Source organism: Oryzias latipes, chromosome 2 (assembly GCF_002234675.1).
Source record: "Oryzias latipes chromosome 2, ASM223467v1".
NCBI classification, from domain to species: Eukaryota; Metazoa; Chordata; class Actinopteri; order Beloniformes; family Adrianichthyidae; genus Oryzias; species Oryzias latipes.
Window position 1 is genome coordinate 13,703,083 of NC_019860.2, and position 72,089 is coordinate 13,775,171.

At 40.6% G+C, this 72,089-nt stretch overlaps 2 protein-coding genes across 2 annotated transcripts; both read right to left on the bottom strand.

The window, feature by feature from the left end:
• Window positions 1–9,010: 9,010 nt before the first annotated feature.
• Window positions 9,011–36,606, bottom strand: LOC101156309 (sodium/potassium-transporting ATPase subunit alpha-1). The gene is made up of 23 exons (XM_004066525.4): window positions 36,382–36,606; window positions 22,026–22,139; window positions 21,653–21,712; window positions 20,111–20,212; window positions 19,904–20,005; window positions 19,710–19,823; window positions 19,433–19,567; window positions 17,788–17,905; window positions 17,441–17,709; window positions 17,060–17,368; window positions 15,825–15,959; window positions 14,946–15,141; window positions 14,687–14,862; window positions 14,030–14,166; window positions 13,741–13,891; window positions 13,007–13,175; window positions 12,761–12,915; window positions 11,409–11,532; window positions 10,928–11,073; window positions 9,823–9,953; window positions 9,642–9,743; window positions 9,463–9,554; window positions 9,011–9,382 (listed from the first exon to the last, which is right to left on the bottom strand). Exons 1-23 carry the CDS (start codon window positions 36,391–36,393, stop codon window positions 9,354–9,356), a joined length of 3,078 nt encoding a protein of 1,025 aa, XP_004066573.1. The 5' UTR covers window positions 36,394–36,606; the 3' UTR covers window positions 9,011–9,353.
• Window positions 36,607–40,385: 3,779 nt separating this feature from the next.
• Window positions 40,386–53,836, bottom strand: LOC100049445 (sodium/potassium-transporting ATPase subunit alpha-1). Its single transcript, XM_004066527.3, has 23 exons — window positions 53,682–53,836; window positions 53,236–53,343; window positions 49,913–49,972; window positions 49,207–49,308; window positions 49,026–49,127; window positions 48,834–48,947; window positions 48,601–48,735; window positions 48,398–48,515; window positions 47,416–47,684; window positions 47,004–47,312; window positions 46,561–46,695; window positions 46,234–46,426; window positions 45,977–46,152; window positions 45,763–45,899; window positions 44,876–45,026; window positions 44,631–44,799; window positions 44,392–44,546; window positions 44,190–44,313; window positions 43,960–44,105; window positions 43,718–43,848; window positions 42,280–42,381; window positions 41,358–41,449; window positions 40,386–40,561 (listed from the first exon to the last, which is right to left on the bottom strand). The coding sequence occupies exons 1-23, from the start codon at window positions 53,691–53,693 to the stop codon at window positions 40,533–40,535; spliced, it is 3,069 nt and encodes a 1,022-aa protein (XP_004066575.1). The 5' UTR covers window positions 53,694–53,836; the 3' UTR covers window positions 40,386–40,532.
• Between the last annotated feature and the right edge of the window lie 18,253 nt (window positions 53,837–72,089).

A 72,089-nucleotide genomic window follows, 5' to 3' on the forward strand; every position in this document is an offset into this window, starting at 1 on the left:
TCTCTGTACTGACGTTGCTAACACTGCTCCACAAAACGTCATGGACAAAAAAACCTTGCTATCCTCCTTTTCAATTTTCTTCCTAAAACGAGAGGATTGTAATTGTGCTGGCTCCTTTGTGAAAATAAATTTAATAACGCAAGAAGAGCTTCACTTGTTGACATCCATTGTTAACGTTAGCCACTTCCGCAAACAATGAGTGACGTTGTTCACCGTTGAGTACTCTTCTGCGCATGCGGGTCACTTCTGGGTCATTTCACGGTCACACAGGAGATCATAAAAGTTCGCATTTAATTGGAAATGTGAACGGCATTGCAAATAAAATCGGATTTTTTCAAAAAAATCAAAATTCAGCATTAAGCCCTGCAGTGTGAACGTAGCATAAGTCAGAGCATCAGAGCACCCAAAAGCTGCACAATAAAGAAGAAAAGAAAATTCTATAAAATTTTGCTCAACAAAATAAGTTGCACTTTCGGAAGCAGTGCATTTACCAAAATATGAGAACAAGATGAAACATTTTATCTTGAGAAGCAAATTAAAGTAACGGAAAAACAATTACAGTGTTAGACTTAATATATATGGAAACTTTTCTACTGTAGCATACTGATGCTTTTTTAGCTTCACGAAAAGTAGGCGGAATCTAGTATATTAGCGCAAAATATGAACACTTCGGAGAACTATAGCATAAAGAATATGCTACAACTATTCTTTACACATCTTCATTGTATTCACAGTCTTGGGAAGTAATGTGATTATGCTTTTAAAACTGTTTGTAAAACAACATATTTCATGGCATGAAAAGTTTCTCATTTTTTTGTCGCCCCCTTGAGGCCTGTTTGTTTTACTGCCATTTGAGGTTCTAAACATGCAAACATAGGATAGTTCTAAGGGGTTTAAAAAAATTAAATCAAAAGTTTAAACTTGAAAGACTGACATTTTTGGTAAGCATGTTATTTTTGTTAATATTTAAGTCCAAAAACACTCAGCTTGTGAAAAGGTTCTATTTTGATGATAAAAGGAAATGCTAGGGCGAACAGAATTTGATTAATGGCTAGTTCTGAGTAGCTACTGTGCTGATCTACGTGTTGTGTTTCTATGTCTAGCCTTTGTTCAGAGTCCAATAACAACCACATTGTTTTGTTGCTGCCAGCATTAGCAGTGGCTGAACGCTTGCCCTACTCAGACGACACACTGAACAAAAACAGAGCTTCTTCTAACTGTGGCCACAGTGTGCCCTAAAATGTGTGCACAAAAGTGTGTGTGCATAGCAGTGTGTGTGCAGAAAGAGGGCACCAGGAGTCTTTCATTTTTGGCAGAGGGGGCTAATAAGGCCTTGTGTGCTCCTGTGGACTCTGTTCACTGTGTTTGTGTGTTTCCTTACAGGAGAAGAAGACAGAGAAAGGAACTTGGCTGGGGCAGTGGAAAATGTGCGAGCCAGAGAAGCTGACGTTGGCCGAGCAGAGAAGAACAAACTACTTCCTGAAAACCTATTAAATGTTTTCTCTGACAGAGCTTTCCAGTCCCTTCTTCTCATCTCTGTGACTTTGAGAGGCTACAGCTGGAAATTCATCTATGAAACAAGAACTTTTTTGTTATTATTTTATTTTTTCCTCAGCAGCCTTTTTGTCAAAGTTGTTCTTTTAAAAGTTGATAAATGGACATGTCTTGCCTTTTTCAATAATATAAACTAAAACCAAGATAAAACATCTATTATTATGATTTTCAGTTCACTTCATTTGTGTCGGTGTCCTACAGGACACTTGTGCATCCCCTGCATACACCGTGCATGGGGCATTTGTATTTCACAATTGATTTTATGTGTTGTACAATTAGTGATGCCCGTTGAGACAACTTGGGCTATATAAATAAAACTGAATTGTGTTGAATTTGTGCGCAGTCAGGGGGAAACAAGTGCAAAAAACAGAAGAAAACAGCTCTAAAAGAAAAATTAAACTTTGTTTATCCATCAAAACTGTGAATAGAAAAGGAAATCACAGTTCGTAAAGGGTTTTATTTTATCAATATAATTTACTGTATTAAAAAATAAAGTATTACTAAAAATAAATGTCAAAAAACACTAATAATTTGATCCTTTTGTTTGGCTCCATTTTGGCATTTGGCCCATTAGATGATCGTTATAAAACTTTTGCTGTGAAACTTTATGTATTTATTTATTTATTTATTTGAAAAATGTAAATAAATGCAGAAATTAAATATTTTGGTCGAAATTAAAACAACTTTGTTGGAATGTTTGTGAAATGTTTTGGTTTCATTGATAATTTAGTTCAACTAAATGATTTTCTTTTAAATCAAACATTCTTTTTTCAATTCTTGACAAGCAAATGTTTACTTTTGACCTCTTATTTTATTGGGTTATAAATAGAGCTATATTTTGTTTATTATTCTGGATGGTTTTGAGGTTCAGGGTCCAAATTCAAACCCTCTTTCTGTTCTATATATAAAGAATACTTTCTCAAAATAAATGGATGGGTTCTTCTTTAGGTTTGGGAGAATAACCAGTATACATGTAAAAAAAAAAACACCAACAAAACTTCCAATAACGAGGAACTAACAAGTAAATAAATAAATACCACTTCCTGTCCCTTAATGCTGGGCACAGAGTCCACACTTGTGATGTCCCTTAAGCGAGGCAGAACAAACAGAAATGGAAGTCCAGGATGAAACAAAGAGTTATTTTTAAACACATGAAGTCAAACTGTGAAATAGGTCAGAAGTGTTGCCGTATGTGTGTGTGAGACCGAGCCCTCTGAGCACCATCCGAGCCGGCGACAGAAGCCATGATGGTAACGTCAATCACAGATATGAAAGCTGGCGACTCAGCTGCAAAAGGCTCGCCGTTTACTGGATTGTGTTTATGGCGGCAGCAGGCCAATGCAGCAGCTGTTAGCTGCTCAGCACCTACTGTATGTCAACGGTTTTACATGAATAATGTAAGCAAAGAAAAGGTGCTTTGGATTGAGATGCAACAATTTTTATTGGTAATGACTTGCATTTTGGTTCAATGGATGTGTCAGAATCAGCCGATTTATGTTGATTGCGTAAGCGGTTGAAGAGTCACGATGTGTCAAAGAGTGAGTGTTGTTCTACTACTTTTCCGTCAATGGCTTAATGTCCGCCATTGATGTAATTTAACTGTGATGGAGAATGCAACAGAAGAATCCACAAAATCACATTGTGGGATTTATTTTTTAAGTTTAAGTTTATTTTGTTTTAGCTATTTAGTTATTAATATAGAAAGCAATGGTCTATTACAGTGGTTCCTTGTTTACTGGGGGGGGGGGGGGGTTGCATCTAAAGAAATAGATCGCAATAGGGTAAGATTGGACATCTAGTTGTCGCCTACAATTAGATGAAATAATCTACAGCCAATCAGGACACGATCTACTGTAATAGGAAAAAAAAATCAAGGAAACAGCAGGAGATGCACAAGGTGAACCCAGTTATAGCACTGGACCACTATATTCCCTTCTGCAACATGCCTCAAGTGGTCTTTGAAGGAACTGCAACATTCAGTTCTTCCAGGTTGAGATTTGGGAGCAAAAGCTGAGGAAGAATAAAGTAAAGAGTCAAAGTTCTGGGACATCCAAGCCTTTAAAATTCTTTTTAAAATAAATAAATAAATACTTATACCGTTTTAATTGATATATGATTTCAAGTATGAGATGGATAAACACTTGCTTTGTGATGGAGCCAAAATCCAGCAACAAATATATTTCTAGATCCCTTACAGACTTTTGAAACTTTACTTTTTAGAGATATTTTCTTGAAGGTTAAACGACGATTAAATCAAACACCATCAAACTGCTTCAAGGTTTGAGCGGAAAACAAGACTCCCTAAGACTATAGCAGGCTTTGAAGTTCCTTCTAACGGTATCACAATGCAGTCGATCACTTCTGTCATCAATAAACAGATATTTACATAAAGCATCTGTCATCTGGAACCTCCTCTGTGGAGCATCCGACCACAGAGACGGAGTAGGACTGGAGGCAAATTTGAACTTTGTCCAGCTAGCACGCAAACTTCACACAGCAGAGGAGCCAACACACACACACACACACACATACCCAACACAGATAACTGTCAGCACTGAGAACAGGGTCAGGCAGGAGACGTGCCATATCTTGACAGAGCTGAAGTGTTAGCTGACACAGAGACTCACAGTCTGTCCTTTTGGGTGTTCAGCAGAGGATGAGTGTGGTCAGGCATTTTTACCTTCTCTGCATTTATCTGCAACTTTTGAAAACTACTTTAACACTTTAAAATTCCTACATATTTGTTTTCTTTTTTTTAGGTTTATCTGTTGCTGGAAGCCAATAAAAAAGAAATGTACCCTCTGTCTCCTTGTTAGACTCTTCTCCCAGCAGTTGAGATGCTGCTCCCTCTGACCTGTTCTGCAACGTTAGTAGACTGTTAGCAACTTACAAATATAGAATGGAATACATTCAAATGCAAATACAGCGACCCATTCTGAATCAATGGCTGTGTCCAAATTGGAGGGCTGCGTTCTTCCTGGGTTTGCATTTGTAGGCTGCTTACATCACAAGCGCTCTCCCAAATTCAACCATTCCTTCAAATGCCACGAATACGGCCTTCTTTTTCCCCCCGATTTCAAGGATTGGTCTGGCGTGTCCCCTTCTGTGCTATACATATCCCAAGATGCATTGCAGCCGAACCCAGAGATTTTCTGACAACAACGGCGGACTGTGAGGCGGGACCTGGTGTAGGTACCAAAAACTGTTCGACCTGCAATAAGCATTCAGGAGCCTGACACTAATGACCACATCACACTACGGTAGCCTCACTTGGACAAACTATGTAGTGTCGAGATCTGCTCAAATCTAAAGATTTTCGTTTCACATTTCCTTTTCCCTCGTAAGGTGTGTCTGACATCATTGTTTTTAATGTTTATAGAGAGATTTTGTTAAAAGATCTGTGGCTGTTTGTTACGTCCACACACATACAGGTCTAGCCCTTGTGCTATCCAAGGCACTTTACCATTGGGAGTTGGGTCATCTAGACCCACTAGACAGTGCGCTGAACCCTTTTTCTTCAATGATTTGTGATCTTCACTGGTGTCCATGGATTACTTGAAATCTTTCCACCTTTATCCACCTTTGTCATGGTAGGAAGAACACGTCAATGGAAGGGTGGGGTCATTCTAAGATAGCACAAGGGCTAGGGCTGGAGGGTACGCAACATAAAACACACAATGGATAACTTACAAGGTTTTTAATTGAATAAAAAGGAGAAGGGGAGGAAGGGACTAAGGTTGGGCCAAAGGAAGGAAATATGTAGAACAAAACACGGCCTAGCTATCACAGCTTTAAAACAGAAACAAGTTTCACTGACTTATCTTCAAAAAAGGTATCAAAACATACTAGAAGTGGCACCAACCAACTTACCTAGTGTGCATAACAGAAAGCAAGCTACATGAGCTGTACAGGGTACCCCGTCTTACTTGTCCACAAACCTCCCACACTCTTCAGTATAAAGAGACGTACACATCATCTGCATTATGATCCAGAAAGATCCCTCCTCCCAAGAGATCCACAGGAGCTTATGTGCAGGCCTGGTGGATGGCTCTGGGGCCTGATCGCACAGCCCGTCAGGTCTCCACCAAGTGTCTTCACTCAGGACATGAAGCACATGCAGAGGAAGGAAAAAAGATGATGAAAAACCCCTTCATGTGACACTGTTAGAATGAACCGGCTGCTCTGCTCGGAGACAGGCTTTGCTCGCGTTGGGCAGCTGGTCTCGTAGTTTCTTGTTTGAGTGCAGGGACGGGTGTTTTGTTACGGTGTGCCGTATGGAGGAGGCTTTGGACCGTGATCGAGCTGCCGGACTCAGGAGAACCATGACTCCCAGGAAAAACTGTGTCTCCAAGCAGAGGAGCGGCTGTAGGACGATGTGTGAGCTGGCGGCGGCAGCTTTTGAATGCAGAGGTGCAGTCCTGAGAAACCGCGTAAACAATCTTATGAATTTGTGTTACCAGCCGTGTCCAGACAAAATAAAGGCCGATTGCAGGTCATCCATGTTTCTCACGAAGAACCGTATTAGCGCGTAAACAAAGCTGTTTAATCACTATCTCACACGTCATCGGACCAACGTACAGCCAATCACTTAGTGTGGCATCACTCTGTCAGTCTGCCCCAGGGCAGCTGTGGCTACAACCATAGCTTACCATCACCAAGTATGAATGAGGAGTGAATGAATAATGGACACAATTTAAGCGCTTTGGGTGTCTTGAAAAGCGCAGATAAATCCAATCCATTATTATTATTATTATTATTATTACTCGCAGGCCCCCGAACACTTATTGCAGGCCGAACAGGTTTGGTACCAGCACCGGAGTTGGAGATAATTACACCTTTTCATATTTATACCTCCCCTGATTAAAAGTTGGATCAAATAAGCCAGGAAAATTTTGAGCTTTATGCCATGTTCACTACACCTCACTGTTCGGGACTCTTGGTTGCTAGGCAACAGGACATTCACCGATGTAACAGCTGGAATGAATCTAAAGGCTAGACATCTGGCCTACCTGCTCAACGAACGTCGACCAGGAGGGCCATGAAAGGACGTAGCCCTCGAATTTGGACACACCCAGAAACTTACAATGACCCACTTTAAGAACACTTTGGAAACATGCCCAACTTCTGCATTAAAATATTTTGTTTAATCCATTAAACATTTAGAAAAAAATGATTGGGCAACTTTTTGGTTCATCGCTTGGGAAACTGTGTGTTCCTAACAATAATAATTGTTTTTAATGTTTTCGTGTTGAATTTATGTAGTAAAATTCCGCAATAAATGAATAATATAATCTTTATTGTACGGTGGACCTCAAGCAAATCACATCTGAAAAATCACTAATTGCAAAAACATAGTAAAGGTCATGACAACAATTAAAAAAGTAAAAGCATTTCATTTTAGAAACAACATTCCAGAAACCAAAACTCAATTCCAAAAATATAAAAGGAAAAAAAAAAAAAACAATGCTAGTTTCCATTAAAAAAAAGGAAAAACATAGAAAACCAAAGAAGAAACCATGAGAGATAGGTGTCAGACATCATCCAATCAGCAATGTCTCATACTACCTTCCTTTCTCGGTTCTTATTGTTTTTTAACATTTGATTTTGATTTCTAGACATTCCTTTCATTTTAATTTTTTTTTCATTATTATTTAATTTAATTTTTCGGAATTGTGTTTTGGTTTCTGGAATTCTGTTTTGATTTGATAAATGTTTTTATTATTATTTTCTTTACATTTTTAACTGAAGCAAATTTTAAATAACATCGTTCAATATCCAATTAAACAGAAAATAGGAAGGTAAATACCAGTTTTTGACTCCACAAACTAGCTTGACCGTTTTCTAGAACTTTCCTTACGTTGTTGTTTTACGCCTGATGACGGCCTCCATGGGAAATTGGCGCATTTTGTGACGTCATCGGCATATCAAAGAAGCCGCAAGAGATTTTTTCTCTCTGTATTTTTAAAACTTTATTTGCACATTTTACTGTTAAAATCGAATATTCTTCATTCTTTCACATACACATAGGCCCATACGATCTTATGTTATCAAAGGTCTTAGATAGTTTAAATCTGTCGAATATTTGCAATGGAAAATTCTAAACTTTATACATACATTTTAGAAATAAAAATATAAATATCGTGGAGTTTCATCTCGGGGTGGGAATTAAAATTGTGAATTATTTTATAATTTTCTCTTTGCTTTATTTTAAATTTAATTTAAATGTAAAATTTAAACCAAAACTCTTTTTTTTGTTTTAAAATTATATATTCTATTCAGAAAATATCTTACATTTTTTATTTTATTTTATCACTAAATTGGTATTAAATTCAAGGTATTATTTTTAAAAATATAAAAGTGCACTTTACATAGTGGGTATGTATAGTAAAATTGTTGCCTTCAGATATTCAGGAAAACCCTTCTAAACTCAAAAATGAACCTATTTGACTTTTTTTTTTTAGAGGTTTATTAATATTAATGTTGCAGATGTTTGTAAGAACCAATTCCAGCCACTTAAACAATAATTCATCCTGACAAAATCAAATAGATTTCATGCATCAGAACCGGAAAACACCTACAGGAAGCACCTGAAGCGGTGCTTTTTAACATAAAGATAATTCAAGCTGACATCTCAGTCCAGGTTACAGCGGGGAAACATCCATAGTCATAAAAGGCTCCCAGGCAGGAGATTTGGACTACATTTCATAAACAAGCATAAAGGAAAATAAGGCTTTTCTCATCACATTATTCTTTTTTTTATTTTTACCAATTTTTGAGCAAACAAGATGTTACCCTAAAATCAAGAATAAAATTATATGTTACAAAATAAAAGCAGTGAAGCACATCTTAGATATGTCAAATTCTAAATTTTTCTCTTGCTGTAACCCTTGTGCTATCCTAGGCACTTTACCATTGGGAGTTGGGTCATCTAGACCCACTAGACAGTAGGGTGAACCTTTTTTCTTCAATGATTTGTGATCTTCACTGGTTTCTATGGATTACATGAAATCTTTCCACCTTTATCATGGTAGGGAGAACACGGCAATGGTTATCTTGACCCCATAGCATAGCACAAGGGTTAATATAAATCACCAAAAAAATGATTTAATAAAAATGAGAGAGAAGCTGCTGTTGTGTTACCAAAGAAGAAAATAAAAATAACGGGTATATGCATTTTTTAAATATGGCTGCTCTTCTTAGGTTCTTTTAAACTTTTTTTATTATCCGAAAGAAAATATTTTTATCCCCCATAGTTCTTTGCGGTTAGGATTTTTTTACCTTTAATTTTTTTTTACTGTGTCATTCATGCCGAGAGGAAACAAAAGCAACAACAAACATCTCCTCTCTGGGTTTCCAAGATCTAGCCAAAAATGTAAAAAGGAAAAAACAAAAAATGTAGATGTTTTTATTTGAATAAATACTCACGGAAACACTGGAGAAAGAAAGAGGACAAGAGTCACTTGTGGGACCTGACTCGAGCGCATTTTTATTGAACGTTCATAATTGTTAAAAACATGTATAAAATTGGTCCTGTTTCAGAAACAAGGCACGCATAGTCATGTCAATGTTCAGTGTTCATGTCATTATTAGCATTACCATCTATCATCATCATCATCAGCACGTTCCATCTCAGTATTTGTCTAATAGTAGTATCAAGCATTCCCTAATATAAAAAACACGTTCCAATTTATTTTCACAGAGGTTAACATTTTTTACTCCGAGCTGCAAGACAATTTTCATGCAAATGTGGGAGTGGAGGAGAAGATGCGAGCTGATTGGACTGGCAGGCTGACGGGTCGTTAATAGTAGGTCTCGCGTTCCACCCAGCCTAGAACGAAAGGCAAAGGGGTCAGAATTCTCACACAGACTCGGACAGTTGAATGAGGAAAAAAAAAGTGCTGGGCTCACCTCCTGGGCTGCGTCTGAGGATCAGTTTACGGATTTCATCATAGATGAAGATGAGCAGGGAGTATGGGAAGGCGCAGAACCACCAGTTGGGCCTGGAAAAAGAAACAAAAACGCGGGGAGATGAGATCTGGGTAAACGTTGCGGTGCTGGGATGCAGGGCTGGTTTGGTTTGGGCTCACTTCAGAGGGTACATCCTGAGAGCCACGTCCATGCCTGGACAATAGGAGAGGAAGGCGGCCAGGGCGGTCTCCTCAAACAGCCCAAAGATCAGGATCTTGTTCCTAAGGAAGAAAAAAAAGAAGTGATTTAGCCGTCCCCCGCTAAAACCAGATTTCATCCCAACGAGACGGAAAAACTCACTTCATGCCCTGCTGGAAGACGGAGTTCCTCCTGGTTTTGCAGATGATCAGATCGGCCCACTGGACAATGACGATGCTGGCGAAGAAGGCCGTGTGACAGGTGAACTCTACGATCTTTCTCTGCTCGTACGTCTGCAAAAAACAAACAAAACAAAACAATTCAGACTTTTATAAGCCAACCCTGATTTAACTAAAAGTGAGTACTGAGTGTTTACTTGCAAGTGAACTTTGGTTGAATTCAAACCAAGATAAAAAAGAACAGTTTGAGTTTGTTTCGGGAAATACTGCCCCCAAATGAGCAACTGTTGTAACTACGTCACACTTTTACGCCAACGACTTTAATCTAACAGTACATTTGAATTGTCCCATATAACCGCATCATTCGATGCATAAATAAAAATGTATGAAATGCTTTCAGTTACAAATGTATCAAAATGAACATGTTATCATGAAGCGGACATTCCGTTTTTGAGAAGGAATGATCAGAAACCGAAGAAGCGAACATCACAGCCGCGCAAGCACAATGCTAGCCGAGCGACCCTGCATTTTACGACTGCTCGGTTGCAGGCGCTCGCTCAGTTTGTGTGCAGTGTTCAGGGGTGTGTTTGTCACATGGGGGCGGGAACCTTTCTGGTTGAATCCGATTGGCCGAAATGCACGTCAATTGCGAGGCAGCGGGGCGGTGCTTTCCTTTTTTTTTTTTTTAGAGACTTTAATAGAAAAACAAAAAGAAAAAAACTGCAGATGTAACGCAGATTTAAACGTAACGAACGGCAGAGAACAAGGTAAGAAAGTGCAGCGGGTTTGTTTGCGCTGTAAGTTTTTCTCATGTGAAAATCACTTTATTAGGTAAATGTACATGTAAACTAAGCTAACACAGGCAAAGTACAGGAAGCGTGTGTGTTAGCATGTGGCTAACAAATGGATTGCAGTTGTAAAATGCGGGGGTCGCTCGGTTAGGACTGCGCTTGTGCAGTTTTAAGGTTCCCTCGCTCAGTTTCTGAATACACTCGCTTCGTTATTTTGGCGCTCGTTCAGTTAATGGCAGCAATGAAACCCAACAACAACAACAAAAAAGGGACTTTTCTTCATTCTAGAGGACTGACCCACTGCTGTCCATAGCTGTCCTCCAGGTCGTTGATGTATTTGTTATCCCAAAAAACTCGAATGCCAACCAGGGTGGAGGGCAGGAAGCCGTTTTCAGCCAAAATGACAAAATAGGTGAAGAATCCAGCCAGAGCTTGGATCATTCCTGGGGAAAAAAACCCCCCAAAAAAACAAGGTTAGGTTATTTGTTAGCAAAAAAATAAAAAATAAATAAAATTCTGAACTAAAACTACAACCTGAACTATGATGTTCTAGCTTACACAATACTGTAAGTGTTGCGCTGAACAAAACGTATGAAAGAAATCTCTTATGTAGAGGTTAAAAGGGTCCAATTTGTTCTGGCTACTCTAAAAAAGCAAATAAAAAGATCCAACCATCCAGGAAGCGCATAACACACCAAACTTTCCAGTTCTTCATCATTCATTTTCTAGATCATGTCACCCTCCTTGTTTTATCTCTCATCCCTTTCCTTCCGCTCACCGATTTGTCCGTAAGCGATGCTGATGAGCCTCTCGTTCACCAGTTTGTCCGTTTTGGGGTTTCGGGGCTGCCTCTTCATGATGTCGCTCTCGGCTGCTTCATAGGCCAGGGAGATGGCTGGAACCTGGAGGAATCACATTTAAACTGTGCTCTGACCAACAGAAAGGATGCAGCATTTTGGAACATTCCAAGATTTCTGCCATTCAAAACCATCTTCTGCTTCCGTATATGTTGCCAAACACACTTAAAAAAAAAAAAAAAGATTCTCAGTAATATAAAGGAAATTTTCAAATAAAAATGTTCAGATTTTTAAGCAATCTTTGTTTTTTATCAAGTTTTTTAAAAATCCAAGTTTCTGTGACACAACTTTGCTCACATCAAAGTAACAATACTGGGAAAATCTATTGATGTAGAATTAAATTAAGCTGCTGAATGTCAGAATTGAAGCCATTCAGAAGATCCAAAGGGATCCTCTGCATAGTCAAAGCCACTTTTTAGTGAGGGGGTGAAGTAAAACAACTCAGAAAGTCTTAATCAGTTCTACTACAGGAGAGAGTGATTCAAACCGGATCGGCTCTACAGCCTTGATAAAAATGTTATAATATACCAGAAAGAAACAAGCAGTCACAGGAGAATGACTCAGCAAAACAAAATACATAGATAAGAATTTTTTTTTTTAAAGACCCAATTCCAATAAAAATGGGTGTTTTTGGTGTTTCTAACATGTTCTTGTGGTATTTTCTTCATTTATAAATTAAATTAGGCTCAACCATTGTGAATCCGGAGCAGATGAAAGAATAAAATGTAGATGTCATGGAGGACCTACAACGGCGAGCCACAAGCTCTCCGCTCCATCCCGATGACTTGCATTACGTCTTCGTTCTCTTCTTCCGAGCTGGCATCTGGCTCTAAAACTGTACAGCCCTGATATTGTGCACCGGTAATGTTAGATTGAGGGTGTGAGGGGGCTGTAAGCTACCAGGAGAGCGCGTAAACAGAGAGCTCTCAGTAACGGGAAGGGGAAAGGCGATCGGAGGGGAACAGGGTTTCTCTGCGACAACGGTCCCGCCCACAACACAAATGTGAATTTCTAACGATCTACTGCTGCTCTGCAGAAACGACATCTTTATTTTGGCTTACAAAAACCAGAATCGTGATGAAAAGACCACTGGGAACGCTTTGAAAATAGATCAACTGATGATCAAAGTGGGTCTATTTCAAAAATGCATTTCTTTTGCTGTAAACATTGAGGATGGTTTCTAATATTGTACAAAAGCCTTTTTTAAACCTCTCATTTTGACTGTGATCGTCTATGAATGTCATGCTTTAGCCTAATTGCTTTCTTTGCTTACCATGTCAGTTCCCAGATCGATGCAGAGGATGGTGACGGTTCCCAGAGGCAGAGGGATGTTGGCGATGATGAAGAGGAGGAAGGGGGTGATCTCCGGGATGTTACTGGTCAGAGTGTAAGCGATGGATTTCTTCAAGTTGTCAAAGATCAGACGACCTGATGACGACATCAAGACATTTAGCTTTCCAGGTTCAAAACATTTTTCATAAACAAGACCTGGGGGTCAGCCAGGTATTCGATCAACTACCTTCTTCCACTCCGGTGACGATAGAAGCAAAGTTGTCGTCCAGCAGGATCATGTCGGCGGCTTGCTTGGAGACGTCAGATCCGGCGATCCCCATGGCAACGCCGATGTCGGCTTTCTTTAGGGCGGGAGAGTCGTTTACACCGTCACCTGTCACCGCCACAATGGCTCCCTGCAGAGAGAAAAAAATAGAAATAAAAACTGTGTAAGGCAGTTTTCTGTTTAGAAAAACAGCCAAAAATTGAACATCAGCAAAATAAAGGACTCATATTGCTGGCTAAGGATCTACAGAAACAGCAGTCCAAGAAAAAGGAGCGACGTATGAAATCTAAGACTCCGCTCAAGTTGTCCTGGAGCTCACACCAGTCCATGTAGGCAGAAACTCTATTGGATTTAACTTACTGGGCTCATAAAATGAATTGAGGCCAGTCATCAATGCCAACTCCTCCTCCAGGAAATAAGCGAGGACTACAGAATATATAATGTCAATTAGATGGCCGACCTTCTCCAGAGCTTTAGCTGGATGATGGATTGCCCAGCGTCTTGCGCTGCTCCAGAACTTAAGTGGATTTGGTTTGTTTAAACTATCCTTTCAATTGAGTTTATTGTTATTTCCAAGAGTAAAAAAAAGTTCTCCAGCTATTTTGAATGTAGGAGTGGTTGAACCCTTTTTAAACAGATAAAGACGAAATATGGAATGAAGAAAGTGTCATATAGCTAGAGGTGTGGGAGTCTACCTGTCTCTGACAGCCTTCCACGATGATCAGTTTTTGTTGGGGGGAGGTCCGGGCGAAAACAATCTCGGTGTGGTATTTCAAAATGTCGTCCAGCTGCTCGGGGGCCAGGTCCTTCAAGTCCCCCCCGTGCACTACACAGGCCTTTGCATCTCTAGTTGAGAAAAAACAAACAAAAAAAACATTTAACAATTAAATGGGGCCTAGCATACTACCCTGAAGAGCTCCAAACATGATTTTAGAACTATTGAACTAGCAGTTTTCCTTGCTTTGGTGCTAAAAACAAGCCTACCTTGGATTTACTTCATTGATTGGGATGTTCAGGCGTGCAGCAATGTCTTCAACGGTTTCGTTGCCCTCAGAGATGATGCCCACGCCCTTAGCAATGGCCTTTGCTGTGATTGGATGATCACCTGTAACCATGATTACCTAGAAGAAGAGGAATTAGTCAAAAAACAATTATTTTTTTTTTAATTCTAACATTCGCATTGAGGAGCCTCCATTGATTCTATATGAGAACTGGACCGAGTGACCCCTCCCCCCATGCGTTCCAGACAGGAACAGACAGAAGAACCATTGTGCCCCTCTACCTTTTTGACATGTATGTTCTCGCCAATCCCAATTTTTTATTTCATTCCCATATTATTCAAGTTATAAACTGACCAATCGGATGGCTCAATCAAAACGTCAAACGTTCAAGGTAGGGGTGTGGCCTCCCAACAAGCTCACTTTGACTGGTGAGAGGGGTTGCCATAGAAACGCTGACCCAGACTGACTCAACACCAATGGCTGCCTGTTGATATTGTCCGGTTCCAACATGGCGACCTCCATCTTTTCGTGAAGAAAAGGCAGCTGAGTTGACTTGGTTTCCTCTGGGCGACACCACAGTCACTCAGTCCACTTCTCCTATACCGTCAATGGGAGCCTCGAAGCCACATTTTAAGCCCACCTTGATTCCAGCGCTCCTGCATTTGCCCACGGCGTCTGGTACAGCGGCACGAGGAGGGTCAATCATGGACATGAGGCCAATGAAGCACAGGTTCTCCGTGGGGAAGTTCACCTCCTCAGTGTCAAAAGCAAAGCCCTCTGGGAACTGCTCATCGGGCAGGTTGAAGTGGCAGAAACCTAAAAGGACGCCAGAAGAAAGCGCTCATGGAATCGGTGGTTAATCTCAGGTCATTGAATTCCCGGTCGCCATCCATCCTTACCCAGCACTCTTTCCCCCAGACCTCCCAGCTCCAAGTAGGCGTTTTGGAACGCGTCCTTCATCTCGTCGTCCAGAGGCTGCTCTTTGCCCTGCATCATGATGGTGGAGCAGCGGTCCAAAATCCTCTCTGGGGCTCCCTTCATCACCAAAAGATGCTTGGACTCGGAATCAGACGCCGAGTTCTTATGAATGGAAAGCTGCAAACACAAAGTCATCCGTTTATCTCACGATTGCCATTTTAAAGCTTAGATAGATCCTCTAAGATATGTTTGCTTTACTTAACACGAGTAGTCTGCCATCACTCAAGTATTCCTTAAAATGAAGGTGTTTTTTGATGTTTTGCACTGTGAGTTTGGGATACAGTCTGTGGTTAACAGCCCACAGGCTGATCTTGAAGTATTCAAATCTGATTTAACATTCAGAGTTTAAACATCGTTTCCATTAGTCATCAGCAGCAACTCACAATCTACTTGACAATTTAATTTGGCTCCAACGGCCATCACTCCAATCAATTCTCGTCTTTTTTCGGTTCCCTCTCATGTCCGTTAAGCCGGTAATTATAGAACTGCTGGCATGGGGGTTTGCAATTAGATTTTTCTTATTTTCAAACTCCTACGTGAGTTCTCTTTTCTGCTAAAAAAGCTCCAAACTACATTTTCTAATGCAATAACTGGAAAATGTTTTTGTAAAACTAGAAGAAACCAGTTAATTCAAGTTTATTTTTAACAGTTCCCTAAAGTTTAATATCATAAAAAGGTCACGAAAAGATTGATTCCACTTATCAGGTTATTCTTCCATAACCTTTTCTAAAAGAGTAGTGGATTTTTCTTGAGATAACATGACATTTAAACCCTTTTTGGGCGCCGTGTGGAGATCCTACCTGGTATTTGTTGGTGGAGTTGAACGGGATCTCTGCGATTTTGGGGCTTCTGTCTCTCATTTCCTGGACCGAGCCGCAGCAAAGCTCGATGCACTTCAGCAGAGCGGACTCCGACGCGTCGCCGGCCACATCTCTCTGACAAAAAGCGAGTAGAAAAGCACTTTCATCAACAGACAAAAGGAAGAACGCACTTTGTGCAGTGAAAGGACCGTCCTTCACCATCACCACCTGGATTTAATGAAATAACTCGTATTCACCAGCAAAAAGAGACTGACATTTTTCCATAAATGCCATGTGTTCTATCCGCACAGTCACAATGGTGACCAAAGAGAAGAAGAACGGCTAATTATAATGGCTGCTACAGGCTTATAGGTGATTAACACACTAAGTGTGCATGTGTGCATGCATGTGTTTGTGAGTACAACAGGGTGGAAGCCAGAGGCTGGACCTTGGGGGAGGCTTGACTAATGCAAATGCAAGTATTTAGCTACAGGGGGAATAATAGAACCAAATCACCCATTTTGAGGTAGAAATCCGGTGTTATATTGAACTTTTTTGACATCTGGTTTTGGGCTGCACGGTGGCGCAGTGGTTAGCAACCCCTGCCTCACAGCTGGGACCTTTCTCTGTGGATTTTGCCTGTTATCTCCATGCAGGCGTGGGTTTCTACAGGCACTCCGGCTCCCTCCCACAGAATTATTCATTCAATTTGGGCGTCATGATCGTTACTTTTACAAATTGCATGTGACAAATACGTTAAAAAAAAACTACACTTTTTTTTTCTTCTGTTGGGTTTTATCTCCATAGCAACCATTTTATGTTTTGGTCGTCTGGGGGTGACGAACAGATCGATGTCATTTTTAGAAGAATCAGCAATAGTACATTTTTGGATTTCCTTGGTAACGGAGGTTTTGAGTTGACCACGCCCCCCTCTATGTGTTCAAATTGAAATATCGTTTTGTTCAGCGGATTAAAACTTTCAGGAGTTTAAATTTAACGATGATTCTGAAGAAGAGGGAAAAAAAACTCAATATGGCGGCCTCTTCCCAAGGTCAAAGGTCAACAAAATTTCCGCTTTGGGTGCAGGTGGCATGTGTGTGAAATTTTGTTAAGATCACTTAAATGAGCTTTCTGTCCTATATTCTACGTAAATGTAAAAATTGCCAAATTTCACATTTTGCCAAAATAAACGGCCATCCTATAAGAAGACGCTTTTAGAAAAATAGGACATCTACCTTCAATATGGGAATGTTGCTCTGTTCTGCCAGGAAGACGGCTCGGTTACAGAGTCCGGCGATTCTAGCCAGAGCGGTCCAGGTGGCTGAGCTCCGGTCGAAGGTGGTGCCGCTCTGGTTCTCGGTGGTGTCGGCCTCGTGGATCTGGTTGTCGAACCACATGTGCGCCACGGTCATCCTGTTCTGGGTCAGGGTGCCGGTCTTGTCAGAGCAGATGGTGGAGGTGGAGCCGAGGGTCTCCACCGCTTCCAGGTTCTTCACCAAGCAATTCTTCTTGGCCATTCGCTTGGCGGTCAGGGTCAGACACACCTGAGGAGTGGAGTTTCATTAGTCACATCTCTGCTGAGGAGGTTTTGGAAGCTGACAGAAGCGCGGACTTACGGTCACTGTAGCTAGAAGACCTTCCGGCACGTTGGCGACGATGATACCAATGAGGAAGATGACGGCTTCCAGCCAGGTGTATCCAAGGATGAGGGAGAGGATGAAGAAGGACACACCGAGGAATACGGCCACGCCGGTGATGATGTGGATGAAGTGCTCGATCTCAATGGAGATGGGGGTTCGACCCACTTCCAGTCCGGAGGCCAGCGTGGCGATGCGACCCATGACGGTACGGTCTCCGGTGCTGATCACAATCCCGCGGGCGGTTCCTGCATTGAGGAACGCCTTTAGATATCCTGCCCTACTTCCCTACCTCCCTACCGGCTTTATGCTTCTAGGATTAGTACCTTCAACACAGTTGGTGGAGAAGAAAGCGATGTTCCTGGTCTCCAGCGGGTTTTCGTTAGAGAAGTCCGGAGTGCGAGTCTGAGGCTCAGATTCACCAGTCAGAGAGGAGTTGTCCACCTGGGATAAAACACACCGACTTCAATAAATGGAAAGCGTGAAAGAAGATATACGGCTGCATGTGCTAACAAAGAGCACTAAAAATAGTTAAATAGATGGCAAAGTTCCCTAAAAAAGGATAGAGGTGATGTAAATGTCCATCTTGGTGTGTTCTATCATCAGAACTAGTCATTCTATTCAGTAAAGGAAACAAGTGAAAGGAAAAACTGGAATTTAGGCAAGGGGGAGGGGGGCAAAAACATGGAAGGCCTACATCAGCGGATGTCTGAGGCGGCCCACAGGGCAGCCTATCAGCCCCCCAGAAATTTACAGTAAAAATGGTTCAGTAGGGTCTTACAACAGCATCACAGCAAATAAAATATGGAAGAAGACGGTAGTAGTCGTATGTTCAGCAATATCAACGGTAAATTATAACGTCACACCAACAGGCGCTAAAACAAATTGAGAGAAAATACGGGTCTAATGCTTTGTTCACGTCTAACGAGACTCCAACGTTAAATTCACTGTTTGATGCTTTTCCAAAATTGGCCTCATAAACTCCAGACAAGTGTGGGAGGAGCTACCGTCAAAAGTATTTGGCCTCATCGCTAAATGGAAGCATCGAGTGTGTACATCTCATCACCCAATAATGTCTGCATATCTGGGTTCATGAAATCATTCAGAGACTCTCCCAGTACGGTGAGGTTCACCATCTGCTGCAGGAGCTGCGTATGAATGACGGCGCTACACCCGTCTCTCTGTGACCCACTTTGATGACTTGCTGTCCCAAAAAAAAAAATTCAAATTGGAAGACCTATTTAATAATGTCTAATAATAAGAAAAAAATAAAGTTCAGGAGGAGTACGATCAGATTGGACTCCACCCACTGATCACATCAGAAGTTTAGTTCAGCTAAGTTTCTGATTGGTTGATGCAACATGAATTGTTCAGCAAAGATCAGGTATTTAAAACCCTGACAACATGGTGCTGTAACACCCAGAAGGCGTTGCTGCCACACTGGCGAGCCGTGCCTGACGCTAGACTAAGGAATCGATTTCACACACAAGATGGACATCAACCCATTTCACATTGGAGATTTAGCTCCAGTGTTTCCATTCTTTCCACTACCATAACTCTTCAATATAATTCTGAAGCAGAGAAAAGCAGCCGTGTGCTGATATGCAACCCTCTACAATGGTGAGGGGGGATTACACGATCAACGCAAATCCGCTGATTTTGTGGTGGCAAAAAGCGGCTTTGTGCATCACGCAACACTTTGTTTTTTAATGGATTGCACATCGCCGCGAGGGCGACATGAAAAGCCGAATCATTGAATAAAGAGATGAGTTATTTAGGCATTAGCCTCAACAGCAACTCTTTTACCGTTTTTGCTCATTTCTGTCTTTTTGTGTGTGAAAAATGCTTTATGATAAAATGACTTTTCCAATGTCTGTTTTTTCAGGAAAATGACTTAAGTGACTTAGCGTTTGAGCCACTGAGTGTCACATCAACGTTTCAGGAAAAGTCGTCCCTTTTCAGGCGCTTTACCTTGCAGCCGTTGGCGGAAATGATTCGCAGATCTGCGGGGATTCTGTCTCCGCCCTTCACCTCCACCAGATCGCCGACCACCACTTCCTCAGCGTTGATGCTCTTCTTCTCGCCATCGCGGACGACCAGAGCTTGCTACGAGATGAGAGACACTTTCATGAGACAAAAGGGGAAAAGGTTTGACATGGCGTCTGCTCTTTTAGCTCCTTAGTGCTGCAGAAGCAAACTACATTCAGAGGTGGAGGGAGTGAAGGAAAACAAAACAGCTGAAGGGCACCTGTGGGACCAGGTTTTTGAAGGAGTCCATGATTTTGGAGCTCTTGGCCTCTTGGTAGTAGGAGAAGCATCCAGTGATAATGACAACAGCAGACAGAACGACGCCGAGATACAACTGAAAAGCAGAGAAGAGCAATTAGACTGAAGCGTGGGGTCTTGAGCTCCTCATGGAGGCAAAGACTCCCTTGTGTTTACATTATCGTTTGCTGGCTCCTCCTCCATTGCAGCCTGAATGCCGTAAGCCAGAAAACAGAGGACGGCGCCGGTCCAAAGCAACATGGAGAAACCGCCAAACATCTAGCAGGAAGACAAGTTCTTTTTAGTGTTTCTTATTATTTAAAAAAAAAATTTTTTTAGGGATGAATGCTGCTTATCGAGCGCCACATTGACGGTTGGCGTTACCTGCTTGCAGAATTTAACCCATTCCGGTGTGGTGGGAGGAGGCGTGAGGGCGTTGGGCCCATCGCGAGCCAGAATCTCAGCAGATCTGGCGCCGGTCAAACCCTAAAGGAGAAAGCAGCGATCGTCAGATAGTTAAGGTGTTGACAGTTGCTCCGCTCCCGAGTTTCATCATCACTGTTTGTACATATGGAAGTCCGGAGGGGAACCGCGATGGCTGCCGGTCGCCAAGCAACGCAGCATCAACAGACAAAGCAGGGCTGCTTCCTTCATCAGTACGTGGTCAAAAAGAAAAGAGAAGAAACAATAAAAATAATTTTCAGAAAAAAACAGAGCAGATTGGCTTCTGCAGCTTATAAATGATTCAGGAGGCGTGCGCGTGCAGAGCTTAGAGACCCCAATTAGAGGTGCTGATTAACCATTCTTCTTGATCTTTCCTGCATGACCAGGAACATTTGCATGAGGAGAGAGGACGCCGTGGAGCTTGAGATAGAATTTGCAGCGACTGTTTTTAAAAGGACGACGAACATCCACTGCTGTGAAAACCTTTATTTAAAAAAAAAAAAAAAAGCTACCGACTGAATTTATGATGGTCTGTTTAAGTCAGGTTAGATTTCAGAAGTTGACATTTAAAAACCATTATATTATTCATACTATCTAAAAAAAATTATTGCTTTAACTTTGAATGTTTTAATCAATGTGTCTCAAATCCAAGCACCTGAAAATTGAGAGTTGTAGCATATAATAGAGTATCTAGAGTACAAATATCTAGACATTTGAGGCAGAAATTAGATAATAAAGTTTGTTTACTTATTGAAATTTTGGGAAAGGTTTTTCGAGGTCAATAAAATTACAGCAGCAAATGAATTGCAATTGTTTCACTTCGGGATTGAAGCGCAGTCAAAAACAAAAGCAAAAAAAGCCAGTTGGAGTTTACCAAGTTACCACTTGACAGTCAGTCAGTACCAATTCACTTCAATGTAAAATAACCTAAATTTACAACTGAAAGATGAAAAATTTCTTTCAACCAACCCGACTTACACACTCAAGTGGACTTCATAGTTTTGAGAAATGGACTGAGTGACCCCCCCCCCCCGCACAGCCCAAACAGGAAGTACCTGCTGGCTTCAAGAAGCCACAATCCCATAGACTTCTATGGAGAAATAAACAGCTGTTAGTCACTCTTTTGGTCAAAATAACCAGTCTTTTTTTTTTTACATTCAGGTCTTTGTGGTAAACTGGTAAACTAACCTGCTTTCATTGTTATTTGAATATGAAAAGTACAGTTTATCCGTACTTTTCTCTTTTTTGAAAACAAATAGCTATTTTTGTGAAGCCCCACTCCTCTGGTCACCTGACAGAAGAGGAAAGACCAAGGTTAATAGCAAACATCAGTCAGAGTGCAGCTGATATTTGATCTTGATAAATGGTGACGCTATGTCACAAACACTCTTTTTATAGATCACAGGCTAAACTACAGGTGCAGGGGGGGAAAAACAAAACAAAACAAAAAAAAACCACAAGGACGAGAGTCTCTTCACTCACATTGCTGAGGTCTGTTTCGTATTTGCGACTGAGCTCATCCAGGGTCAGCTTGTGATCTTCCTGCAAGGACACAGAACAGGTGGCATCAGTCCAGAGCTCAGGGGTGGGACACGTGTGCGTGCGTACGGCCAACACACCAAAAGCCAGTGACATTTACAGCCCACTGTCCGCTGACCTTTCATTTCCCCCAATAACCGGCTCTCATAAGGAAGGAGCCGCAACAATAACAGAAATGTTCCGAGTCTGATAAAAGGTAAAAGGGGCGGGAACAAGCATTTCTGTACCATAAAATCTGTCATTTTTGGTGTTTCTCTACAACAGCCTGAAACAGACCGAAAGACAAAAACCCAAAGGGTTCTTTCAGGAAACTCACCATATCCACTTCCTTTTTGAGTTCATCCATATCCTTCTTTTTCTTCTCCCCCTTTGTCTTCTTCTTGCTGCCCTGCTCCGTGGTAGCAGCCAGCTCATACTGCTCTCGTCCATCCTGGAGGAAAAACAGAACCTCATTTATTCTTTTGATTACAGGAGAAATGAAGTTCCTCTATGTCAACCACCATAAGGCATCAGTAAAGCTTTAGGAAGGGATTTTTTTTTTTATGTCTAGTGGAGCATCGGGCAGTACTTTTCCAGTAGGAGCAGGATGACATAACAATACTTATGGTATGATTATAGATATTAGGACAAATAACTCAGCTGCCGTCAAACATTCTGCACTATTGTCCGATAATCCAAGGAACGTCAATCTGAACATGCCGCTCTGATCTCCTGCTGCTTTGCTTCAGATGTGCAACAGCTGGCAGATCTGGTGATAAACAATAATCTGTACAACTCAAAGTTGGGACTTTCATCTTTAGCTTATAGAAAAGGCACAGGAACTGACCTAAATATGAACGATTTGACCTCTTCTTTTATTGCCGTTTGTTCATTGGGAAGGGATTTTATTTTATTAACACATCACACTTGTTTTTGTACAAAAGACCCACTTTGATCACCACTTTTAAAGAGTTTCCAGTGGGCCTTTAAAAGCGATTCTCATTATTAGCCTAAATTTAAAAGCCTGTGTTGTTCTACCCTCCCCATTACTGAGAGCTCTCCGTTTACATGTCATCTTACAGTCCTTAACAGCTACCACACAACATTATCGGTGCAACTAAAGACACAAATTTCCATTTAAAAATTAAATAATATATTAAAAATAATAATACTAAAAATCGGAAAAATAGCGAGCAATATTAAAGTTATCCAAGCGTACAGTTAGGAGCCAGATGAAACCAAAGATGCACGTGGATCTAGTAGTCTACAAGTGAATCCATCAGAATGGGTCGGAGCATTTCTACATCACAAATGAGCTCTTCTTTTTAAACGGCATCTTTTCATCTGCTCTTAATTCACAACTCTTTGAATAAAAAAAATATATATCGCAATTAGTGATCAGTATTGGCTGATACAATTTTATGCTTAATAAATGTCCTCCATCATCCGAAAAATGCCACAAAAACATGTTAAAAAAACACCAAAAAACTATTTTTATTAGAGTGGGTCATAAAAATGAGGCTCCTGTATTTGCTGCTGCTCCAAATTTATATTTGGACAATTAAAAAAATGTAAAATCAGACACACAAAGAAAATATATTAGAGGTGCTTAAATTGAATATTTTTAGAACCCCTTAAAGTGATTTTGTTAATTGTTTTATTTCTATCTTTCCCTCAAAGTTACTACGAAGAAGTTCAAAAGATCTTTAAAATAACATACTTTAAAAAAACAAAACAATTAGTCCTAGGAACATTTGAGTGATAAAAAACAAAAAAAATCAATAACCCAGTAGAATTGAAATCTGCTCATGTTTGTGGCATTAATATTGATCCAACGCGTCATTTCTGTTCTCTGCAATAATCTCACGAGTGTCACCGCTCACAAAATCCGATATATCAGAGTCTAAAAGTGTAAACAAGGTGATTCCCTGTCACGTAGATAAACTTAAGTTAACTTAAACAAACATCCAGAGAAAAACAACCGCTTCCCTGCTCATCAAATTCACTTAAACTCTTATCAAGAGGCCTGTGGGACAAGCCAAGTCCCGGATTGTAGTTTTATGAACACTGCTACCATCTGTTACGGCATTATGTCTCCGTGGAAAATAAGGAAACATAAACAGCTCTGTGGGGGGGTCAAGCACCTTTTTATACATCATTTTTCCATCTGTTTCAGTCCAACTTTCCACTAAAGTTACACTCTGTGCTTAACAGGGAAACTTTTTCCTGCAGGATTTTTTTTCTGCAAACTAAAACACAAACATTTAGCTTTCCAAGTGTCAGAAAGTTTCCTTTTTTCTATTCACAGGAAAGCGACACTTTGTTCCAGCTGCAGCACAAAAATCCTCTTAGAGTCCAGTTGTTTGGCAGATCACGCTTTAGTTTGTTTGCGTGTCGCCTCATACTTGACACCCTCCTATCACGCCATCAGACGGGCCTCTCTTCTGTCCCCATCGCCCCTCTGTCATCTACAGATGCCTCCCATCGCGTTATCAGTGGTCGCTGAGGCACAGAGCGACAAAGCTCGTGCTTTCAAGACTTGTGAAAGCCAGAACAGATAAAAAATGTAAAAAAAAAAAAAAAAAACTCTCGATTGTTCCAGAGATAAATGGAAGAATTGGCATCAAGGCAGGAGTTGAAACAGATTGTTGAACCATTAAGTATGTAGCATCTGTCTTCTATCAGATGATATAATGAGTGGAATGAAAATACAGCAGCAGATGGCCAGCATTGCCCCTCCTGATAAGAGGATATGAACATCCTTCAGGTGGACTTTGCAACTTTATACTGGTAGCGCAAACATTAAATGTCATAAACCTCATTATTTCTGAGGCACTGGGCAGACCTCTCTATGATCTGCATACACATCATGGACCTTAAGGGACAGGATGGGGTTGCTCCCCTTGAGTAGTTCTACTTACAACTCAAAGATGAATTTCTTATGAATGCCTGCCATTCTGCAGAAACTATGTATAGAAAACAACAGAGGTTTTTGGATTTTTGCCTAAAAGGGGCATCATCATGATTAAAAGACCACTGTATAGATGACTGATTAGAAATTAAGAACCAGATGATGACAATTATGTTAGAAAAATGTCAAGTAAAGCATAATGGGGTGGTTTATATAGCTTCGCTCAAGCATAATGGGGTGGTTTATATAGCTTCGCTCAAGCAGTTTGGTTGCTTGAAATAAACCAAATCCAAACTGCCTGGTGGGGAGGTACAAGAACTCTGTTGGAACCAGAAGGTTAGCATAACTCTCCTCATTTCTTCTTCGCTTTTTCTCCATCTTGAGCGAGCAATTTCATTTTCCAAAGAAGTGCTACTTGATTATTTCAGGCAGTTGAGTTTGCTTTAGTCTTTGGTTCGCTTACAAGAACAAAGGGGGTGAAAGCAAACCAGACACCCTGCCAATTTGAACCAACCTGTCTGAATGAAGGCAATCTTAGTGAAGTGGAGTGCCTTTATCGATCGTTTCGATTCCACTAGATCGTTTTTGGTGCCAACTATATCTGGTGACCATGGTGACAAGGAAAGTACCTTGATGTTCTGATGCACAAAAGGCTGTAAACTCTTTGTCAAGCATCTTCGCTTTCTGACCCGAAAAGTCACATATTCAGCGAAATCTTAGTACAGAAATTGGAAAGTCCCATGCATAGTTCATCTGAATCTGGAAATAGATGGTCACTGCGCACTTATTTTTTTGGACATACTTGAGGAAGGGGAGGGAGGGGACACAAACTAAGCACAATATGTATGGCGTTTCATCTCTGCCGTAAAAACTACTGGGCGGGCGTATTCAGGAACTGAGTGGGTGAACCTTACAACCTCGCAGGCGTAGTTCTAACCGAGCGTGGATCCCGCACGGTCAGTTCCTCTTTGCGCCCTCACCAGGAACTACGCTCAGTGTTAAGGCGGCGTTTTTGTCACTTGGGGAGCGGTATTCAGGGGTGTGTTTGTCACTTGGGGGCAGTAACTTCTCTGGTTGATCTGATTGGCCGAAATTTGCATGTCTTATCGGCGAGGCAGCGGGGTGGGTGGGGGGGGATGTGGCTCTTGAGCTGCATGCAGCTCTCTGCCTTTTATCATATTTTCTATATACAGTACTTTCACAACCATAAGGTGAAAGTCTTACATTTTCGCCGAAATGTACAGAGCTGCTCTAATGTTGTTGTGCGACTTCGGTAAAGAGGACCTAGGAGAGAACAACATGAGAACGGTACGGAGAGGGGTGAGGACGTGAAAGAAGATACCCCCCATAGTACAAAGGTGCAGATATGTGCATAATGCAGAATAAAATCGTTTTGGAAACCCTCGAAATGCAAAGAGACACGATTATGAAGCACAGTTTAAACTGCAAGCTATCAGCTACGTGGAGGAACACGGGAATAGAGCAGAAACGCCATAAATATATCATAATGTTCAGAATGAAACGACTGAGGGTAAAAGGTAAAAATTAAAGCAGAAACTTTCGGCTTTTTATTTTCAGGTCTAGATTTACAATGGGAATTCTCTGACAGAATCTGTCAGAGATTTTGTGAAATCCTCAGTACAGAAATGTGTTGCAATTCCTTTTTCTGTAGCAGTTTGTAGACTTTATACCCCTACTAATCTACGACTTCTAGAAGTGGCCCTTGATGGAATGCCCTTGGTTTCCAAAGCAAACTTGTTTAAAAAGCGAATCGACCTGAAACCAGTCCAGTCCATTAAGCAACCATTCAAGCTCCAAAGCCAAGACCTTTGTGATTATTTGATTATTTTACTATAAGTTTTAAAATTGTTATACTGGGCAAAATTCCTACCAAATACAATAACCCTGTACAATAACTCACAATGCAAAAGATAACCTTTGCACTTTTTATCTTTTTTTTCTCTTTTGCACATTTTTTTACCTGAACCGTCTTTAAATAGCTTTTTAAATTCTAACACCTTATTGTTTACTTTTATGTTAAATTTTTTTGTTCTTTTATTTTTATATTATCCTTATTTTTTCTCTCTCTTATGTTTACAATGCTGTCATTGGCTATGGTAACGAACACATTTCCCACGTGTGGGATCAATAAAGTAATTCTGATTCCGATTCAGAAAATTATCGTAATTTCCGGATTACAAGACGCTACTTTTGTCACACGCGTTCAACCCTGCGGCTTATTCAATGATGCGGTTAATATATGCTTGTTTTTCTCGTTTTTAATGCATTTTTCCAATGACCACTAGGGGCGCTCGAGCAGAAAGGGTAAGAGTGAGACAGGGGGAATACGTAGAGGAATATGTCGAGGAAGACGCAAGTTTAATGTAAACTCCCGCTTTGTGAATGAATAGCATGAACAGAGCCTCATCATGGAAAATGCAAGAAGAAATGCATATTACGCAGCTTTCAAGTTAAAAGCAGTCGTTAAAAGCAGTGTGAAAAAATCCACCATCACCAACGGGTTTGGAAAAGCCGGTCTGCTGCGTGACGGAGAGGACAGCGCAAGCTCAGGATGAGAGTGACCCTGACAACTACAATGAAGGAGACACCGAGAGTGTGTAGCAAAGACTATCTGACGCTAATTCAATCAGACACTGAGGAGGAAGACTTCCATGGTTTCAGTGCACAGGAGGAAGATGAAGAAAGCTCTCAGTGACTTTTACCGGTATGTTTTTTTAACCAGCCCTGTTAGTGCTCTTCCTACCATATCGCTGCCGTGCCACAGGCACTGTTTGGAAAGAAAAGCTCAGGTATATTATTAAAGCTTTGAAAACTCTTTCTGTGTACCATCTTTCTTTGTAAATATATCATGTGTTCAACCTTTCCTGCAATGACTTTTTTTCTTTCTGACGGTGGTCGGAAAATGCAGGGGAGATCCTCTCTTCGGGGTTCACTTCCCCGTTTGGACCCTCAGAGCCTCCAGAGTGGGTTAATAAAGAATCATTCACAGCTCTTCTGGGGGAAACCTTCTTTTATTACAGTTCTCCTTCACTCTGTCTATCAAACATGAACGCGCACCCCCAATACACTTACGCTGAGGGCTTTCACTCCCTCTTGCGCTGCATGCGCTCTCCCTCCTCTTTCTTACACACACGCGCGGTTTCAGCACATACACATCCTTATTCTACAACACATGTTTCAATGTGGGCACATGCAGCTTATAGACAGGTGTGGCTTATGTATGTACAAAATGGTTTATCCTTTAAAAATGTAATGGGTGTGGCTTATAATCAGGTGCGCCCTATAGTCCGGAATTTACGGTAAACAACTATTGAAATTTTGTCAATTTTTTATTTTAATTCATTTTAGATACGTCATACCCTTTTAGGAAGGTAAATCATCATTACCAGTCAATGGAACCTAAACACCCAAATGATAAAAACTTAACCAGAATGAAACACGGCATGCTGAAATAAAAGTTGGCCTTGATAGTAGAAGAACAAGAGATGGAAGTAAAAAATAAAGTCACCATCCTATAACAAAATCTATATGAATGGCACTGGTGTTTAGCATAACTGGTAGATCATGACATCAGTTGTATCAGAACAGAAAATACTCATTCTATAGCCAGAAAAATGTCTTTTTTTTTTCTTTTTCGTTTTAATTCAGGAGCGACAACGAGGGACCATCACTGTAAACCAAACTCCAAACAATTCAGCGTTTGGAGCTTGGATGTGAGCTATTGAATCAAAGAATCCCTGTGTTTAATCATCATGACTATTGTTAGGAAAATGTTATCAATCCTCCCTGCTGTTGGCATGTGTTCTTAGCCATCATCTTGGAAGACTTGGAGGGTCCACTGGTAAAAAAAAAAAAACCAAGATTGCAAAGGCACATAGAACCTGAAAACCTATGCGAGTTTCTGGTAGGTAACACAAGACTGTAACACAAGAAGAAAACATCGACTAGTAGTTAAGATTCATCAATAATTTAACAGTCTACAAGGATCAGAGGTGTTAGCCAGTTAGGGGGGAGGAAGGGACACCGAGAGACTACTAATGAGACTGAATGCAACCTGTGCGCTGCAAAAGTCTGTTTACTCAGAAGGCAATATCCTGCACGCAGTCATGGAAATATGTTAAATAAAAATGTTTCTCAATCGCCTTGCAACTTGTAACGTTTCCCACAGCAGAGTGCGATTCCTAGCACATGTTGTTATTGCTCAGCTCCCTGGTCGGCTAAGCTGGGAAAACACTCAGCTTGTTTTGGGTCTACGTGGCCTGATCTTTGCCTGTGGACCCCCCCCAGGGGCCATCTGGCTTCGAGATAATAACACACAAATAGTGTTGGTGACAAAAAAAGGGAACTTTCTACAGTTTTACAAAGGCTACAAAGATTTATCTTGATTTGATTCCAAGTGTTTCTTTTGTGTTTTTGGACGTGAAAAATATTAAAAGTCAACAATAACTTAATTATCTTGAAGTCCAAAAATCCAGTTTGCAACTGAATATGAATCCCAAATTGTTTTATTTACAATAAGAATAAATCAAAATGGAAAGCTTAGACTTAGTAAGCAGAGAAAATGTGAAATTACAGAGCAGATCCAACTTAAACTTACTAAACAGTGGCTCCCACATTAACATCTGCAGATACCAGTCTAATTGGAGCTGCTGCAAAAATTGCCCAGTATTAGTTTTGATATTTTCAGCAGAAGAAACAGAATAGTGGAGATACCAGTTATTTCGATGGGGACCTGGTTGTAGACATCCTGGGGCCCAGATATCATTATCCGGAAACGGAAATTCCACAAGATTTCAGAATTGTAGCACCTTGATGTGAATAAACGTTTTACTGATCTTAAATATCTTTACATGATCTTAAAACGGGGCAAAAAGAGTAATCGTTTTATCCCTTTCAAAAAGGATGTTAATAAAAGTGTTCAGATTAGTTAAACTGTTACACAGTAACTTTAGGTCCAATGTTTACATTCCTTCAACAAAACAAAAAAACAAGTATTTTTCAACCGAAATGGGGAGGGGGAGATGGGACATGAATTTCCAGTTACCGACCTCTGGTTCTGGTGAATAATGTCTGGGCGCCATGGTGTTATCTACAGCCAGGACCCTCTTGGTTGTTTGGAGGTGTCAACGACAACAATTCCTCTGTTTAGCACAATGCTAACAGCTGGTTTCATGTATTATTTTGCATTATTTTTGGAAAGTCGATTAGGAACAATTTGTATACATTTCTTAGGAGGCCAAGAGTTACATTTTCCAACCCTTTTTTTGGTCTGGCTTGGCAGAAATTCAAATATTTTTTTTAAGTATTTGCTTATCTGACCTAAAACAAATCGAAAGTGAACAGAAAAAGCAAAGGAACAGAAACCAAAGAACTCTACTGTAAAACTAACAATGGTTCTTTGTACTACCTTCATAAATTTTCATAAATTAAAGACTGAAGTCTTTTCATGTGACTGCTAAGACCACAGGCATGTGGGTTAGTTCATGAAGCAGAAACTCTCCGTTCTTGTTTTGGTCTTTATGGAGATTTGTGGGATTGTTACATCAAACCATAAGCTGAAATATCTCTTGTTTACAGGCGTTTGTTGGCCAAAAGAGCCAATCAGTCTGAAAGGCAACTGAATGGGTAGGTTTACGAGTCTTGTGATGTTCTTATAGAGATTACGCCCTAAAATCTGCAATTTAGTGACGTCAATGATTGTTGTTTTTAATCAGGATGAAGGGGAGCACCCCTTAAAAGAACAATCAGTGAGCTCAACCAAGATTTTCGTGAAATCCTTTCAGGGGGAGATCAAAAATATTGTGAATGAACAAGAACATCTGACGTGAAAGGATCTCTGTGGCCTCTTTCCTTTCTGTCCTGCCTGGGAAAAAAAACCTAAACAGTAAAAACACTCTAAAGGAAGTGACCAGTCAAGCACTTGCATTTTTTAAAGCGAACGCACTTTTTTTCGTGTGACGGGTCCTTCCCGGTGCCAAGGATCTTTAGCCAGAAACACAAGCTGCTCATTCAACTGTGCCCACACACACACAGCCAGCCCCTGGGACTCACTTTGGTTGCCATCAGCAACTCCTGCCACACCTCTTTAGCTATGTGAATTGGCACAGTCACATGTCCAAACCCCTCCTCCTCTTCCCCCCCATGTCCCCTAGCCTACTCTCCATCCATTCTTTTGATTCCCTTCAGCCACCTCTTTCCATCTGAAGTTAAGTGTGCCATTTGCAGCGTTTGTTACTCCTTTCACGTCCTTCCCAACTTCCACTTTTTCCAAGCAGAACAAAAGCGAACAATTCAATGGCTTTTTTGTTGGAACACTAGTTGGGTGTTGGACGGGAAAAACCCTGATAAAACATCTTCTGATCTTTGCCTGTCTCAAAGGTGGTGAGATGTCTTATTTTAAAAGCAAGTTATTGTTTTTTCATCCAAATGGTGGATTAATAACTTAAGTAGTGTGGGTTAGTTTATTTTGTACCACTAAAATCTTAAAAAAAAAATAAGACTTATGTCTTTTAGCTTTGAACACCTAAAAGACGGACACAATTGTAAACTTGTATTCAAAATTCTACTCTTTTTAAAATATATTAAAATAAAACCATTTTAGTAAATAGTTCAAATAAGGAAAAGATAGAGACTTTGTGATAGGACAAAAACTGATCTGCATTATTCTTCCCCTAGCCCTCCAAACGCAGAGTTATGGAAAAACTGTCTTCTAATTTGGATGTCAATCTCACTCAATGACGTCATCGAAAGTCGCTGGTCATCCATATTAGTGCGTAGCAGCCAGCGCTCAGAAAATGCATTACAAAATTGGTTTTATAACTTTAAAAACTCATTACCTACATGTAAACTTCTGTGCTTCAGAGCATACCTCGCGTGAAGAAATGCGCTTATCCTCTGCGGCACAGCACAATGCACTTTAAAAAAACTATTTCAGACACCCCTATCCCTACCAAATAGCCCTACAATCGGACAATCGGAGGGATAGGGAGAAACTGCAGGGGTATGGGAAGAAATCGGATTCGGCCAAAATCCCACTCCAATCTCTTTCAATCTAATGATAAAAGCGTTCCGAGTGGTCTTAATTATAACTATGCCGTTTTTAGCCAAAATTTTAAAGAATTTGTTGTTTTCTTGTACATAATTTCTACAGAACAGCAGAAGTTATAATTTCGCCTCTGAATTGACTGTTGGCACAGAGCAACCCCGCCCCCACTTCCCCTCCCCATTGCTGAGATCTCCCAAAGAAGGAAATCTCAGAGCTATCCAGCCGTACAGTTCTCGGTCGGATGCCAGCTCAGATGAGGAAAGCAAAGACGTACATGGATCCGGTTGTCTAAAAGTGGAAGCATCAGAATGGAGGGGAGCAAGGAACCTCTGGCCAGCCCAACATATTGTCGACATCACAAATACGCTCTTCTTCAAGCGGATTTTTTTTCGGCTGCTCCTGATTCACAAAGATTTTAATAAAGAAATATTCAGACATGCAATTTTGAGGTATATTTGCCACAAATGCCACAAGAATGCGTTAAAAAACATAATTTTCATGGGAGTAGGCTTTAAAATCTATGTTTTACAGGCTAATTGCACCTATTCCTTTGGGTTTAACTCTATTACTTTCAAATTATTTTGCACAATTCAATAAACATGATGGCTTTCGTTGATGTTATTTGGTCAATAGCGCATCCTTGAGAGTTATAAGCCAGGTTTATGTTTCATTTAATACCACGACATGATTTCCAATTAGCTGTTTATGCTTTTTTGGTCTTTTCTTCAAACTCATGACTAAAGTTGATTCTTGCATCATTTCCTTTTTGTGAAAAGAAAAAAAAAAAAGGAGGAGGAGGGGGGGGGCAAGCAGTTGCTCCCGTGTGTATTCAAACATCCTCAACTTTCATTCTGCGGTTCTTCATGTTCAAAATGACTGATTCAGAGTTCCGGGCTTCAAACATGGAAACTTTTCGAGCTCCTCGTGGTACAGATGAAGCCACAGGAAGTGCTGTTGTTTGAAAATTGCCGACTTTGCTGAGCGACACCGAGGTGGTGGTGGTGGGTTAAACAAAAACTGTTCAAGTTGCTTTGCCAGTGTCAGAGAGACCTGGCAAGTGAAAAGCAGAGAAAGGAGGGGAAAGGAAAACCGAGAAATCAAGGAAGGAAGAAGAAAAAAAAGAGAAGATAGCTAGAGATATAACAGATAGAAGCAAGACAGCAGTTGAGCGTTAGGCGGCAGGACTGCAGATGGAAAAAAAATAGAAAGGAGGGAGTACACTGTGTTCTGAAAGAGACAAGGGGCAGAGTGTGACAAAAGTCCCCGTTAACACGCAATGACTGCCGAGCGGAAAGAATGTTAAATCCTTAGAAAGGGAAACAGGTACTGGGAGCACAAAGGGGGGAGACAGACTGTAATGAATGGATGTGAAGGTGCGGCTTGGTGCCCCTTCGGCTGAGATTAAAACTAACTGAAAGGGATGCCAGCATTTGGTCACCATACACTAGGTTTAGGTTTTATGTTCTATATTTTATGAGACAACTAAATGTCTCGATAAGAAAGAATTTGCATAAACTCACCAAAAATTGAAGTTGTTTTTTTCAAATGAACCTGAGATTCTTTTTTACTTGGTTTGGTTTACTTTAACCGGAACTTCAACTCTAATGTTTACATTTTTTTGACTACCCTAAGTCTTCAACTGTTTACTCAACGCAATTCAAGCAGATTCTAGAGTATAAAATAGCAGTCTTGCGCTGATGTGCACCACTTTACAGTAGTGAAATGCTCACGGAACCAATGTAAAGCAGCTATTTTTGTCCCGTTGATCATATAAATGGCCAAAAAGTTAGAGCACGTCAAGGAGGGTGTGTTATTTCTATTTCACCGGCAAGCTTTACGATGTTAAAGGGTTAATGGAACAAGCCATCTGGAAATACTACACAGTGACAACCCCCCCCCCCCCCCCCCAATTAAAGGTGGTACAGCCCAAGATAAGTTCTGACTAACAAGGAAATAAAGTTTGAATAAGATCCGCTCTTCAGTCACACCAAAAACATAGGAGGATCATCACTTTCAATGGACAAACAGAACGTTTGCATTCACACTGTACTGAATCACACTAGGATTTGCTTGCAAGCAAAGATAAAAACGCTGGTTTTCAAGAAAGTTAGAGTTTGCTTGTTTGGTCTGCACCAATGATCAAGAGATTTTTAACAACTGCTGTAAGACTGTGAATGGAAAGTTTGAGATCAAACTGTTCTAGACAAAGGGATCAATATTGAGAGAGGGGGAAAACAAACTTAAATATTGTAAACAAAGTGAAAGGCAATCATTGGATAGCTTAAATCTTCCGACTTTGATTATTTTAATGCAGTAAAACCTAAAAGACTTCCTTGAAAATTGACAGCTGCAATGTTTGGAGGGAATCACCGTCCAAAAACATGTTTCATAGGTGAATTGGTTACTCTAAATTGCGACAGACTGGCGACATGGCCAGAATGTCCCCTGCCTTCGCCCACAAGTGGCCAGGATAGGCTCCGGCAGTCCCGTGAAGGAACAAAACAGGTTTGAAAGATGAATGATTGAACAAAATTTTTTCTCTGAAAATGAAAAATAAAAGTAGATCATATGAATCTCTTGAAATTCCAACAGATGTGAGGAAATAAAACAAGGAAAGCATGGTCTGAATCAAGAACTATCATAGGAAAATAATGCTCAAATTCACTAACATTCAGACACCAATCCTGAAAAAAGTTGACAACAAAATTCTGTTTTCAATTTGTTACATTCAAGAGATTCCAATAACAAAAGCCCAAAACTCTGTAAGATTATGAAATATTAAGTTTGCGGAGAGCTCCTCGCCGTACTGCAGCCTCGAAAACCAGAGAGAAGTGATGGGGTGTTGGGGTGGGGTTATGTCACTATGCCCTAATTTGTCTCGAATCTCATCACTGCAATTCTTCCTGTCAATTTTAAACAAATATAGAGAAACGATCAAGAAATGCGTCCAAAAAGTGTATATACCGTTATAAATCCCCCAAAACAAGTTTTTGCTTTGTTTCTAATAACGACGCAGAAATGGCTGCAGCTAAGTTGTTCAATGGGGGCAATGCGGCAACTGGTGCCTCTGCGCTCGCCGCCGCCCTCCCTCCCCCACCTTGAAAGAAATACACCCCTAGAGGCTCCATCTCAGCTTACTCGCTTTTGTGTTTTTTTATCACGCAAGAAAAGCACCAAAAGGGCAGCGAATGTGTAATCTCATATTTGCACGTGTGAAACATACAGGGGCAGGGAGGTGGAGCGTGTGTGGGGGGGGAGAGGGGGAGGTAAATCTTCACAGCAAGCCTTTCATACCTTTGCGCCAAGTTCTTCTCAATTACAACTAAACAAGTTCTCATCCTTCCTCTCCTCACACCAGGAAGGATCTGTGGTGGAGACGACTTCTTCCATATTTGCCAGTAACGGAGGAGAGAGAGCGTGGGGGGGGGGCACAGTGGGGAAGAAGAGGGAGGTTGGATGGGGGCAGGGCAGAGGGCTTTTATCGCATACAGGAGGAAGAGCAAGGGGGAGAAAAAAAGAAGAGCACAGCGGCCAAGAAGCCGAGAGATTTTCAGGCTCATAATTTGAGAGCTGTGGAAGTGAGAAGAGGATGAATGAGACGCATCTCCCGCCAGATCCATCTTTCTCCCCCCTCCAAACCTCCTTCCCCATCACTCTCCGGCTGAATTGGTAATGGGTCTTCGCTGCACAGAATGGCAGGGTGTGGCTACGATTGATGTTTTGCCCCTAAAAGTGTGCAGTTTCAGCTAAATGGGAGCTAAATAAATGGGGCAAAAGACTGACAACAACATAAAGTGAAGGTAAAATAACTCAACTTTAAGCTAAATAAAACTATTGGGAAAGGATTTCAACATAAAACACAAATTCAGCATGGGGCAATGTACATTAAAAGAATGAAAACTACTACAAGTCACTATATTATTGATGCAAAATTACAAAAAAATCGGATCTTTTATGTTCCCCAAAGTTAAAAAAATACTCCAGTCACTATTTTTTTTTAGTTTGACGGCTTCAAAAACACAAAAAGAGAGGATCAGATGTGATGATTTTTTCCCAAAGCACCTAAAAGTCCCAGAAGAGACAAATGGGATGGACTACAAATAAGCCCCTCCCACAGACGAACCGTTACCCCTTGAAATATACTAGCTAAATGTTTAAAAATCACAAAAATTAAGCAAAACTTGTAGCCTTTAAACGCGTTTTCTTTGTGTTTGACCTCACTTGAGGCATATCCCTAAACCCCAAATCCACTATTTGGCTCGAAATTCAACGAAAAGTACAAGAAAATGTCGGTCCCGTTATTTTTTTTCCTCCTAATTTTCTTGCTTAGTTTTAATATGATAAACTTTGCTACGTCATCAGTCGTAGGAAAACTTTACCGAAAAGCCCTGTTTTGTGTTACGGGATAGTTTATGAGCGACCTTTGGGCCGTTTTTAACCACACAAAAAAAGAAAAACCTCCCGAGTTAAAAAAAAAAACGGTTTCCTGAGTAGTTAAGGAGCCGAAACACGGAAGTGCCGAAAAGTGTGCTTCTTTTTTAAGAGCAGTGTGCCTCGTTTTCAACACGTGAACCTCCTTCGCGTAAAAAAAATAAAACTCCACAAAATCAATTTAGCGAACCACTTGTTTGAATGAACAAGCTACACGTCTTGCATTGAACTCAAAATTAAATAAAAAAGAGACGGTCATTGAAGGAATACAAAATTCATACTTACTCCTCTTCCCATGGTTGCCAAAATGTGGAAATAGTTGTTTCCTAGTTCAAGTAAAATTGGAGATAATTAACTCCACCCTTAGAATATGTACAAATAAAATAATTAAAATAAAACAAAAAAGTACTAGATGTGCTCGCTAATGTTATAAGCTTTTATTTTTTGTCGAAGTTTTTGTTTTGTTTATTTATTTTTGCTCCTCCCGAGCACACATCTGAGCTTGCGAGCAGCCGCGGCAAAGGCTCCTCTACTTATAGACAGCGTTCCTTCCATTGTGACGTCGTCGAGGTTCGCCATGGCAACCCCACGGAGGGGGCGGGGCATCCCCATTGGATTTTTTTTCTCTCCTATTTTTTACTTTTTTGCTTTTTGTTTTAACTTTTTTTACACAACGTGAACTAAATCTAAGCTAAATGACCGATATTTATTAAATGCTTTATGAAAGCAATATAAAAGGTAAAATAACAGTAGATATTGGAAATGTCCCAGTAATATTTTCTAACCACATTAACAGTAAGATTGAATATTTTTATATTTCAAACAATCATTTTTTTAAATTAAATTATTATAATTTTAAAAGCCAATCTACTATTATTTTGCATGAAAGGAACTAATTTGACTCTGAAAGATCTAGTCAAACACCTGACTAAAGCTATTCTAAAACTGCAGCCGCAAATTCAATTTTAGCAATATTTTCATAATTTATTTTAGAACAAGGAAAATGTAAAAAAAAAAAAAATCTCTAAATGTTAGGTGACTGAGTTAGGTGAGTTAAAAAAAAAACAACAACAACATGCTGATTGTTCAAAATGAGCTTGTGAAAGCAAAGTGAATAACTGTCTCTTTAAACCTGGACCCCACCAGCCACTCTTGTGCTGGTCTGAAACACACATGCACACAGCCCCGATTCATCTACACCTCTCCCGACTAAACAGCTGGTTTCGCAGACACCTCCTTTCCCCTGCTGCTTTGACAAGGTTGTTGTGTGCTGAGAACGGGCAGCCAAGTCCTGAAGTTAAATCCAGAGCTGCTAAAGCAGACTTACTTGCAATAGCAGACTCACCCCTTGTGGTGAGCATGCTCATCAGCGCAAATCATGTCTGCAAAAGCAATAAATACTATTTAAAAAAAAGCAGTTGGCTCAAATTTCTACTGAACTTTGAACAGATCTCTTTGTCTGTATTACAAATAGTCTAAGATCTGACCCACAGCTCTTGGATGTTTCCTGCTCTGCGCGCCCCACCGCCTCCTGCAGTGATGAAAAGACACATCGATTATCACAGCGCAGTCTTACTTGCAAGTTTGGACGTGCAACACCGCCTATTCTGCAACACCCTTGTGGCAATTTGCATCTGCTCCTGAAGCTCCTAAACCCTTACATCCCACAATACAAAGGAGAGATTCAGTCCTTCAACCCTGGATCTACAATAAGCCCGACTTCACGAGAACCAATTGTTCGGATGAGCCAAGAAGCTCCTACAATATGTACATCATTTGAAGCCCTATAAAACAACTTTTTAAAAATCACCTTAGCACATTTTAGTAATATTTAGATATCAAATGTAGCTTTTAGTAAAAAGTATGAAAGGAATTGGATTCCTGTTTTCTGACAGGTTGGGTGTCGCTCTCAGACTTTATCAGCTGCTCTGAAGCCCTCTCTGTCGCAGCTGACAAGATAAACCTGGGACAGAACAAACAGAGGCGGGGAGTTTCACTAATGGACACCTTTTCTGCATTTCTATGCAGAAATTGGAGGAAACAAACAAACTCATAGGTGGACGTATCACAGATGGATGCACAGCAGCAATTCCCTGAGAGCCCGGTGTGTGCACGAGCTCATGCATCCACACAGTACAAGAAACGCATGCTTGTGGCACACACACACCCTTGCATGTGCAATAAGTGTAGCTAACATGTCGCCTGCAACGCTCTATAAATAGCCCCGATTTTATTTAGATGTTGGAGAGAGACGGAGGGAAGAAAAAAAAGAGCGAGGGCTCTCAAATGAGTTGCCATAGCAACAGGCAGGGGGCCCTGCTTGTGAAGGAGGGCAGGAATGAAGGCTTGATAGTGCTAAGTCTGCAGAAGAGCAGCCAAGACGAAACCCTGATCGTTGGCTTTCGAATTTCAATTAAAGAATCAGATCCGAACTGACTTCTACAGTCAGCCCGGCGCACCAGTCCTGTTTTCCTGCATCCTTCTCCACCCTTTCGCTCACATATTCTTGCTGCTAGTTTTATTTGGGTTGTAAAAACACTTGAGCGTTTTCAAAGTGTGTGTGAAGATGCCCATCTGTGATCAGGCTGGCGTGATGATGGGATAACCACGCATGGGAGCTATCATTACAACCCATGTAAACACCAAGAAGATAGCACTGGAGGATTGTGGGTTCATTTTCACCAAGGGCCTCTTCACCGTAGCAGTCAACAGAGCAATCCACCACCAACACTACAATGGTATCTTGATATAATGGACACAAACCACAACTCCAAGATCCTATCTATTTCTCTATACTGTTATAAACTGGACGAGACAATGAATGAAATATTGACTGACTTTTTATCCAAGAAGAACCAAGACAGTTTAGGTAGTTCGGACTTAATGTCAGTACTCCTTTATCCACTGCTCTGACGTTTGGGAGCTGATTAGGTGGCATACCTTTATAGACTAAATGAAACAATAAATACAAGTATTGACTACCTTTTTATGGTAGGGTAACAAAGATAGTTTAGACAGTTCGAACATAACGTCTGAACTTGTTGTATTCATCCAACACTCTGAAGTTTGGGAGCTGTCAAAGTCGTAGACAGTTATAGATTAAATAAGGCATTAAATGCTAGTTTTGACTGACTTATTATCATAAAAGAATAAAATATAGCTTTGGTAGTTTGGACATAATGCCTGTCCTCATCTGAACTTGTCATGTACATCCACTGCTCTGAAGTTTGGGGTGCTGTCAAAGGCGTAGACCGTTATTGTCTAATTGAGACAATCGATGCAAGCATTGACTGACTTTTTATCATAGAAGAAGAAGGATAGTTTAAGTAGTTTGGACATAATGTCTGAACTTTTCATATTCATCCATCACTCTAAAGTTTGGGAGCTGTCGAAGTGGTAGACCGTTAAAGACTAAAGGCCATGAAACACAGCTACTATGGACACTTTGAGCATATTGCATAGATTAAAATTGGTCATAATTGCATGTGGAAAAGGTGAGAAAAGTTGGGATCTTTATGTAAAATGTTCACAGATTTATCACAATTAAACCACGTTAAAACCATGGAAAAGTACGAATAAACTATCAAAGAACTCGTACATTAATGCAAAACATAAACCGATTGTTGCGCTGTTTGTATGCAATTCTTTAGTTATTCATGTGTCAATTACGTAATATGAAACTTGATATGTATGTCACATGCGCAATATAGAAGTTATACATTGGTGGTACAGGTGTGAAAAGTCCGTTAGACATACATGGACATACATGGAACGGTCGTGGAAAGCCACGAATTTGCATATGCATCTCGCAAGAATCACACAATTGCATAAAATTTTCGCAATAATTGTGTATAAACCACGTAAAATATGCGAAAACTGAGCATTTCTCAACCGACCATTAATCTTGAACACCTCAAAACCGAATTTACGTAAAGAACCGTCGACCCTCAATGGACATCTGTGCACATCAACAAATGACCCCAACCAATTTATTATACACGAATTGCGAAAGACAGACATTTTATATGTTGAAAATTCAAGGTGGTTGTGTGACAAGGCCTTAAATGAGCGCGTGAACTTTTTATCCAAGAGGAGCAAAGATAGTTTGGATTTAACGGCTGTGCTCCTCTGAACTCGTCGTGTTCATCTACAACTCTGAAGTTTTGAAGCTATTGATGTGGATAATATCCCCCTTATGGGTCGCTGGACATGACTCACTCATGCAAATCTAGCAAACCTCACATGAGTGTGGTCAAAAGAAAAAACAAAACAAAACATGGGGTCAGGAGTAAAATGGTTTGGACATGTTTTATTGTGACTGACACATAAATTAAGGTATGCTTGACTTCTCCATCCTGTGTTTCACGGAGATGCAGCATCTCAAAGAAATGTGTAACATGGCAGCAAATGTTGGTAAATGCTCCTTCTGTACTGACTCAGTAGTAGGTTTCCATTTCCACCCAACCTGAAAAACAAAGGAAAGAGGGTTTTAGTTCATGAGTGTAGAAAGAATGACAGGTCAGAGGCTTTGTATTCAGGCAGAGGAATGATGTCATCGCTCAAACTGACAGCATTGCCGTCTCAGGCTTACTCATGAAATTATTGTATAAAATAACAAAGGCTTCAATCATTCTGACCTAAAAAAAGCAGCTACTAATTTTTTTCCTAATGTGCTTTTTTCAAAAGTGCAGTTTTTCTTTGACGATTATGTATTTACAAGTGGTTTTTTTTTGTGCAAACATGCTCCAAAATGATTATTTTTGGCTTTCAGTTGAGTCATTTTTTTCTGCCTGACGATAACACGTTGTTCACCATGGACATGGGCGTGTTAACCGATCTGTGCTACGAGCCTCAGATGCGGCCCGCTCTGTCACGCAGCTGCACCAGGGCCGTCCCTGAGGCATCCGCCCGCCTCCATAGGCAATGTTAACAACGGCAAGGGTTTAGGGTTCAACTCCCACTAGACGCTGCCATCTGCCACAGTCGCCTGGCCTGAAAGGGGGCCGCAGTTGTGTCAGAGCAAACAGGCGCTCATCCAAAAATAGCCATCACCTCTGCTGCTGGGATTTTCCTCACGACTTTTTTCTTTCTTTTACAATTTCTTTCAAGTATAAATAAATTTCAGGGTTAATAAAAACATTTTTATTCCAAGTCATCTAATATTTTTGGGTCAAATTCCAATTATTTCTTTAGTTTGTGCTTTGTATGAGTAAACTCAGATGCTCCAGATAAAAATTCCATAAAAGGACAGGATTTCTTACCTCCTGGGTTGCGTCTGAGGAGATATCTCCTGACTTCATCATAAACGAAGATGATGATGGCGTATGGGAAGGCACAGAACCACCAAGTGGGCCTTAAATAACAGAAACATGCATTGTGATAAAAGTGAAATGAGACTTAAAAGGGGAAACAACCCTGCCTGTTAGCAGGATTGGGTGATGCCAGAAGAGTTTTTTATGCTATTATGGCTGCCTAATGTGTCCCTAAAAGCACATTAAAGCTTTCAGAGCTTTTTTTTGGGGCAAAACAACGCCAAACACCAGATTGTACAAAAGAAAAAGTTTCACATACGCGGTGAAAGTAGGGTTATCACCAGACGTAACAACACAAGAGAGAGATAACAAACAGGAGACAGAAATAGGCACAGGAAGTCTGGAGGGAGACAGGCACCCAGACACATAGAAGAAGAAAGCTGGGTTAGTTAAACATCAGCTGACACCCACAGAGAAAGGTGAGAAGAGAAAGAAGAGGAAAAAAGGACAGGGAGCAGATGAAAAGGAGGCAGAGACAAAAAAAATGGAGGCAAAGAAGTAGAGGTAGAAGCAACATGAGAAGGAGTTCAACTCCTGAGCTAATGAGGTTGATGTGTCTGTGTGGCTTTTCTGTTTTTTGCCGAAGAGTCTCATTATTCTGGAAGGTTTTGCCTCTGAAATGGAAATTTCAGAGGAACATTAAAAAATTGCTTTCCTTTATTAATTAAGAACCAAAAAACAAAAAGGACTTAAAATGCATTGAGGAAAATAAAGGTAATTGTTGCACCACAAAAGGAAAGCCAGTAAGCAGAAAAAAGTGGATTAAGGCGTTAATAGGGACCCCTCTAGTTCATGTGAAATAAAACAAGGAAAGCCAGCTTCATATATTGTTTTTCATCCAGAAAAACATCCCATAGCTTTTAGCACTTACTTGAGGGGGTACATTCTGAGGGCGGCGTCCATTCCTGGGCAGTATGACAGGAAAGCAGCCAGAGCGGTTTCCTCAATGAGTCCAAAGATGAGGATGCGGTTCCTTTTTAAGGGAGGAAATACAAGTCTGTTAGATTTGACCATTTAAAGGGCAAAGAAAATAGCAACATAAAATGTCGCTACATCATTTGTTTTAATGTTAAATGTCCATTGAACCTGGTGGCAAAAGGAAAATTGAAGCCTTTTGTTTGACAATTTGAATTTGTAGAAAAACAAATATGTTGCTAGATGATATTCAAAACTTGAGCTTAAAAAAATTAATAGAAAAACTCCTTTAAAAATAATGTAGAGTTACTAATCATGCAAAAATATTATTCAAAAGGCAATTGAGCTAAATATAGCCTGTTGTTATAGGTCAAAATTATTCAACATTATAAGGAATAAATGCGAAAGGCCACAAAAAGTGACCTTATTTTGGAATATTTAAGAAATAATAAATGGTTAAAGGGACAAAAAAGTATTTTTCAATATTGAAGACCCACTCCGATCCGTTTTCCCAGTGTACTTTTAATTTTGGTTATGGCGTTTTTAGCCATAATTAAAAAAAAGCATGTTGTTTTCAAGGACACAAGGACTCATTAGTGTGAACTCACTGTTTACTAGAGGGAAGATCTTAAGCCAGAGTCAGAACCCCACCCGACCCGAATTTCGGGCATTTTTTTAGGCCCGATTTTACCTCTACTGTTTACACGCCCTCTCGCTAGCTAAAAGCCCCTTCACACCCCCAACTTAACATTAGCAGCAAAAATGGCAAGCACTCTTGGAGCTATCCAGCCGTCCAGTTTGGAGCAAGATGCTAGGTCGGAGGAGCAAAACGAAGACGTACAATCAGAATGGAGCGGAGCAGGGAGCTTGTGGCAATCTTTTTTCCAACTGTATTTTTTCGTCTGCTCCTAATTCACAATGATTTAAATATGGAAATACTCATAAATACATTTCTAAGCTTAATTTTCTCAATATGTGTCATCAATCAACCAAAAATTGTCGACCAGAACATGCTTTTCTATCGGAGTGGGTCTTTGAATGAAAATTCTCGAGGGCTAAAGATGACCAAACTGGACATTTTTTTAATGTTGATACATAAATGCTATTCTAGTTATTAGTTATCAATAGAGTTAGAGTCCTAAAAAGTTGAAAACTTGGACAATGCTAACGCTAAATTAGCTAGGGTGTTAAATAGGCCCAAAACAAAAGCTGAATTAGCTAAAGAACATTATAAAACTGAAATGTCATTTCTGAAGACATGTCAAGTGGAAAAATAGAGCAGAGTAAGAAATGTTATTTTGATAACCAAGACAGGACTCAAAAAGATCGTGACGGGACTATTTGAAATGTACTACAACAGTGCACACAGGTTTTGTTTAGCCTAGTGTGCGTACTTCATTCCTTGCTGCACAATGGAGTTCCTCCTGGTCTTGCAGATGATCAGATCAGCCCACTGGACGATCACAATACTGGTGAAGAAAGCTGTGTGGCACGTATACTCGATGATCTTTCTGCGCTCGTATGTCTGTAAGGCAAAACTTGAGGTTAGCTCTGAAGCTCTGTTTTTTTGTTTTGTTTTGTTTTTTTGCTCTGGGGATTTAAGGTAAGAATGCCAAGAATTGTTAGAGGGACTGACCCACTGCTGTCCGTAGCTGTCTTCCAGGTCTTGTACAGATTTGTCGTCCCATCGAAGCCTGATGCCCAGCAGGTCCATGGGTAAGAAGCCGTTTTCAGCCAGGATCACAAAGTAAGTGAAGAATCCAGCTACGGCCTGGATCATACCTGGGTACAGAAAGCCAAAGTAAAACTAGAGAAAATCTAGTTAAATAAGAAATATTTTTTCAAGTAGTCGAAAATGTAAGCTACCAATTTGTCCATAGGCGATGCTGATAAGCCTTTCATTTACAAGTTTGTCTGTTTTGGGGTTTCGGGGCTGTCTCTTCATGATGTCGCTCTCAGCTTCTTCATAGGCCAGGGAGATGGCGGGCACCTGTCGCAAAAATAAGAAAAGACTAAGCAAATTAAGTTGTAGTAGAATGTTTTTGTATCCTTTTGCAAGCATCATCACCATGTCAGTCCCCAGATCAATACAGAGGATGGTGACGGTTCCCAGAGGCAGAGGGATGCTGGCGAGGATGAAGAGCAGGAAGGGGGAGATTTCAGGGATGTTACTGGTCAGAGTGTAAGCAATGGACTTCTTCAGATTGTCAAAGATTAGACGGCCTGAAAAGTAACACATCAGGTAACTTTTGAGGATTTCTTCAGCTGAATACTTGGGGATTTTTTCAAAATGTCTCTTTGTGGTACCTTCTTCCACTCCGGTGACGATAGAAGCAAAGTTGTCATCCAACAGGATCATGTCAGCAGCTTGCTTGGACACGTCAGATCCAGCGATCCCCATGGCAACACCGATGTCAGCTTTCTTCAAGGCAGGAGAGTCGTTCACACCGTCACCTGTCACGGCCACAATGGCTCCCTGCAGAGGCCAGAGAAGAATGTCAGGAAAATGTCAGGCAGCACTTCTGATGCCTGTCAGTTTGGGGGACACTCACCTGTCTCTGACAGCCTTCCACAATAATCAGCTTCTGTTGGGGGGAGGTTCTGGCAAACACAATTTCCGAGTGGTACTTCAAGATGTCGTCAAGCTGCTCTGAGTTCATTTCTTTCAGCTCACCGCCGTGCACGACACAGGCCTTGGCATCTCTACAGATGAAGGGGGGAAAAAGCATTTTTAGCTACAGTAACAGAAAGCAAGTCTCTGTAAAACCACAAGCCAAACCCGCTGATGAAGATTCACTACGCACATTTTTAAGATCATTTTTGGGCTCCACTTACAGGAAGAGCATAGAACACAGGTTGAACTTTGACCAATGAATTGGTAGTTACAAAGGTGTTTGAAAATTGTTAATGGAGGAGAAATGAATGGGTGCGGTTTGTGCCCGGACGGATTTATATGAAACCAAGTCTTATTATATTTCAGAATAGAGCTGTGAATGGAAAAGCCTGGAGCAAGATTCACGAGATCTGCACCACTTCAACATTTCACACCAAACCTTTTCCATCTGCAAGTACATGCACAAGTATTGTGTTGTGACAGACCTGTAAGAACACCATAAGCTAAAAGTTCAAGAACTCACGTTTGGCACGTTCAAGAAAGAGCTGTATGCACTGACTGCTTCCAACTGTATGTGGTGGACATGTGGTAGTATACAATAGAAAAAGAAGAAGAAGCTCTTCCCTGCTTATCCAGTGTGAACACCGTGGGCTTAAGGCACATTCAAGGATGTGTATTTAGCACGCATCACATGCGAGGTGTGTATTTAGCTTGAAAGGCAGCTTTCCCCGGCCGGTGTTACTCGGCGGGGAAAGTTAATTAGTGTAGAACCGCCACTGTTCAAAGCCACAGGTAAGTCAGAACTCTACTGGAAGACCAACTAACCTAGGGTTGACCTCTGAAACTGGAATGTTCAAACGGGCAGCAATGTCTTCAACTGTCTCATTGCCTTCAGAGATGATCCCCACACCTTTAGCAATGGCCTTAGCTGTGATCGGGTGGTCACCTGTGACCATGATGACCTGCAAACAAATAAAAATTGTAACAATTTGGCTATTTCGTTGGAAATTTCATTGGGTTTCATCAGTTTCCTCCACACCTTAATTCCAGCGCTCCTGCATTTGCCCACAGCGTCGGGCACAGCGGCACGAGGAGGGTCAATCATGGCCATGAGGCCAACAAAGCACAGGTTCTCCGTGGGGAAGTTCACCTCGTCTGCGTCAAAAGCAAAACCCACGGGAAACTGATCGTCGGGCAAGTTATAATGACAGAAACCTGGAGAGGATAAAGAAGGCTTATTGGGGGACTGCACACCAACGTGTGAAACACTAAGTTGGCTTCAGAGTTTTGTTCTACCAAGAACTCTCTCTCCAAGCCCTCCAAGCTCAACGTAGGCATTCTGAAAAGCGTCTTTCATCTCGTCATCCAGAGGCTGCTCTTTTCCCTGGAGAACGATGGTGGAGCAGCGGTCCAAAATCCTCTCCGGGGCTCCTTTCATTACCAATAGGTGCTTGGTTTCTTCAGGGGTCGAGTTCTTGTGAATAGAAAGCTGCCATGGAAGAGAAGATATGGTTCTAAAAACTAGTCTTGGTGCGGTTAAATTCAGTAAAAATGTGGTAGTAAACCATCCAAACACTAGAGGGCAGCAGCAAGTACGCATTGCCAAGAGTAGAAATGTTTCACCTGGTATTTGTTGGTGGAATTGAATGGGATCTCAGCAATCTTAGGGTATTTTTCTCTAAAGGCGTTGACAGATCCACAGGTCAGCTCGATACACTTAAGCAAGGCAGCTTCAGAGGCATCTCCAGCCACATCTCTCTAGATGTAAATGTTAGATCCAAAGGTTACAAAGTTAATCTTTATATGACAGATGAAGCAAAGACGTATGCAACCGTTTACTATTTTGGATTTGAAAGGAGACTTGGCTATGCGAGAAAGCTTCTTGATCAATATAAGGGTCTCAGCAAAACTGATAGTTTTTCATCAGGCTAAGTGGGTTGGTGCCTATTTTGGCTGCTTTTGCAGGTTCTTGTCTTCAGAAAAAATATTTGCAAAGTACTATGAAACATCTGAGTCACTGCGTCAGGCCGAAAAATGAAAAAACGTACAAAAAGAAGGATCTTTACCTTTAGGATGGGGACTTTGTCTTGTTCTGCCAGGAAGACAGCCCGGTTACAGAGTCCAGCAATTCTTGACAGAGCCGCCCAGGTGGCTGAGCTCCTGTCGAAGCCGGCTCCACTCTGGTTCTCGGTGGTGTCTGCCTCGTGGATCTGGTTGTCGAACCACATGTGGGCTACGGTCATCCTGTTCTGGGTCAGGGTGCCGGTCTTGTCAGAGCAGATGGTGGAGGTGGAGCCGAGGGTCTCCACAGCTTCCAGGTTCTTCACCAGGCAATTCTTCTTGGCCATTCGCTTGGCAGTAAGGGTCAGACACACCTGGAAACAAGCAAAACTTTAAGTGAGTAGACAGTATCACTAGTTTACAAGGGAATATGGACTTGGAGCAAGAAAAACAAGCTGTGGAGATACTCAAACCTACAGTCACAGTAGCTAGAAGACCTTCTGGCACGTTGGCGACGATGATACCAATAAGGAAGATGACGGCTTCCAGCCACCCATACCCAAGGACAAGAGACAGGATGAAGAAGGAGACACCGAGGAAAACAGCCACACCAGTGATGATGTGGATGAAGTGCTCAATCTCAATGGCGATGGGGGTTTTTCCGCTCTCAAGTCCGGAGGCCAGAGTGGCGATTCGACCCATGACAGTACGGTCTCCAGTGTTGATGACCACTCCTTGGGCCGTGCCTGAACAGACAGTTGTAGATTTGTTCAGAACCTACCCTGTCTTACAGGTTTTTTATGGACTCAAATTGGTATGTCTAATGCTACGTTCACATCACCATGTTGGTTTGGAAATGCGCATTCAAGTAACCAGTTCCAATGAAAAGTCTGCTTAAACGTGCGTACATGTGTGTTTGGGGGATCTGATCGTTGTCCTCCTGAACTTATTCTTATTTGTAGCGAGTCAATGATACAAAGATTTTACTGTTTTCTTCCCTACTTGGACTAATGCGGGACAGCAAGATGTCAAACTGGGTCACACAGAGAAGGAAGTACCGCTGAAAGCGCCATCTCTCAGATGCATCTGAGGTAGTAGATGGTGAAGGTAACCGTACTGGGACAGTCTCTAAATGATCTTATTAACCCAGACATGAAGACATGTTTATCGATGCTTATGTAGAGCTCTTCAAATTAAATAAACCTAAACTCTTAATGCATGTCTTCCATGCATTGGCTCTATCAGAAATATACTGTCAATGCTTCCAAGTAGCAATGAGGCTAAAAACTTTGGACAGTAGCTCCACCCACACATGTGTCTGGTGTGAACATATTTGTGGACAAGCGTCGGGCAGCGTCAAAAAAAGATGGCGGATGCAAATTTGGTGCGCAATCCTCATTCGGTGTGAGTGTAGCATCACAACAAGAGTATGGCAGTCCTAGAGTCATTCATTTCGTACCCTCAACACAGTTGGTTGAGAAGAAAGCAATGTTCCTGGTTTCCAGCGGGTTCTCGTTGGAGAACTCTGGGGAACGAGTCTGGGGTTCGGATTCACCAGTCAGAGAGGAGTTGTCCACCTGAAAGAGAAAAAGGGGAATCGCTGAACAGACTGAAGAAGACAAGATATATAGACAAATATGCGTAGGAGTTTGAGGGGCACACCTTGCAGCCGTGAGAGGAGACAATTCGCAGATCAGCAGGGACCCTGTCTCCTCCCTTGACCTCCACCAGATCTCCGGCAACAACCTCCTCTGCGTTGATGCTCTTCTTTTCACCGTCACGGATAACCAGGGCTTGCTAAATCCACCAAGCATAATACGGACGTTAAGTATACACTTCCATGTTCTCAGCAGCGAAACCTCTCCAGAAACAAGTGCAGGAGGTTAAACTCTAACCTGTGGAACAAGATTCTTGAAGGACTCCATGATCTTTGAGCTCTTGGCCTCTTGGTAGTAAGAAAAGCAGCCGGTAATGATGACGACAGCAGACAGCACAATCCCCAAATACAGCTGCATAAAAAAAGCATCACTGTTGTTTTGTTGACAGTTCCGTTGGTTTTTAATGAAACAACACAGAAAGCATTTTACATTATCATTGGTTGGCTCGTCTTCTGAAGCAGCCTGGATGCCGTAAGCAAGGAAGCAGAGGATTGCACCGATCCACAGCAGCATGGAGAAACCACCGAAAAGCTGTGAAATAAGAGATATTAAAGCTCATATTCCACCTTTGACTGTCTGTTTTAGTTGCTGTTGAACAGGATTTTTTCACCTGTTTACAGAACTTGACCCATTCGGGTGTCGTGGGAGGGGGAGTGAGGGCGTTGGGGCCATCCCGGGCCAGGATCTCCTTTGCTCTGGAGGAGGACAGACCCTATTGTAGCAGGAAGGAGACTGTTCAGCGGAGGGCAGTTTTATTTGGTTCCCTGCTATTAGTTTATGAAACAGCGGCTGTTTTTTTGATTCCGTAATGGAAAGTCACAGCTGGTGTCATTGAATCAACGCAAACGTGAGATTATCGGTGTATACCTTAGGTAAGATGAGGTCACGTTTGCTTATGTAAATTACACCTTTTTTAAGAACAAAAGGACACATTGAATTGAATCAGCTCAAGCAGATCCGATTTATCAACAGTTTTTGCATCAACCTTTTCTATGCAAGCTGACATTTTAAATGTCCAATTTTTATTTCTATGATCCAAAGGTAATGGTAATCTTCCAGTGATCGTGGGGCATTAAAAAATGCATCTTTTGGCTAAAATTGTCTCTTAATCCTCTATATTAATTTGAACATTTCAGCTTTTTTTTTTAAAAAGAAAACACTAGTTTAACTGATTATAAAGAACATAATCTTACAATTATAGAAAAAAATTGGCAAAATAATCAAACTTTATCGAAGAAAATTAAAAGGTGCAAAAATTGCTTTATTTTCTGAATAAACCAGTAGGCTAACTGCAAAAAACCATTTAAAGTGCTCACTCTGTTTCCGTCGGTCCCATATTTTCTGAAAAGTTCTTCCAAAGTCAACTTGTGATCATCCTGTGGAGAGAAGGAGGAAAACATAAATAAATAAATTAAAATAAAAGGAGAATGGGATTGAGAGACATTGTGTCAAACGAGCTGAAATCCCCATCGTTTTGAAAAGCGCAGACAATATCTCCTGCCAGGACTAAAGAACGTGGTGGCTTGTCCTTTCAGGAAACAGATAGATGATAGAACCAAATCGCTCCTCTGATCGGGATTATGGGATGTGTGCGGGTCAATACAGTACAGTGCGGCTTTAAGATTAGTCAAAGTAGACGTTTGGGTAAAAATAGAGTGGCGATGATTGAAAACTTGCAGCCGAACCGTCAGGCTGGTGCGAGCAAACACTGGGATGACACACAGATGACAAACTGATGTTTGCTCCCACAGAGAATTACTCATGTGTGGAGGTATGTTTTTTTTTTTTGCTAAAGTTCATTTTCAAGTCAACTGAGTTCATTCTCAGATTTCTATCTGGCGTCCACGTTCGGATAAGCTTCTATCTCAGCACTTTTGTTGTTTTGTTTGGTTTTCTTTCCAAATGACTCGACGAGCAGGGAAGCTGCCAACACAAGTGTTACTTTCCCCGCGTGAACAGCCATTCACTGTTTTTCTGATTCCCGCCCACAAGCCCTGAATGAGAAAAGAGTCCCCCACAGCGACTTTCGACAAACTTATTACAAAACCATAAACGTGCCTACAACTGACTTCTTTTTTTTTTAAATAAGAAACTAAAAGTAAAAGTATGTCAAATTAGTGGCAAAACCTTTCATAAAAAATATTAAAATACACTAAGAAAATTTGTGTTTTAGGCTAAAAATAGTAATCGTCTAATAAATACTAATGAAAAAACCTATTGACTAAACCGCTTTGTGATTTTCTGAAAAACTTTGATCACACAGGCTGACTGGCATCTACTATAAGACAGTTTTGCCCATCAATCTTTAACCAAAGCCCCATCAATAAAAAGGGAAAAGACCCTGAAAGTTCTAAAAAAAATAAGGTATCCAGTAATCCATTATTCATTACCACTCAGGCAAATCCATTTTTTGACTAATAGCAGCAAAATTTTGGTAAATTTTTTATCAGCTAATGTAAAATTAAACCTGCTTAAAGGTGGGTTTTCTCTTGGACTCTTCATCATTTGGCAATAATTCAAGATCTTGTTAGAGGGAGATAGCGTTGCACTTATGTAAGATGATAAAGAAACTTATAGTTTAAAAAGCAAAATTAAAAGCCCATATTTCATTTTGATCATGAGTGGCTGATTGTTTTTTTTTTGTACTGTTTATGTTTCACAATTCTTGAACGAGGAAATGTCATAAAACCTTAAAAGTCGTCTTCGGTGCCTGCCTGATTCTGGTCTCATCACAGCAAAAAACGGGTCTAACGGCATGGTTCTGCCCAACCAGACGTGTTCTAACCCGTCCCAAACCACTGTTCATTACTTTATTTGTCTTTCAGCACTTCTAAAAAATTTTGAGGATGCATCATCTTGAACTTATGACCAAATCAGCTTTATGTTGCCATGGGAATTGAACCTCTTGTCGTTGGTTGGACTTTAACACCTCGCTTAATAGTGTGATAGAGTAACAATCATTAACAAATGCATTTGCCTCAAAGAGACCAACTTTTACTGCTGCAGCTCTGGTTGCTAAGACGTCTTTGCCCAGTTCAAAGAAACAAATGGTGGATTATCAGTTGGTATCCAAAATCGCCCACTGGGCTTTCCTTTTACTTTCAGTTTGACCTTTAACTTTGCTTCTCAGTCTAAGGTCAGACTGTCCTTTAAAGAAACTCCTCCATAAGTTTTTTGTTGTGAAAATGTTCTAAAAAAAAGTTATCAGACTCTAAATCATTTTCTTTTTCTTTTCCTTTTTGAAATCTTGTTTTTGCAAAGGCTATAAATGTCCTTGAATATATGCAATTATCCGTTTTTGAAAAAATGTAAGTCTTTTGATGCAAATGGATCTTTATTAGCAAAATATGATATTAGTGAATAGGACTTAAAAAATGACGTGGTTATTGAAACTACTCAATAGTCAAGCGAAACTAGATTTGAGATTGAAACTTGAAAAAGAAAAAAGAATGACTTCTTGAATAAGTTTGGATGTAATTCTTTTGTATTTTTGTTTTATTTATTTGTTATTATTATTATTTTTTGTATGTTCTGTCTGTCATCTTTAATGGACCACATCTGAGTCTGAAATAAAGTGAATTATTATGTCGAATTATTGCAGTAAAGGAGAAGTCAGCCTGGGAAGTTCATGGCAGTCTGAGGTTGCAGTGGCATTGAGATGCCCTTCTGCAAGGGCCGGACTTTGACATCCAGCCAAGACGTCCAGAAGACAATAATCATTAATATATTACCAAGATGGGAGTTTCATTACCCAACGACCTGTACGGCTGCAGGCTCTGAACTGTTTGCTGATTTCTTAGAAGAGCTTTCGTTTAAATACGAGATTACTACTAGATTTGTTTTTATTCTTTTGGTTGCCAAACAAATCAAAAGAATAAAGTATAATGTTAACACTGCTCTCAACTGGGGGAAATTTTAAGTCATTTATAAACACATTATCTTAATTTTGGTACATTTTTACCAGTTTTTTTCCAACAAAAATCATTGTTTTTCCATTGTGTTGTTGCTTTGGAATGAAAGAGGACCTGACTTTGCTTCTTGGGACGTGACCTTGTAAAGGGCACTACCACGGCCAGTCAAGGCGCTTTGTTTTACAAACAACCTGCCTTGTGGAATGAAGTTTTGAAAAATACATTTCAAGCTTTTGACTTCCTTTCATTTTAGAAGTCTTACTCCTTGAAAGCTGACTTTGCAGATTTGGGGTTTTGGAATCATGTCGCAAACGTCAAGTTCCTCTTTGACCTTGAGGAAATGACTCGCGCGAGCTCCACGTTAAGGAGAAAGCCGACACGGGGAGATATGGACCGGCCATTTCTGCTGCTCCGCCATCTCCGCTCATCCAAACTTTTGTCGCATTTGTGCATTTGGAGCAGGGTGATCCATCTGCTCATACTCCTAGTTATCCTCGCATACATGACATAGACGTTAATTATAGCTAGGAAGTGCTTAATAACATGAAGCTTGCAGAGTAAACAGTGATCTTGGTGAAATATGGGGAAGACGACCTCATGTGACAGTCCATGAGCTGAGACTCAGCTGTGACTGTATCATTACTGCAACAAATTACTCATAGCTCGAGTGCGAAGCTGAATGGGAATTAGAGTATTTTGAGAGTTCACTAGTTAAAACTTTAACTTACCAAATCGACCTCCTTTTTCAGGTCGTCCATGTCCGTTTTTTTATCCTTCTTGCTTTTCTTGCCATGGTGCTCGGAGGTTGGCGCCGGCTTGTAATCATCCTTCCCTTTCTAGATTGAGAAGAAAATGAGTCTCTGAGTGGTGAAACCAAGTGGGATCAACTTCCCGACCGAACACAGAAAATAAATGTCCCCTTTACTGTTCAAACCATTTGAAAAGCATGCGTTAATCATTGTCAGATGGGTCAAGAATGACCAGGAGGAACTTTTTTCAAGAGTAGAAAAAGGTTGAGGAAAAAAACTACAATGGATTTCAAACGCTGGTATCAGAGTGTGACAGGACAGCCCTGCAACTGTCAAGCTTAACCGGTCATTGGTGTCTAACCCCCGAGCAAACAAATACGCTTCAAAAGTCATGCCGAAACATGTGACAAAAGTCCAGTACTCACTCCAAGCCCCATGGTTGCAGTTCAAGTCTGGAAAGGCTCAATCCAATATTTTGAATTCAAACTACCCTACTCCGCCTCTCTCTTGCTCTCTCACGCTCTTTCTCTCAGCCTTGTTGTCTTCCTCACTCCCAGAGCAGAGAAGGTATTCAGGTTGGTATTTGCATAGCTTTATACCCTTGAGCTGGAGTAATACCTGCCTCTGAGTGGGAGGAGCTGGGCGGTAGTGGCGGTGGGGGAGGGATGGTAACCCAACAGGTGAGTGGGAACGTTTGTGAGAGGAGGAAGGGTTGAGGAAGTGTGGGAGAAAGTGGAAAGGGTCGAACTTCCCTAATTTGCTCCGAATCCTCTCATCATCCTGCGACTTGTTTTTGTTTTTTTTTCTTTAAATGAAACGGTATTTTCCTAAATTTGATTAGCAACCTCCCGCCCTCCGATCTCTCTTAGTGTTAATGTGGACTGTGCATACTATCTAAACCCGCTTTGTTTACAGTGTCAACAAGGACAATCGGAGAGAATAAAAAAAACAAGATAGCAGAGTGGTGAATGTCACAAACTTAAGATAGAGCTGGAAAACGTGTAAAGTCCACCTCGATGAGGTGAGCAGGAGCTCCCCTTTTTGAGAGGTGAGGTACAACAACAAAGAGGGTTTGAGCTTAAACCCCACCTTCCCGCGCGTCAGAGAAGGCAAAAAAAAGAAGGCTGGACAAACTGTTGCTCAAAGCAGAGATAACATGTGGAATGCAACAGGGAGTAATCCACTGACTGAGCCTTTAACTTTGCTTCTCAGTCTAAGGTCAGAATGTCCTTAAAATAAACTCTTCCATCATTTGTTTTATTGTGAAAATGTCCTAAAAAAAGTTTTCAGACACTAAATCGTTTTTTTTTTCTTTTTTAACCTTTTTGAATTCTTTTTTAAGTTTTTGCCAAGGCTATTAATGTCCTTGAACAGGTGCAATTATCAGCTTTTGGAAAAATGTAGGTCTTTTGATCCAAATCGATCTTTATTAGCAAAATAGGATATTTGTGAATAGAACTTCTAAAATAACTTTGTTTAATTCAAAGCAGCAGTTTTTTCTTTAATGAAAACTGTACTCAATAGCTAAGCAAAAATAGATTTGGGATTCAAACTAAAAAAAAAAGGGATTTATTGAATAAGTTTGAATGGCATTGGGTCAAACCATGACTTTGCGAGTAGAATCAGTCAAATCATCATCTTAACTTATTTGAGTGTAGTGACAGATACGCCGCTGCACAAATTTCACGTTTAGTTTTATGGCTCCCGGTTCAATGTCATGACACATGAATGATTACAATAGAGCACATCGGTGACCCTTGAGTCCAAGTAGTGCTCTTCCTGTTCGGCGAAATGCGTAAAGAGAAGGGAGGATTACCTTTAATGGCAGCCTGGTTTGGTGGGGGCCCTCGGATGTGTTAGTAGTAAACCTCTGACTGTTTGCGGTTGCTCAGCTATGCAGGGAGGAAGGGGGAGGGAGGTGATGCAAAAGAAAAAAAAAATGCAGAGGGAGACAGAATGAATGGGAGGGAGGTTGTAAAACAGAAAAAAAGGAGGTGGAATTGGGAAAGATGGAAATGTAGAGAATTGGAAACGGGAAGGAAGCAGATTGAGTGCAGTCTGTGTCATGGTACAAAGACAATGTAGGATGGTCGTGAATCATACGACCACACAAACCATTAAATCAAACACAAGAAACAAAATATTTGTGTGCAAGAAAAAAAAGGACAGTTCAATCCCAAAAAGACAAGACTTGATTGATGCATTTGTTAAAAATCCACTGAATAATAGAAGCAGCTTTCCAAAAGAAGCAGAAAAAGACAGAAACGTGATTTGAAATGATCAGATTTAGCTAATCTCATGGATGTACAAACCAACCTTCGACCATATCTTAAAAACTACTGCTCACACTTTCATTTGCAAAGTCCTTGGGAAGTTGACCCCCCACACTGAGATAATCAAAACAGCTAATTATGATTGAGCTCATGAGGCTCCCTGAGAAGTTGGAGGTTTAGTCTGTAATTACGGCGGTGTAGGCGCCTGTTTTGCCCAAAACAGTGCACTGCCGTACATAAACAGCGTGGGAGTTGCGAACCTATAACTTGGCCTTTACAAAGTCATCGCAGTAGTGAGCGCAACGGGCAATAGTGATGTTATTAGGAGAAACACCTCGAGTAAGGGACACGTGCAGATCCCTTTCTTGGTTTGAGTCTGTCTGGGGGTTTATGTGGTTCTGATATGGTGTTTATTGGGTTGAGTTTGGCCGTGTGATCCGTACCCCGTCACTCTCACACCAGGTCTGATTTAGCAAAGACTCTTTCCAATTCAATAACTGTATTTGCTGATTCTTGTTACGTCAAGTTTCCTGTTTTGTCATGTTTAAGTTGCATTCTTGTTGTTTTTAAGTCACGCCTGCGTTTATTTATTAAACAAGTTAAGCTTCCACCAATTCCGTCTCCGATTTTCATGAGTTCCTAAGGTGAAACCAACTGACCCCAAAGAATCTGAAAGAGCCATTCCATCCTGGCTATTCCATCCAATTTTAAAGCTCCGGTAATCAGCAAAAGGCTCTGAGAATTTTGCTAATCCGCCCCTTTACTTCTGTTGAAATATAAATTGACAAAATAAAAGTTACTATGAATTGTATTGTTGTTAATCACTCCTTATTTCATGAACTGCAAAGTCTATTCAAAAGCAAACTCCCTATAATTCCATTGGTTGTTAAATACGAATACACAAAAGCACAATGTCAATGCATGCCTTGACTGCAATATCGCCCTTGCACTGACCAAACGGTCGTGAACTTTGCACCGTCTGTGACGCTAAGACATTTAATATGTTTAATAGTCAAACCAAACGTTCTCTGCCTTCATAAATGTTACTGTTTGATGGAGCTTCAACACTGATTGACCGCAGAAGAGTAGAAAAAAGGCAGCTGGCGTGTATCCAAAAAAAGGGTTGGAACAACACCAACTCAGATTACATTTAAACTCTGACCCTGATTTGGCTCTCTGAGCAATAACTGAGTATGCCTTCATTATGCAAATACAAAATGTTGTTCTCCTCTTTATTTGGTGCAAATAAAGTACATACAAAAACAATGATAATGATATGATCAATTTGATTTCACGCTTTATCCTTTTTTTCCCTTATTGTTTTATTTGACTAAATAATCCCAGTTCTGGTTTGGTGGGAGTTTTAATCCTGGAAACAGGTCTTGTAAAGTCAGGCTGCTGTTTCCACCCCTTTTTTTTTTGAAAAGTCTCAAAAGACAAAGATTCACTGTTTACCTCTGGCTGCAGTTACTGAATTTCAACCTAAACTGCCCCCCCCCCCCCCCCCCCCCCCCCCCCCCCCAAACTGGGAGGTTCTAAATTATGAATGTGTGACTGTCTGATTTAGAGCAGGGTGTCCTTGCAAAACAGAGTTCACTTATAACTGACCTCACCTGTAGAAATAAAGGTGCAAAAAAATATATAACGTGCAGTGCGTAGTCACGTTTTTAAAAAAAAAGTTGGTTTTATTGAAATGTTGTGTTAGCAACATCTTTTAAATCCAAATTAGAGATTTTTTAGGATTTATATTTGTTTCCATTCTAAAACACGGAGGAGGAGGATTCATGATGAGGGTAGGTCTTCAAAAACTTTTATTTTGGAATTTTTCTTAGTGTATCAATGCTTCCTAAAAAATAATAACTATCCCCTAAAAGGAAAAGAGAACAATTAGTCAAACACATGAATTAAATCTCCTTCAAGCAATAAAAAAAAATTTATTCACATGTGTATCTGACTGGCGAAATGCTAAAATCGCATATTAAAACTGTTCATGTAATAATAATAATAATAATAATAATGCATTTTATTTAAAGCGCCTTTGTGCCACTCAAGGACACTGTAAATTACAGAAAATACAATAAATAAATAAAATCAACAAAAAATCAGCTAACCGATGGATGGGCAATCATAGAAGAAAGGCAGCTTTAGAGAAGTGAGTTTTCCATCTGGATTTAAAGATAGGCAGTGAGTCAACGATACGGTGGGAGACAGTTCCATAGTTGAAGGGCCGAGTAGCTGAAGGCTCTGCTCCCCATAGTGACCGGTCTAATGGGGGCTACAGAGAGCTGCAAGGATGAGGAAGACCGGAGAGAGCGGGAGGGAGTGTAGATATGGAGAAGATCGGAAAAATAAAGTGGAGCCAGATTAAGGAGAGATTTAAAAATCAAAAGAAGAAGTTTAGATTGTATTCTGAATATGATTGGGAGCCAGTGGAGTTGCTGAACATCTTTTTTGGTAGTACAGAATGTTCATCTCCTGGTGCAGGAGACACCAAAAAGCAAAAGTAAACACACGTATGCAGTTGGACCAAAAAAAAAGAAAAAGGAGTGTATTGCGCAGCCATTGAACGCACATTGCAAGTTAAACCAGGTCGAACCATACCAATCAGGGTGTTGAATTTGGTAGTGACGTATGGATGGTGTCCCTTCTAATTCATGGAAGTGCCAATCGTTTGAAAATGGATCACGGAGGAGAAATGAACCATTGCGGTTTTTGCCCGTCCGTTATTATATAAAACCAGGTCTTTATATATCGGAATTGAGCTGTGAAAGAAAAAGACTGGAGCAAGATTTGCTCCTCTTTGACATTTTAAACCAAACCTCTTCCCTCTGCAGGTGGTGGACATGCGCTTGTATTGGGTAGTGGTAGTCCATTGTGAACACCTTACACGCTTAGCTTTAAGAATTACACCAAAACGAGCAGCTTTTTGTAACAAATTCATGTTTCCATGAGGCTTTGTCCCCCCTTACAAAGACGTGTCAAAGAAAACAATGAAAGGTATGACATTTGGTAACCCTTATCTTACAAAGCGACTCCACACCACTATCCTAATTAAAAGCACCCTAAATATGATGTTAACATTTTAAGAACTAAATTTGAATAACTACAACAACTCTACTGAAAACCACAGGTGGAGCCTCAATGAATAATAAAGTTATGGTTACCATTTTTTTCCACAACTACACTGAAAATGTATTTTTCTTGGCAGAGAGAGCCAATCTAAGCACTTCTGTCACTGTAAGGTTGTGCTTTATATTGAGGTATAAATCATCTGGAATGAGCTGTCATCTCCTTTTCCTCTTTGCCTAGAGTCAAGACAGAAACCAGTTTGGAGAAGAAAAAAAGAACATACAGAAACTGAAAGCGTCAGCTGTCCTCGGGCTTCTCGAAGAGGAATAATTTCAAAAACATTTGGACAACATGAAGCCAAGTTGGCGTGTTAGGTTAAACCCATTTTATTTCAATCGTTTGTTTGTGTGCTAATTTCAAAAGCATAAAGCAGATTTTTTTTTTAAACTCCTTACAAGCGTCTCTGCAGAACTGTTGGTTCAAAAATGAAAACATTGTGTAGTAAACTTTCCGCTTCCCATGAGAGAATTCGTCAGACACACTTTGCTAGTTTCAACCTGCCTGGATACGTTGATGGTATTAACCGGGAAAGACAGCAGACTAGAAAACAAAAAGAGTGCAAATATTTGTGTTCATCAAGAAAAAGAAAAAAAAAAGGTTCCTCGCAACTGTTTAAAATAAATTTCACAGAGATCGTTCAAATTCCCAACTTAGGTGTCTCACTCATATTTTCAATACCTGTTGGAGGAAACAGAAAGGCATTCGTTGGGGATGAAAACATACTTAAGACCTGTATGCAAAGAGGCCCCAATGGGCCCATGAAATCACACTAGGAGTTCATATCCTTACCTGGTGTTAAGACATCCCACACGGTTCATAGACCTAAGCAGATTGGGGTTGTATTTTGATTCCAGCTGCATTGTTTCACATTGTGTGGCTGAAATAGGAGCTGTTCTTTCACTGGTTGTGTCATTTTACAGATTTACAGATTATTTGCAAGAAGCTGTAACCATAAGAAAAAAGATGTAAACTGTAGATAAAGTTTATTGGAGAAATATATGTATATGTATTTTTTATAAAGAACTAACAAAATTAAACAATACTAAGTACCAAAATAAAAAAAAAATTAAACAGTGAGGAAGAAGAGTGGCAGGATAATAACCAAGAGTTGGAACCTGCCCTAAATTTCTTTCCTCCTTTATATTTTACTCATTAAGCTCTTTATAAATTGTTCTTGTAAGTCTGAATATAAACATCAGGCAATCGTGGAGTTAAAAACTTAAAAGACAGAATGGCCATGGGATTCTGTGGAGCGGAGCTGGCATTTTCAAAACAGGTATTAAACTCTATGGTTGCAGTGTAAAGGTTTGTAGTGTAAAGGTTTGTAACCCTTGTGCTATCTTAAGCACTTTAACATTGGGAGTTGGGTCATCTAGACCCACTAGACAGTGGGTTGAACCTTTTTTCTTTAATAATTTGTGATCTTCACTGGTGTCCATGGATTCCATGAAATATTTCCACCTTTATCCACCTTTGTCATGGTTGGAATTACACGTCAAAGTAAGGGTGGGGTCAAGGGTTAAGCTTGATGCTATACGTTCCCACTGAATGCATTTCGCATGTCAAATTCATATCGGACGCCTCCCTTTTGACACTTGTCAAATTTGCTGCATGACGTTTGTCCAAAAATGTGTTCATAAACTTGGGTTTCCCAATTAGTTGTTTAGTGGGAAGAGGTCCTGTCAAAAGTTTTTAGCCCCCATCACAACATGGGGGCATTGACTCTATATCTCATATACAGTCATGGCATTTCTTTTGAAGAGCCACACAAAAGTATCGGTTGAGAAAAACCATCTGGGTTCATGAGATCATTCAGAGACCGTCATTAAAAATGACTTCTGTCTCTCTGTGACCCGGTTTGACAACTTGCTAACATAACAAATAAAATTACAAAGACACTACAACACAAATAAAAAAAAAATGTTAAAAAGTTCAGGAGGAGAACGATCACCTTCTCCTCCATCTTGGTGTTGGATTCCACCTGCCGATCCCGTCTTTAAGACGTCACGGACCAAAGCTGACTTCCTTGATTCGTTGACGTGACCCGTCTTCTTCATCAAATTCCAGATATTTGATCATGGATGCGCCACAATGTCCAAAACAGGCCACAACATTTGAAATGCGGTACTTGCCCGATGCTCAAAACACGCCGCAGTACCTCTGATCGCATCCGTGCATTGACTTAACATTCAAATTGGATGCCCCTGACAAGCGAATCGTGTTCGTCAGCTAAAAAGTCTCTCAAATGTAGGATGACTGAGTTTTTGTGTTTGTCTCAATTGCACCGAAAAAGCATGTGGAAAATGTTTTCATGGGTATAGTAACCATGCAATAAATTTTCAAAACTCAACCTACAAGTTCGTGCTTGGCAACTTTTAAAAGCCCAATATTTGTATTTGCTCAAAAATACAAACACGAGGCAGACCAAGAAGCTTTTCTAAAAAGGTATGTCGTAACTCTGGCATGGAAAAGTTTAGTGCTTTTACTCTCTTAGAGAAAAAGCAGCAGTTGGTGCCATAAATAACACACTGCTCATTTTCATCCCTAACACAATCACAATACAGACTGTTAAGGATCTAGATGTTTAGATGACTTGATTTAGAATAAAAATTACATTATTGGCACTATGACCATACAGCCTGCAGATTCTAAATTTAGTGGGAATTCAAATGTACAGTATAGATGACGAGTTCTTGTTCAATTTAAATGACGAGTATTTGTACTGTCATGTATACAATGAAATTCATAATTCTCGTGTACACAACAAAATTGATCATTTTTATGCATACAAAATAACATTTAATGTTCAGCTTTTGAAAAAAGCTGACCATTTTTGCATTTTTGCAGAGACGATTTGGAATTAGTAGATCAAATGTTCAAAGCTCTTTTATGGTAATTTGTTAAGAAGATTTGTAATGGGGCCTATGTTCCACCGTTTTGCTTTCATAAAAGACATTATTAAAACAAAAGCATTGTTTTGGTCCAATAACAAGCCACAAAGACAAAAGAACACTGAAATGAAGCCCTATGATGACATTCGCCAAAATGCGTGCATGGTTGATGGAGACAAGCTTAAGTACATTTGTAACAGAACAAACTATAAATGTACCGTAACTGTTGTTTACCTATTTCAGGTCTGAACATTTACAGTAAGCACACAAATGCAGGTAGTCCTAAACTCAAAAAGTATGAATCATGTCTGAAATGCTCGATTTAAATCAGTATCTCGTACTGTTTTGGTAACTAAGACTACGGCCGACACTTCAGCGCTTCTCATTGAAAAGCTTCAATAGCTGCAAAAATCACCTTTCTTAGACATGCAGATGTCAGCTAGAAGTCAACTGGATTTGGATTTTTCTCTGCTAATTTTACCTCATGAGTTGATGACGGTGACAGTGTAATCTCTAAGTGATCTCCGCTTTGTTCGTGCAGACCACACCGACATCCAAGCCTCAAACATCCCTGTAATCTGATTTAGGATTAAGCGCACAATTAGATGAATGAGAACCGCAAATGGAGGACAACACAGACAAGGGGTATCCTTCTTTATTTATTTTTGAATCCTTGATGTCATCATCTCTATTGTATTGACCAATCCCGCTTAACCCATAAGCCCCACTCTGTCCTGTACATGCTTGATTCATTGCATTTACATTCCATGCTGTAGTTTTAAAATCCCTGCATTGGCTCCCCATATGCTTCAGGATTGATTTTAAGATACATTTAACAGTTTTAAATGTCTTAACGGTCTTGCGCCTTCTTATTTATTAGATCATTTAGTAAAGTATGAACCCTCGCGGACCCTGAGATCCTCTGGCACTGGTATGTTAACCATTCCAGCTGTAAAGACCAAAACCTACGGAGAAGCATCTATTCAGCACTATGGACCCCACTTTTGGAACAGTCTGCCAGAGGACCTGAGAGCCGTAGAGAGCATTAATGCTTTTAAGAAAAGGCTCTCAAGACTCGTCTTTTTAACCTGGCTTTTAACTAATTTTTTTTACTACTTGTATTAATTTTTTATTTATTTATTTACCATTTTATCTTGTTTTATGACCTTACACTAGATTTTTATTGCGTTATTTTAATTTACCTTATTACAATGTTTTATTGTTTATTGCTTTTATCAACATGTTTCCTTTTTATTCTCCTTTTTAATTTTAATTTTAATTTCCGTTTTCACATGGGTACTGGCTTCCTGGGCCCAGCAGGCCTCTCTCCACGCAGGGAGAGGGATCCCTGAGTCTACTGGCAAGACCGGGAGCCGGGGATCATCTGATGTCCCTGTGGTGTGGGTTCTGGTCCTGGCCCCTGACAAGGCCTCGCCAAATTTCTAACTGTGGGCGAGCCTGGTCGGGCCATGTTTGCAACACTTCTTGTGGACCCCCTTTCCCCTGGGTGTCCTCATCCTGGGCGGAGACAGCTGGCCCCTGCCTTGCTCCTTCCTGGACCAACCATGGGCCGGGTTGGTGGCTGCCTGGAGCGTGAGATGGGTCTCCCTTGGGGGGTCATGGCTCGTACCTGGGGTTGGGGCGGGGGGATGCCCAGAACTCCTGGCTGGTGGTGATGTGCTCGTCTGGGGCTGTGGGCGCTCTTCTGGGGCGGGACCCTGCGTTGGGCCATCCCGGCGCGGCGGGGGGGTTGCTCTCCTGGTTGAGCTGGAGCTGCACTCTCTTTACCCCCATTCTTCCCTGCTCTCTGGCTCTAGTTGGTTTGGATGCATAAGTATGCGGGTGTGAACAGTATTTGTGTTGTGTACATGTTGACATGTGAACACTTTTGGAGCCAACAGATATGTTTATAACATTTGAGTGTGTGTGTGGACAGGCCCCGCCCTTGTAGACTTGTAGTACATCTGAACCTTTTCTTTTCCTTCTGGTCCAACACAAAAGATTTTCAAATATAATTAAAATGAATAAAGTTTGGCCTCAATTACAAAAGGGGTTTATTCAGACATACCTCTGGTTTGTCAGAAGATTCATAAACCCTGTTGTTAAAAGTAAAATATCTCCAACACCCATCTGTTTGTCCAGCTGTAGGACTGGACAAGTTAAAAAAATAATAATTTTTATTACCGGTGCTTCCTCAGTTGGGACCTCTCCCTCTGGGTCGGCTGCTGTTCAGCTCTAGATGGGAACCTGCATCACCGCTTAGCTGTGGTGGAGCGGTCCCCGTCTGTGATGCTGCATTTGGCTGGTTATGCGGCTGTTCACAGAGAGGGAGGTTCCAATTAGTGTTTCCAACATCTTGTTTTCGTGCTTAGCCTATTTCTCTTTGTCTTTCCCCATCAGTTAGGGGGAGGGAGGTGTAAAAGGAGTGGGGGGTTGTGTGTAGGTACGGGGAGGGGGGGGCTATTTTTATTTTATTTTTGTGCTTGTTTTTATAGTATATATTTTGTTTTGTTTTAATGTAAAGCACTTTGTGTTATACTTTTATATGAAAAGTGCTTTATAAATAAAATTTAATTTTAATTTGATTGTGATTTAGTGCACTGTACAACTGTGATGAATAGGGGTGGATTGTTATGTGACCAACCATAGATGAGGCCTGAGAATGTCATCACAAAAGTGTCTGTTTATTGTCAGTAGAACCAATTTTCCCTCTAAATCAAAAGGAAATAGAGCTGCCAAGAGCCTTTTTAAGCTTTAGTCACATGCATCTGTATGGGGGGTTGAAACATGCAGGTGCTGCACGTTTTAGGGTTGTTCGGGTCCATTCTGGGTTGTAGACAGCAGCGGCCACATCTAAAGGAGAACGCACCTGTGTCTTGCAGTTCCTTTGAGGCTTGTTTAGCCACCTTAAGGTTTGTTTGTAAGTTACACTCATAATGTACGGGGGGATTGCTGTCATACGGTTTCCATGCACCACACTCTAGTCATTAGTAAGGTGCGCTTACTGCTTCCTTACTGACCATGCACTAATGATCCACGCACGGGGTGTGCAGGTGATATGTAGGTAAAGTATTAATAGGCTTGTTGTGCAGTGCACAGGGTTGAAAAAATCTGTCAACGTCTTGCCCACTTCACCCATGCTTATCCTTAACAACCTGTTGCCTGCAGCATGTCCGTGTCCTGTGCATGACCATTTTTGATCTACAGGCTCACCAAGCGGTCTATGACTTTGATATTTCGTGCTGGCCACCCCGTACAGGTATGCCTGCTTTTTTGCCTGCATCCACCCATCTGTTGGTCCGGACCGAGTCCAGAACCTTGTATTTGGTCTGTATTCAGACTGCCTTTCAATAGGACATTTATGTTTCGAACCAAAGCTTGTAAACAGAACCACTTTTAACTTATTTCAACGTTATTTTTCAATTTTGAATGTCAGCCTCAACCTTTTTTACTTTGGTATGGCGGAGACGTGTTGCAAGGTGGTTACAGAGGAGACGGTGGCTAAAGGCCTGTTCACACCGGGACGAATTTCGCCGGCGATTTTCGCCGACGTTTAACGCCTCGTGACTAAACAAAGGGCACCAATGTGAGTGTGCACACCGACGCGAAAAAACGCCAAGCGCCAAAGCGTCAAAAAAAAAAAACGCCTCGGGTTCGTTTTTTTTTTTCGACGCGTCGCGTCGAAATCTATTCGACCAATGAGAATGGCGCTTTTGCACACGTGTCTGGAGCTTCTGAAGTTACAGTAAAACACAACTTGGGGGCGCTCAAACACAAAACTGCCTTGCTGAGCACACATACCAGCGAAGAAGTTAGACGCCAAGTAGCGTCTACACTGCCGCGAAGAAATAATGACGGACATTCTTAAATATCCCCGAACCAAGCACCAGTTGGAGCTACTGATGCTTGAAATATTCATGTTTTCTTTGTATGATTCTGACAAGCGCGTAAATACTTGCTCTCTTCTTCTGAGTGAAAAGCGACTTTAAGAATCGTAAAGTTGCGCAGCGCCACCTTGTGTACAGGAGTATTTCTGTTTACATTAAGCGCCATCTAATGTCAGGGAAGGAAATTGCATGTTCGCTCGGCTCATCGTCAGCGAAAATCGCCTGGGTGTGAACACAAAAGACGTGGCGAAAAACGCTGGCGAATAACGCCTGGCGAATATTCGTCCCGGTGTGTACGGGCCTTAAGAAGGAATTCTGAGTGTTTATGACTTATAGATTGTTGGGAAAACACATTCACTGTATAAGAGAACTCATTTCATATACAGGCAGTGGTTTCACTTTAAAAGTTGCTTTATACTGTCCGTTTCTACTGTTTCTACTATGGCCGTTTTGGCCCAGTTGTACCGCTCAGAGCACAGAGCTTAATCAGACTGAGTAAACTCAGGGCAAACTGAAGCTCAGTCCGATCGGAAACAAACCAAGACCACCTCCAAAGATGGGTCAGAGAGTGGTTCCTAGGCCCAGACCAGGATCCGCTTGGGCGTATTCAGACTGAAAGTTTGTTCTGGATAATCAGATGAAACAAACTTTGATTCACTGTATCCCTTGTGCTATCCTAGGCATTTTAACATTGGGAGTTGTGTCATCTAGACCCACTAGACCGTGCACTGAATTTTTTTCTTCAATGATTTGTGCTCTTCACTGGTGTCCATGGATTACATGAAATCTTTCCAGCTTTATCCACCTTTGTCCTGGTAGGGAGAACACGTCAATGTAAAGGCCCGTACACACCGGGACGAATATTCGCCAGCGTTTTTCGTCAGCATTTTTCGCCACGTTTTTTGTGTTCACACCCAGGCGATTTTCGCTGACGATGAGCCGAGCGAACATGCAATTTCATTCCCTGACATTAGATGGCGCTTATTGTAAAACAAGGTGGCGCTGGTACACAAGGTGGCGCTGCGCAACTTTACGCTTCTTAAAGTCGCTTTTCACTCAGAAGAAGAGAGCAAGTACTTACGCGCTTGTCAGAATCAAACAAAGAAAACATGAATATTTCCAGCACCAGTAGCTTTAGCTCCAGTTCCAGCGACAAAGAAATTATTGTTCTGTTGAATGATGAAAGACGCCGGAAAAGACGTCGATTTTGGGTACATCCCATAGTTACGAGAAGAGAAGAACATGGGGAGTTTTATTGACTGGTACAAGAGCTGAAAATGTATCATGAGCGTTCCCCGAGATATTTTAGAATGTCCGTCAGGGAGTGCATCTTCTTCGTCTTATTTCTTCGCGGCAGTGTAGACGCTACTTGCCGTATATCTTCTTCGCCGTGACGTATGTGTGCTCAGCAAGACAGTTTTGTGTTTGAGCGCCCCCAAGTTGTGTTTTACTGTAACTTCAGAAGCTCCAGACACGTGTGCAAAAGCTCCATTCTCATTGGTCGTATAGTTTGTGACGCGGCACGTCAAACCAAAAAAACGAACCCGAGGCGTTTTTTTAAACTGACACTTTTACGCGTGACGTCTTTCGCGTTGGTGTGCACACTCACATTGGTGCCCTTTGTTTAGTCACGAGGCGTTAAATGTCGGTGAATATCACGCACGAAATTCGTCCCGGTGTTTACAGGCCTTAAGGGTGGAGACATCTAAGATAGCACAAGGGTTAAGCGAACCAAATGAGTCCAGTCCGAATACACCCCAAGACTTTCGTTTTCCCCGCCTTGACTTTAACACAAACCCAGACAAGAGCAGCACATCCTGTGTACTAGATACTTCAGGTGTTTTAATAAAAGCTGGACTGACAGCACCCAGCAGCATTACCATTGCCTCGCTTTTCTCCATAAGATTCATGAAAAGACGAAGCAGAGTTGGTGAAAGGGAAGGCGTCTACTGAGCTACAACAAACCTGTCTGCTTAGGTAATCCAAATTAGAGTACATTCCTATGTGCATTACAGTGTCTTTAATGGAAAACCGCATAACCCAAAAGAACTTGTTCTTGGACCATTTGAAACCAAACACATACCATATCTTGAAGCTTCAATCAATAAATCCTGTATTTTTATCTCAATTGACAGCAGCTACTTACAAACTAGCAGCTTTTGTACACACTAAATAAATGCATAGTTTTTAAAGTTAAAACACCTAAAAATGTGCTTCAGGGTGCAGCATGCAATTCTACTTTTAGTCTGATCTTTGTTTCATGATAAAAATACAACAGAACTGCAAAGTAATAGAGATAGAGAAGGACTTACTGTAGGCAGGGTTAGCCTGACTGATCCTAAAGCTTGGCAACTAAAACAAAGACCCACTGTTTCTGCTCAACACGTCTCTCTCTCTCACACACACACACACACACACACACACAGACACACACACACACACACACACACACACACACACACACATACTGCACTGTGCAAATGAACTGTGGTGTGGTGGCGAGCACGGCTGCAGAGGAACCCACGCCAAACTGGCCACCAAATGTGAAAAACGTGTTTGTACCTAGCATGCTAAGTCACTAACCTAAGACAAAGGATGGTTTGTTGCACAAAGCCCATCTGTTTGTTATCCTGAGTTTCATTATTCTTAAAAAGAGAGAAAAGGCCGCTTTAGTGAAAATGTGGGAGTAAGTATAGTATTGGAGCTGGAAACAGGGAGACGACTGACGGTGTCAAGAGTAGCCTGGTAACCTTGGTTTGACAAGGAGTGCTGAAAAATATCACACCTTCATTCTGTTCGTTTTCGTATCAGATAAACACCTTAAACTCCCCACTGCACCACCTTTACCGACAAAATAGTCCAAAGCCACATTAGTTCCTGTTGTAATAGGAAAATCTGTCCAACACATGAGGCCCTCCACGCTTGTCTGTTTACATGGCAGCTAGACAGGATAAGAAAAAAACAAAACAAACTTGTTTTGACTTTAAATTTTAAGCTGTTTTATTAAGTACGCAAAATGCATACTGACCCTTTAACGCCGGGGATGCCGCAGACAGCACCTACAGAACATGTGCTCTATCACCTATTGTAAGTCTTTGACTGTTTATGCGATCAATGCATATAATAATAATAATTGATACTTTATTTATTCCACAATGGGGAAATTCTTCTCCACATTTTGACCCATCCCCTGGGGGGAGCGGTGAGCTGCAGACTGGCCGCACTCGGGGGGGGCGCCAGCTGGCTGGGGAGAGTGGGGGATCGATCCGCCAACCCTTCGGTTGTTGGACCACCTCTACCGCCTGAGCTAAACTACCGCCCATATTGACTTTGCATCGAGATGGAACACTGTATGTTAGTGCGCTATATGTTTGCTTCATGACAGTATTAGCTCATTTACGTTGATTGCGTAAAAAAAAAAAAAAAGTTGATGACTGTAAAGTGTTGGATATCAGTAAAAGGCTGCTTGTCTCCGCTTCAGAATCCGATAGAATGACATTAATTCCGTAAACGATCAAGAAAAATCGAAAGAATGTCAACACTGTGGCTAAAGCTCTGATGTTAAAGGGTTAATTCATTTGGCCTATTTCCACTTGTTGGCTGGACAAATAAGCTTTCACACTGTACATAAAAATCACTTGCAAGTGCAGCGGAACCATCTTTTTCAGGCGACTTTGATTGTGTAGTCAGTTTGCTAGAACAAGTTCATTTAAACTCTTGCAAGATAAAACTTGACCATCCAAGAAAACAAACTATACTGTGGACCAAATAGTCAAGTTAAATTAGGTTAATTTTTAGCTAAAAGATTTGGTTGGTTAATCATTAATTGGCCCCTAATGCACATTAACTATTTATAGCAGCTTGCTGGTGAGAAATGCTTTTTGACCAGATTATATTCTTATGTGAGTGCACCTCATAAATTATTTTTATGAGATAAATTACAGATCCTGTGATGTAGACAATTAATACATTTGCAAAGTTTATCCTTATAATTTAGAACAGTTTTGTGTATTTCTTTCATTTCATCTAAAACATTCAAAGATCTGTTGCTAACCTACTTTCATGCTGTACTTCAAAACCCTAAGATTTTCTTTCTCAAACTGTTAGTTTGATGATAGTTAAACACCAGCATGTCATTGTTGTTATAGAGCTTAAATAGCTGATTAAACTATCTTCTATAGGTGTAATGCGGGACAATTCTTCAACTTTTTTATGCCATTCAAATAGAACATGTTCAAATGTATTTGTATTCAAATAGAGCATTCATGAATTATTGTTCCTTTTTTCTTTGTTTCTTTTTAACGAATAATACATTACTTTTTCAATACAGGAAGTTAAGAACTATTTAAAATATTTTGCTTAACAAAAAAGAAGAAAAAAAGGAAAAGTACCCTGGCTTTCAGTTTATGAAAATCTCTTCTTTAACTACATATAGCAGCTTTCAGGAAAAAAAAGTGTAATTATTTTCCCCAAAAAATAAGAGTGTACATAAATATTACATATAAGACAGCTTTCCTGCCCCAGTAATACAATTTAAAAAACTCTTTTAAATTAAGAGAGTTTAAAACAGAAATGCAGTCAACCCTAATTAAACGAACCCCAAAAAACTACTTCAAAATGTCAAACGTTATTTTTCCCTCTAAGAGGACCAAACACTGAACTCCAACAATCACCTACAACAAAATAGCAAGATATAAGAATTAAAACCAGCTTCTAATTTCCTCACAGTAAGTAAATGTTTAATCTTTCTGGTTAATCTGTGAGGGTTGTAGTGAAAACTAGTTATGTCCACATTACAGAAGAGTTTGTCAAAAAGGTTACAATAATAACTGAAAAGAAGTAGCTTATATAAATAAACTTTTCCAGCTGGTGAGGAAAGACAAACGAAATGATTTGAAGTAAAAGTCCAAACTCCCACTTACATTTTCTGTTGCTTCAAACAAAAAAATAAAATAAAAATAAAAATAGACTTACTTTTTTGATATCAAAACAACAGAGTTTTATTTTAAAAGAAGATGGAGAACTTTTGGGTTGAGTCATTTAGAAAAATGTCAATCCAAAGTGTGTTTTTGTCCCTTTACAAACCCTCTGGGTCAGATCATGCACACCTGAAATGTTTTATATACAGTTATGCAGACGACACTCAGTTCTATGTACCTGTGTCACTAGATTTTAATTTAGTACTTAAAAACAGCTTAACTCCTCAATGCAGTTTTTCTATATAACAATGACAAAATAAAAGTCTTTTTTTTTTGAGAACACGAAGGACATTGTAAAGGCAACTGAAAAACTTGTAGAAAAATGAAAGCTTAAAGTCAAGTTAGAAGTCTTGGAGCCATAATTGACATTTAGATCCGAGTTTGAGTGCTCACACCAAGGCCTCAACTAAATCAATCAATGTCCATCTCAATCGCATATTGAGACTCTGACATGTGAAGTCCAAAACAAGATTTGGAGAAATGAATTCATTCCTTCATCTGCTCTAACAGTCTCTTCTGTCTGCTCTTACAAAAAAAAATTGGTTAGAAAGCTGTACCTCATTCAGAACGATCTATAGGAGGCAAACAGCTGGTCGAACCTAAAGATGGAGCCAAACAAAAGGAAGCTATTTTCAGCTACTGTGTAGCATGCAGATGGAACCAGCTTTCCATAGAACGTCACCAACTGTATCTTTTATTATCATAAGAAGTCTTGTATTTTATTTCTTTTTTGCTGTTTTTTCCCACAGAAGGTAACTGTAAAATGTCCTTCAAAAATGTTATGTAAAAAAAAGATTTGACAGGACAGTTTCACACTCTTTAATGAAACCAATTTATGAGACTTTGTGTGTACTGTACTGTAAGACGCATAAAGACTTTCAAATGGGTCGACTTCAATATAAGGCAACTGGTTGCACTTTTCATAGTTGAGCTTGTAGCTTTTACTTTTTACCATTTTCACTTCCGATTGTTGCAGTCCCACTCCGATCATCTTTTGATCTGTTGTAAATGCGTTCCCAGTGGTTTTTAAATCATGATTCTGTACGGAATGTTTCTGTACAGTGGCAGGAGCTCCTTAGAAATTTGCCTTCGAGCTGTAAGCGGGACCACTGGTGCAAATTAAGCCTGGCCACACTTCCCATCATCCATTTGTTTACGCTCTCTCCTGCGAGCCTACAGCCCCTCACACCTCTAACCTAACGTTAAAAATGGCTAGTATTACTGGAACTAGATGCCGGCACGGACGAGGAAAACAAAGACGCACATGGATCTAGTCGTCTACAAGAGAATGAATGGAGCTTGTGGCTTACCATCATAGATTCTATGTTACACCTACAAGTGTTTTCAAAATGCTCCAGATTCACAGTGATTTGCATAAAGACATTTTCATAAGTGAAATTTGAAGCTTAATACCGGTTCCTCCATCATGTGAAAAATACCACAAAACATGTTAAAGACACTAAAAACATAACTTTTATTGGAGTGGGTCTTTAAACAAAACAGTGTATTTTATGTAATAGAACTGCCAGTGTAGCTCACCTTGCGCTTTCCTTGATGTCTTTTGTTGTACTTACCCACTTAAAATACATTTTAAATATAAATTTAAGAGCCTACGGAGTAAGGAAATAGCAGTTTGCGTACCTAAAAATAAGTAAGTAAAGCTAAAATAAAAAA

Excerpts from the sequence above, each read along its gene's own strand:
- LOC100049445 (XM_004066527.3), bottom strand. Across the intron at positions 41,450-42,279 it reads CTCAGAATGTACCCCCTCAA|GCCCACTTGGTGGTTCTGTG; the intron begins GTAAGTGCTAAA and ends CTGTTATTTAAG. Across the intron at positions 40,562-41,357 it reads CCTCAGACGCAACCCAGGAG|GTTGGGTGGAAATGGAAACC; the intron begins GTAAGAAATCCT and ends TTTGTTTTTCAG.
- LOC101156309 (XM_004066525.4), bottom strand. Across the intron at positions 14,167-14,686 it reads GCAGGAGCGCTGGAATCAAG|GTAATCATGGTTACAGGTGA; the intron begins GTGGGCTTAAAA and ends CTCTTCTTCTAG. Across the intron at positions 11,074-11,408 it reads CATCGCTTACGGACAAATCG|GAATGATCCAAGCTCTGGCT; the intron begins GTGAGCGGAAGG and ends TTTTTTCCCCAG.